Below are 61,588 nucleotides of genomic sequence, written 5' to 3'. Positions count from 1 at the left end.
CTAGCCGTTCAAGCCAAAGATCCAGCTTGGCATTGCCAACCATGAGAGAACTAGTATATTCAGTTAAGGTATTAATTGATGTGCCTATAAAGTATTTGCACCAAAGCCAGATATGTCGGTACCCACCTATCATGCCAGCATCCAGGTACTGAAGAGGAGAGTGAGTTCAAGGCCAGCCTGGACTACATACTCCTTGGAAACCAGAAGACCTCCATCTCAAATATAAAATAAAAAGTATCTGGACTGAAATATTTAATCTTAATTAAACCAGGGTTAGACATAAGTTCAAGTTATTATAGGATAGAGAAAGGACAGAAAAACAAGGTAAACTAAACTGCATGGAAGCAGTCTGACAGATTCAGGAAGTCCAGTACCACACTGGGGAATTCCTGCAATTCTTCAGTCAGAGATGAGGAAAATAGAAACACAGTGAGGACTAGGACTTAAGAGCAAAAGCTAAGGGTGGTGAGATGGCTCAGTGGGTTAAGGTGCTTGCCACCAAGGCTGAAGACCAGAGTTTGATCTTAGGGAGGGGGAGAATCGACTCCTGTAAATTGTGCACACACACACACACAAAGAGTAAAAGTCGTTTTAAAAAAAGAGAGAGATAAAGTCAGACATCTGTCTGTGGTCCTTAAATTGGACCCTGCTTTGATCCAACAAAGGAACAACAAAGGATGCTTTTAAGAATAGGGAATTTGAGCCAGGGGGTGGTGGTGCACGCCTTTAATCCCAGCACTGGGGAGGCAGAGGCAGGCGGAGTGCCAGGATAGGATCCAAAAGCTACACATAGAAACTCTGTCTTGAAAAACCAAAAAAAAAAAAAAAAAAAAAAATAGGGAATTTGTGTCTGTTTGTTTTGCTTTATTTTTGAGACAAGGTTTCACTGTGTAGCCCTGGTTGTCCTGGAACTCACTCTATAGACTATGCTGGCCTCTAACTCAAAGATCCTCCTCCCTCTGCTTCCTGAGTGATAGGATTAAAGGGGGGTCCACTACCACCCAGCTGAGCTAAGGACTCTTAATTTCAGGGTCATGAGTTCAAGGCCCATATTGGGCACAGGAGAGAATTTGAACCTGCATTAATCCCTGCCCTCAGGAGTCAGAGGCAGATCTCTGTGAGTTGGAGGCCAGTTTGGTTTGTATAGAGAGTTCCAGGCCAGCCAAGGCTACAATAAGCAAAGAAAAATACAGAGGGGCCAGGGCTACAGGTCTAGCACAGTAGTGGGTGTAGTACAGATTGTGCCTAGTTTGAATGAGACCCTGGGTTCAACCCACAGCAGTGTGGGAAGAAAGGAGGGAAGGAGAGTAGGGAGAGAGTCAGGCAGGCAGACAGACACACACACACAGACACACACACAGGGAGATTCTTAAATACGATGGAACTTCACTGTGTCTGAAATTAATAATTTAAATTTAAATAAACCTCAGGACAGAGGATTAATAACTATTACATTAAACAATGGTAGATGTTAGTATATATATTCAACACACAGTACTCAGAAAACATCACAGACCAAAACCATTCTAGGAGTCTTGAGTTGTTTTTTTTTTGTTTGTTTTTGTTTCTTTTAACAAACAAAACAACAACAGGACATAGGCAAGGAGTACTTCTTGGAGGAGGTGGGCAATGGTTGAACGTGCAAGAGCCAAGCCCAGGAGTCACTGAAGAGTCAAGGCAGTTGTCACTTTAAAAGCACAGGCCTCCACACCCCCAAGCCCCACCCGTGAGCTGTCGAAGGGGCCCTGGCAAATCTAACCCTCAGAGACTCTGGGCCTCAATGCCTAATCTGTCTTTGGAAGTCCACTTGCTGTTGGTATAGTGGCAGCACCTGACCTCCTCGAAGTGCTGCGGGGCTGTAAGCTCCGAGAGGAATAATCAAAGCTAATTACAAACACAAAGGGATGCTCATTTACAAAGGAATGACCCTGGTTACTTGTTGCACCAGCCGGAGGTCAACTGAGTCCAACCCAATTAGTACTACCCTCGCCTGCCTCCCCCCCACCGAGGTTGCGCTGACCTCCTCCAGGACCCCAGATACCCGCAGCGGCTCGGCTTCCAGCGGAGCTAAGCCACCCAGAAGCCTTTGACTGTGGAGGGCCTGGTTTGATCTCAAAGCTTAGTGATGACCAGCTTCCCCTAACCTTGAAGCACAAATCCAGCAAGCGCACATCAATAAATAAATATATAAATAAAAACAAAAAAACAGCCGAATGGCTGATGTGGCCATTTATATGCTCTGACTAATGCGGCCCCTGATTTCCCTTCCAAATTAAATGCGTTTCGCTTAGTACATTTTCAACAGACGTTGCTCATCTGCTGGATTAATGAGTTTGCTGTGAAAGCTACTTCGGTAGCAATTCGAAACAAAAGCGCCTTAACGCGACTGCGGCTCTGCGTCCCCAGCCCTCTCCATCTTCGCCCCTCTTCCTCCCTCTCCCTCCCCAGGGCAAATGCATCGTTGTTGCCAGGATGGGGAAGCTGCAGTCGGCCGAGGGTTCTCTTCTGTGTCACTACACTACATTAGGAATAAAACCTTCCACTTAAACACTTAAATGAAAACATCGAGAAACTAATTTACTATTTGCAATCACATGATTTAAGCCGGAGCTGCCTTAATTTCCTTCCATTTTGCTTCATATTCAATGTGCGCGCTCGCTAGATTGGTCTATGAAAAGGCTGTCTCCGAATCGCAACACTTAAGACCTCTTTCATTTTCTTTTTGATTAAATAATTGAAATTCCTGTCAGGGCCTGCACTTTACTGCCACACAGATTTGGTGTGTGAGGATAAAGACCCCCCCTCTTATTTATTTATTTATTTATTTACTGCCTAGATCTTAAAAGCCAGTGGGCTTTAGTTCAGTAAGGGCTTGGGAAAATGGACGGAAGCTATTCGCCCATTTCACGGAAATGTCCGGTGCCCATTAAGTGATTGTTTGAGACAAATTAAGAAAAGCATGGCCTCTCATTTAGCCACCCACCCCCATTCATCTGGAAGCTTCTACCTGCTGGAAGGAGTCCAGCTACTCCACTGCCAATACCAGCCATTAGGAAAACAAAACGGAAAACCCCGCGGGCGCACGTGCATGTACAGACACAAAACACACACCTATCAAGTAAGCCAAAGAATGCTCCGTATACCGAAGCAACTAATAATCGAAGGTTGTTTGTATTGTTTGATGAATCTTGGGCCAGAAATCACCACCACCACCACCCTGCCTCCCCTACCCATCCCCGGTGAACCTCTGGCCCGTCGCTGCCATATGCTCTGAGCCTCTTGTAGTTGACGCAAGTGAATCCTTAAGAAGGGTGGGGGAGGGGTCCTGGACCAGAGGAGGAGCTAAACTTCCCCTTCTCTAGCCCCAACATCCACAGCCTCTGTGTGTGTGTGTGTGTGTGAGAGAGAGAGAGAGAGAGAGAGAGAGAGAGAGAGAGAGAGAGAGAGAGAGAGAGAGAGAGAGAGAGAGAGAGAGAGTGCGTAAATGGGGCAAATATGTGGAGGTCAGAGAACAACTTCAAGTGTCGGTCCTCCCTTTCTGCTTTGCTTGACACATGATCTGTTTGTTGTTTCCTTTGTTGGCCTTTGAGCTTCTAAGGGTTCTCCTGTTTCTGCCTCTGGTCTCCCTGTAACCAGCACTGGGATGGCAGATGCCTGCGCTGTGCATCTGGCTGGGGGTTTGAACTCAGGTTCTCAAGGTTGTGTAGCAAGACTTTTCATGCCCGCCCCACACACACACACACTGAGCCATCTCCTCAACCCAGATGAACTTTTTTTTTTTTTAACGCAGTAGCCGCATGTATTTATGTGGCTGTGCCTTTTGACACTGGTTTCTGTGATGCCTGTGCCGTGTCAGAATGAGTCTCTGTTTAAACACATGTGGCACATACTAGTTTATGAGGCTGGCCATCCAACACGCTCGGTTGTACACCCCAGCTCTCCTTAGCTGTGTGATTCAGGGTACAGGGTACGGCATCCGCTCAGAACCTCAGTCTCCTCTGTGAAATGGAGACATAAACAAACTGCTCCTCCTTCTCCAAAGGATAGCTGAGAGCGTTGCATGAGGCAATGCACAGAAACAGTTGGTGTAGCATCTGAAAGGGGAGGAATTGTTGAATGGAAATCACAACCACAGTATGTGTGTACACATCTTTACATGTTCTCAGTCTCTCAAATAGTGTGCCCACGGAAGATGGTCTCTTCCATATTCTTTCCACTTAAAAAAAAAAAAAAGTACAGAGAAGGAAGGAGAGAGGAAGAGAGAACCAAACCTCACATAACTAATTCAACTGCAGGGGTGGGCAGTGGTGGCCTTTAATCCCAGCACTAGGGAGGCAGAGGTAGGCAGATGGACCTCTGTGAGTTTGAGTACCAGGACAGGTTCCAAAGCTACAGAGAAACACTGTCTTGAAAAAACAAAACAAAAGAGAAAAAGAAAAAAAATTACCACATTCTCTTAAGTGTTCTTTTTCTCCAAATGCATATCCTCAAATCTTGCCCTATTACTCCTAACATGTTTTAGTCCCTTGTGAATCTATATAGTTTAAAATCATACTTCCCTTGAGTTGAGCATAATATTGCAAGTATGGTCTGAACAATGTTGGATAGAAACACATATTGTATTTTCTCACTGATTAACGACTCCAGCATTTGTAGACAATAGAAACTCTGCCAAACGCATATACCATACATACTGAAAAACATGATAATTCTATGCAAAAGATTAGCTCTCAACTCTGTATGTTGAAGGTGACCCGTGATAAGCATGAATTCCAAGGAAGCTATTTCCCTCCCAGCCAAGCTTCCCAGAATGCCTGTTTCATTTTCAGTCACTACAGATTTGGGAACACCAGTTCATTTTTAACCCTAGTCTAAAGAATAAAAGAAGGGCCAGGGAAATGGCACAGCAACTATAAGCACTTGCAGAGAAAGCCTGACGATCCCAGTTTGATCCCCACGACACACTTAAGGATGAAAGGAAAGAACTGACTCTAGGAAGTTGTCCTCTGACCTCCATATATGTGCCATAGCATGCTCATGCACCCCCCCACACACACACACACATACATGTATGCATATACCATCAACATACACAATGAGTAGAAATAAGAATGAAAAAATAAGAGAATACTTCACAGAGCAAGGTGTGGTAGCCAACATCTGAATTCAAAGAACTCAGGAGGTGGAGGCAGATGGATCCACTTTGTGAGGTCTACGTGAGCTACGTAAGTAAACCTCATCTGAACCTACCCTTCTTGGCAGCAACATTAGTTAACCGAGAATGCACACTATGGTCAGTAAAAAGCTACATGAATCATGGAGGTCAGACTTATGCATGATAATACATGACCATGGGAGGCAAGGCGGGAAAATCATGTGTGTGCCAGTTGTTCAGGTGGAGGACACAGGTTTGCACAGCCCTGGGAGGAGGAAGGGGAGTCCTGGGTAATGGAAGCCACCAGGTGTTCTGGGGACACAGCCCTACCCAGGGGCCAAAGGGAAAACCTGATGTATTATAAAGATCTTAGCTAGCCGAAATTCCCTTTCCTTAAGGCTGTGACCCTAATATACAACTCCTCATGTTGTGGTGACTGTCAGCCATAAAATTATCTCCGTTGCTACTTCGTAACTGTAATTTGCTGCTGTTGTGAATTGTAGTGTAAATATCTGAAATGCTACCCCTATGAAGGGGTCGTTTGACCCCCCCCCCAAGGGGTCAAGACCCACAGGTTGAGAACTGCTGCTCTAAGGCAAAATTAACTGACCCCATTCACGCAGAGTAGAGCAAGGCATTTTTCCCTACCCCTTACAGCTAGGACAAGGATGCTGGTCTTATTATCTGGGATGGCCTTGGTGACCTAACAGAGGAATATTCCACTCTCAAACTTTCCTTTTTTCTTTCTTATTTGTTTATTTTTAATTGGCTTACAAAATAACAGGGCTCCTTATGGAATTGTCACACGTGGTTTAGGTGATTCCTGGCACCCACACTCACTGCTTAGCTCTGCCCTCATCTTCCTGTCCCCCCTCCCATGCTATCACATTTTGCCTCCAGTATTCCCCCTTCCACTTTGCTCTATTATCTTCCCCACCACCTCCCTTAAAGCACCCCCTTTGTAGCCTCTTGTACCCTTTCCTACTTTCCTGACCTTTGCACTTACTGGCTCCCACCAAGATGCACATCTTTAACAATTAGAAGCTAAGATCAGCATATGAGAGAGGACATACAATGTTTGTCTTTCTAAGTCTGTGTTACCTTGCTTAATATAATATTTTTTTAGTTTTTTTCAAGACGGGGTTTCTCTATATAACAGTCCTGGCTATCCTGGAGCTCCCTTTGTAGACCAGGCTGGCCTCGAACTTAGAGATCTGCCTCCCTCTGCCTCCCAAGTGCTGGAATTAAAGGCATGTGCCACTAACATCCAGCTTAATATAATATTTTCAAGTCCATCTGTTGTCCTGCAAATTTCACAATTCCATTCAATTTGATGGCTGAATAAAACTGCATTGTGTCTATACATCACATTTTTGTTATAAGTTATCAGGCTGATTCTGTTCATTAGTATCAATTTAAGAGTGGCAATTGGCCGGGCGTTGGTGGTGCATGCCTTTAATCCCAGCACTCGGGAGGCAGAAGCAGGCAGGCAGATCTCTGTGAGTTCAAGGCCAGCCTGGTCTCCAAAGTGAGTGCCAGGATAGGCTCCAAAGCTACACAGAGAAACCCTGTCTCAAAAAACCAAAAAAGAAAAAAGAAAGAGTGGCAATCAACTTGTATATGAAAAGAGAGTCTTCATGTGTCCCAAGACATCAGCCTTAGACTGTGGAACTCCCACTAGAGCTCCTGCTTCTCTAACCTGGCTCCCCTTCTCCTTCCTTCTCACAATATAATCTTTCCACGTTTGAGACATTCTCTTTCCTTTCCCTAGACTGGTGGGCAATTCTGAACATACCAGATATCTGCCGTGCACACCTGTTACACTAAGCTTGCAGAAGTACATGATTTGTGCTGAGGACTTGGGGAAGGGTCACTTTAAAGACCCCAATAGCTAAGGGAAAGGAGAATAAGGTGGCTCCTGCAGGGGCTTTGGAGAATGAGCATCTGGCCTCTTGTGTTATGAACAGCAGTGACTTGAACTTGGCTAATAAATACATCCATGCATGAAAAGTAGCGGAGCTGGGATTTGGTTTCGCAGCTTTTTCTGCCTTTCTAGGTGACCTGTTAGAATACTTTTTAACTTACTGGTGAGGTATAGGAAAACCACTCAATGCAAAGCAACGGGGAACCAAAAATGGGAGAGCTGTTCCCACAGAAGTCTGCTCAGGCTGCCCCACAGTGCACTGTGAATCCTAATTCATTTTTTACCTGAGCCATGAACCCTGATCTGAGAAGACTCCAGCATCCACTCAAATTTTGTTCTAGCTCCCTTCCATCTGCCATAATTTCAATGCTTTACCCCTAGAAGAAGACAAATGAGCCAGAGCCCGAGTTCCCAGATTGCTGGGTTCTGTACCAGTGATGGTGGACACATGACAAAATTGGAATAATTAAATGAATACAGCGTGGGGAATGGAAACATCCTCTTCAACGTCCTCTTATATTTGAAACAAGGTTTCATTATGTATCAACATTATGTAACAACATTATATATCCCTGGCAGGCCTGAAACTCAATGTGTAGGCCAGGCTGGCCTTGAACTCACAGAGATCAGACTGCCTCTGGATCTTATTTTTGAAGATTTGTTGATCTATAATGCCTGAATTTGGAAACCTCTCGATTAGATGATTTATTGAAGGCCACTCAGTCTTGTAATCTCAGACACTGAGTTCTGATGCTTCAAAGATCTTTAGACAAATTATGGCAGGTGTCTCCCTCTTAGGTTTGCATGACCTGGATTGAGATTATGGAAAATAACCAAGTATGATGGCACAGCCTAACATCCTAACACAGGAGAGGCTGAGGCAGGAGAATTGTGAATTCCAGACCATTGTTGGCTAACACCTTCTCTTACTGAGCCATCTCAGCAGTCCAGTTACTATTTTTTTTTCCAAGACAGGGTTTCTCTGTGGCTTTGGACACTGTCCTGGAACTAGCTGTTGTAGACCAGGATGGTCTCGAACTCACAGAGATCCACCTGCCTCTGCCTACTGAGTGCTGGGACTAAAAGTGTGCACCACCACCGCCTGGCCAGTTACTACATTCTTTTGACAGATAATTGCAAAGTCCAGTCTCCAGCTGAGGTAGGAAAAGGCTCCTTATCTCTTCATCTATAGCTTCATCAGCAGTGTGTAAAGTATGAGAAAAGAGACAGAAACTAACTCAGCCACACACAAACCTTAGCAACCCTGTGTAAAACCCTTATATAGCCAGGTTTGTGGCTTATGAAGTTGAAGCTCTCTGCTTCCAACTCTCAGGACTGATGACATTTCATGGTGGGCTGTTCTTTTTTTTCATTTTTATGTAAATGAGTGTTTTGCCTGGAAATATATCTGCACACCTCTTACTTACTTCCTAGTCCTGGTGCCCTCAAAATAGAAAAGGACATCAGAACCCTGGGAACTGGAGTTATAGATGTTTGTGAGCTGCATGTGGGTACTGGGAATCGAACTTTGGTCCTCTGGAAGAGCAGCCAATACTTTTAACCAGTAAGGCATCTCTCCAGCCCCTGGGCCATTCTTTGTTGTGAAGTCTGCCTTCTGTATTGTAAGAAGTTTGAGTAACATCTATGGCTTCTACCTACTAGATGTCAATAGCACCCTCCCACATGTGGACAGTCTCTGGAAGGCAATGAGGGTATACACAGTTCTACAGTTGAGAACTACTCACTCCAATGAGCACTTTACAATCCAGGTTCACTACCCCCTGAGTTCAGATAACTTCTCATCAGAACGAGACAGCCACATCTCTATAAGCCTCTTGAAACAGGACCAGAAAAAAAATTTAGAAGGTTTAGGCTGCTGGGCATGCGCAGAGCACACTTCTTTTTCATTCATGAAACTGTAAACACGATTCTGTAAACACCATTCTATTGACCAGAAAAAAAAAATCTAACATTAATTTAAAAAAAAAACAACTCTGTATAATAGGAAATAAAGATCACTAAAGGGCAGACATCGGACACTTCAAGGGCAAAGCACTTTTGATTAGAGATATTCAAATGGTAACTGACCAGCCCTAAGGTGTGACATGTACAGGGCACTCTCCATACAAAAGCAATTGAAAATAAAGACAATACAAACCAGGTGTGGTGGTCCCCACTTTTAATCTCAGGACTCATGAGGCTGAGTAAGTTGAACACGAGGTTGGCCAATTTGAAATCAGTCTGAACCACATAGTATGTTCCAAGTCAGCTTAGGCTGAATGGTTAGACCCTGTTTAACCATTAAGAAAGAAATACTGGGGGCTGGAGAGATGGCTCAGTGGTTAAGAGCACTGACTGTTCTTCCACAGGTCCTGAGTTCAATTCTCAGCAACCCCATGGTGGCTCACAACCACCTTGAATGAGATCTGGTGCCCTCTGCTGGCATGCAGGCAGAAGACTGTATACATAATAAATAAATAAAATCTAGAAAGGAAGGAAGGAAGGAAGGAAGGAAGGAAGGAAGGAAGGAAGGAATACTGAGGTGGGCTGGTATACAGCCATAATCCCAGCATGTGGGGGTAAATGCAGGAGGCTCATCAGGTAGGAGATCAAAGTCATCTTCAGCCAGTTTGAGGCTGGCTTGAGCTACATACGACCTAGACTCAAAATGAATAAATAGATTAAAATTAAAGAAAGAAAAAGAAAGACAACCCGGTAGCTTGAAGAACGGCAGTTTAGGCATTCCAGATGTTGGTGCTGCTATTATTATTTTAGCGGTGTTATTGATTCATTAAACCCCCAAGGCTGAAATCCACTGCCCCACATCAGACATCTTGTTTATAAGCGGCTATGAGGAGGAGGCAAGTCCCTCCTTGGGGACACTTGCACTCAGACTGTTCTTGCATGCGATTTGCTGCCCAATTTTAATGAAAACCAATGTCCCCAGCCACTTTTCCCAACTGGCAGTGAGGCTAGAGTACAGCAGAAGTCAGCTCAGAGCCCATGTTGGGGGTGAGTTTCATGACTGCCAACCAGAGTTTGTTCCTCAGCAAGTTTGTGTGTATAAGAATGCACAAGTTGCAATTAATTCCCATCAAAGTCGCTCCTCAAGTTAATTAGAAATGCAAAGTGTGAGTCTAAATGTTATGAGATTATAAAATGGCTTAATAATGGGAACAATGAGATTGAAGCATATGCATTCTGGCCATGTAAATATTTCCTAACAGTGCCAATCTGATTTCATTTGCCTAATCATGCCATTGATATGCAGCCACCGGCCTGCAAATAGAAAGGCTGAATTGCAACAGATCACCCTTCTAATGTCATAATTATTAATCTTGGAGGGAAATGGAGCTGCTACAGTCGAATGCAGGCTGCTGGGCCCCTTGAATTGAAATGGGGATGAGCAATGCTGGGGATGGAGGAGGAAGATGATACACTGGCCCCAACATCCCTACTCAGCTTGCTGACCAGTATTTAGGTAATTAGGAGACTCAACAAATTAAAGCAACAAGAATGCTGGGAAGAGGTTGGGCATCGGTTCCCCAGCCCTCAATGAAACACACACACACACACACACACACACACACACACACACACACACACACGAACACAAACACAGGCACACACACAAACACACAAACACACACACAAACATACAGACACACACACAAACACACAAACACACACACACACAAACATACACAGACACACACACAAACACACAAACACACACACACACATTGAATAAAAGAATAAGAGGAAACTTTGTGGCACCGGGGACACAATGAATGACATATGAATGGGGGTTGGGCTGAGCAGGGCAGATGCAACTTCTCTTTGCTTCAGTGAGCTCTATGTCTTGCTCACACAAAACCTCACTTCCAGCTGAACCAGTTGATCACATTCCTTCCACTGTGAATTCATTACCTCATGAATGTCTTGTCTCTCCACTCTGGAGGCAGAGGCAGGCAGATCTCTGTGTGTTTGAGGCCAACCTGGTCTACACATTGAATTCCAGGACAGTCAAGGTTACACTAAGAAACAATGTTTCGAAAAGCCAAAACAAAACCAAACAAACAAACAAAACACAAAAAAATGTCTAGACAGGATATTCTTGGTACTTCCCATGACAGACTGCATGGTGTGTGTGTGTGTGTGTGTGTGTGTGTGTGAGTGTATGTGAGTGTATGTGTTATAGAACATGTATGTAGGTCAAAGGACAACCTCAGCTGTCAGTTTTCTCCTTCTACTTTGTCTGAGACAGGGTTCTTGGCCATCTGACCCTGGGTACATAAGGCCAACTGGTCCCCAAGCTCCTGACAAGCTGCTTGTTTCCACTTTCCATCTCACAGTGATGTGAGTGTTGCATAGGTTCTGGGGAATCTGAACTCAGGCCCTCATGGCTACACAAGCCAGTACCTGGAGAGTCATCGTGCCATTTACCAGCTGTAAGTGTGGCTTGCAGATCCCCACTGCTATGGGCCAGAACTCTAGGTCCCACAGTGAAGATACAGCTGTTAGACGGGATATGATGAAGGCATGGGTTTAAGTTCTGAACTTGCCTTTAGCTGTGAAACTGTGGGCAAGTCACCTGACCTCTGTGAGTGTCCATTTTCTCATTTACAATTTGGGGTTTTGTGACACTTGCCTTATAGTTTTGCTGTAGAGGTTTATTTAAGATCAAAAAAAAAATGGTGAATCACTGTTTAGATACAGACCACCTTATTTCAAAAGCCTCTAGAGCAACCAGGAAGCCCTTCATGAAATACCAAATGCTATGCAATCCTTTAAAACGCAAATTTTCAGCCCCAAATTTCTCTGCTCCAAGCAGTCTCTTTCTAGCCAAAGAAGTTGTTACCTGTAAACAAATGCTACAAGAATTTCTAAGGCCCAGTGGGCTGGCTGAAGATATCCACAGGCCTGCCCAGTGCAGCTGCCTTAACCTAGGAGGGTGGAAGACACCCAGAGGCCCGCCCAGTGCCTCGAGGCACCAGGCAGGCAGGCAGGAGGGCCGGCAGGTGGCATCATGTTGAGTGGGGAAATGAGAAAGAAAGAGAAGAGGAGTTCATGTGCTATGGAGAGAGGCAGAACTGAAAAATTGAAGGTGGTGAGGAACAGGCTGATGGGGGTGGCCTGAGCTCCAACGTGGGGCCATAGTGATGTCCTGGCCTGGGCTGCTACAGAGGGCCATGTCTGGGTCCATGGCCCTACCACAGACAGGGTCTGTGTGGATGTCCATGACTCCTGTTACCACTGAAGGTCATGCAGATGCCCAGGGTCTGGGCTCCACCTGTGGTAATCCAGGCAAACTTGGTCCCACCTCTCACCGACCTGGGCATGGCAGGTATAGGTACCCTTTGTTTTTAAAAGACAGACCACCCACTTGCCCGCTCTCTTTTCCGCTGTTCCTCTGAAGGGGCGGACAGGACCTTTCTGTCTCTCCCTTCCTCTCTCTCTTTCTCCCACCACTTCTCTTCTGTCCTCTGTCTGTCTCTGTGTGTCCGTATCTCTTTGCCTCTTTTCTCTTTCCTTCCCTTATTTTCTTACCTCCCCTTCAATAAAACTTTTGAAAAGTAAGAGCAAACAAACAAAACTTTTCAATATGAGTCACTTCTACAGGTCTGTTTCCTGTCTGTCCGCCATCCATCACCCGATGCTTCGGAACCCGGAACTGGGATTGCTACCCGTGGTCCCAAACCAGGCAACTTTATTCCTAAAACCACCTGAGACCATGTTGGTGTCTGAGAGCCATACCGCCACAGTGCCATACTTATCTGTCCTGCAAGGCCACCTGGGGCCATAATGACATCTGGGCCTAAGCTGCTGCCTAGGACCATGTCTGGGTCCGTAGTCTACAGCAAGGTTTTGTGTTGATATCTGTGGCGGATGTTGCTACCAAAAGCCACACAGATGCCCAGGGTCTGTACTGCCACCTGTGGCCCAAGTTACCACAGTGGCTGGGGAATTGGGGGGAATGCAAATCCAGTCACACCTTTCACTGGTCCTGGGAGATCTAGCATTGTCCTTCACAGGAGTGCTGGTCTCACTCCTCATAGGCCCTTGGGAGAGCTGGCCCTGATGACCCCAGTCCTGAGTAAACTGGCCCCACCCTCAACACAGGCACAGGATAATTGGTCCATTGATGTGGATGCAGAAGAGCTGGCTCTGCCCCTTACCTGAGGGGGGCAGTCCCAGAAGAGGCTTAGACTGACCAACTCAGCTACTACCCAGACCGCATCCAGGGCTTTAGTTGGTCCACCCCAACAACTACTCTATCTGTGACCTACTGGAGCTCATGAAAGGACTCATAGGAACCATAGCTGCAGGATCTCCATGGCTTGGGGCAACAGCAGTGTATCTGAGAGGACTTTCGATAAGGGTCCAGTATTGATGGTGTACCAGGAGATAGAGGCCTTGAACCAGACCAACAACTCATTTCAATCAACACTTGTGAGTAAAGCTGTTTGGACAAAAGTGTATACTGTGTGACACATTTCAGCTCCTAATGCCACTAAGATAAATGAAGAGGTAACGGAGAGGCAGGGAAGGAGAAGTATTTTGTATTGTTTTAGTTAGTTTTTAAATTTTTCTATTGGGGGTAGAACACTGAGAAGGTGAAGAAGGGGGGATTCGGAGGGACTGGGAAATGAGTGACATTGGGGTGCATAGTGTGAAATTCCCAAAGAATCAATAAAAAATGTTTAAAATGTCTCTAAAGAATAATATTTATTTCCAAAACTTCTTGTCTACAGGACTCAGAGAATTACATTAAATCTCGACGCATCCTTTCTGCCTACTCTTCTTAAAAAATTGGGCAGATTATTTCATTTCCTTAGACCTCAAAGCTTTGTAAAGCAGGGGTGAGTGTAAAGATTAAAATGGCATAAATAAACGTTTGCCTGACTCTCCATATGCTACTTGTTACTGCTGTTATTATTTTATTGCTTATGTTATTGTTAATATTATAACAGAAATGATGCTGTTCTTTTAAATCATTAATTAGTTATTATTATTGATTATAAAATAAGTAATGGGGCCTCACAGCAAACTCCAGGAGGCCCACTAACTTATGGATATTGCCACAAACATAATCCTTGGTTGCCTTCTTGACAGCCTACACACAGAGCAGCAGACTTTATGATATGCCCACATATGTCTAACTGTAAGATATGTCCTATAGGAATAACAATCACTAACAGGGCCCTAGATATATAGAGGCACTGCTTTAAGAGCTCTCTCTATAGAGCTAATATAATTCTGGTAACACCTCTATGTAGTTGGTTCTATCCACACCTTGCTCCTGAAGAAACAGATCTGGATAGATGGCTCAGTGGATAAGGTGCTGGCTATGCAAGCAGAAGGAACCGAGTTCAGATTCCCAAAACCCAAGTAAAAGCCAGGTCCCACGATGCATTTCTGTAGTCCCAGTACTGGGGAGGTGCAGACAGGCAGATCCCTGGGAGTTGCTGGCATGCTGGTCAGTCAACCCACTAACTCTAGATTCAGTGAGAGAACTTCACCCCCAAAATAAAGTGGAGAACAATAGAGCAAGACACCAGAAGTCAATCTCTGGCTTCTACAAGTGCATGTACAGACACATGCTCTTGCACACACACACAAGAAAGAAAAGAAACTGAGGCAGAAGTTCATACCTTCTCTGAAGCACAAGTGTCATCAGACTGTAGAACTGGTAACAAAACTGCAGAGTCTGGTGCCAGACTCCATCTGTGTCCCTGCAGTTGGACCACGCCCAGCTCCTTCCTTCCTGTGAATGAATTGACTCCATGCCTTCCTTGAAGTCTTTCAGTGGCAAGCCCAGAGAGGGTTTGATGGGTCAGTGCAGTATTGTCCAGGCAGCAGGTGTACCGTGGGCTACGTCAGCCTGCACTGCTCATCACTTGGTATCCTCCTCCCTTGCTTGCTTATTTCACTTGTCTGTCTCCTGTGGGCGCAGGAATGAGCAACCATGGACTGTAATAAATGGAAGAATCTCAATCCGGCATTTGAACTTGAACCTAAGCAGGCTGTCACATTCGGGAAAGTGTGGAACTCTAATCGTCCTGCTCAGATCAATGGCTCCTGCAATATGAGAGGCATGTCCTCTCAGCCCTTACTCAGAACAAGATTCTTGAAGCTGGGGAGGCCTGCAAGGCTCTGGGGTGAGAGGTCTGGTGTGCTTTGCTTGGGACTCTGAGTTTGGGGCTCAGGTCTTTTCTTCTAACTGCCTTTGGAGTCTTTTTTTTTATTTTAGATTTATTTATTTATTATGTATACAGTGTTCTGCCTACTTCTATGCCTGAAGGTCAAAAGAGGATGATTGTGAGCCACCATGTGGTTTCTGGGAATTGAACTCAGGACCTCTGCAAGAGCAGCCAGTATTCATAAGTGCTGAATCATCTCCCCAACCCCTGCCTTTGGAGTCTTTAAGACAGAGCTCCCAAAAGTCAGCTTCTTGTCATCCTACACCTCTCCACAGCAGCTTGGAACCAGTCTGCATTACCAAAACACTCCTTCTCTAGGACACATGCAAGCTCCCAGCAGATAATTGTCAGACCACAGAGAAGAAGGCTTTAGGGATTATTCTCAAGGGTTTTCCCACAGCATCAGCAGCTGGATTGAAGGAGACAATTGATTTATAAGTACAGCCAATGGGGCAGCAAAAGTGAGATGCACTCAACTGATGCTTGGTATCCATGAGAAAGTGGTTCCCAGAAACCCTGTACACACAATATCCACGGATGCTCAGGACCAGTTCAAAGAATGGTGTATGGTTTACATGTGTGTTGTTTGCTTCTTTGCTTGCTTGTTTTGAAGCAAGCTCTCTTTCTAGAGACAAAGCTGGCCTGAAACTCACTATACAGCCTAGGCTGGTCTCTAACTTATAATCTTTCTGCATTAGCCTCCTAAGCACTGGGATGGCAGGCATGTGCCACCATGAAATTAGCTCTAGATTGCTTACAGTGCCTAATATAATGCAAATGCTAAACAAGTGAGTGTGTTGCATTGTATTGCTAAAAGCATGAACTCAAGCCATGAAACCAGAAAGGGGACCATGAGGTAGGAGAAAGATGTTGAGGGAGGAAAGAAACAGAACATGTAAAATGAAAGAAGAAAAGAGGCCATTGCAAGTGGAAGGTTACAATGGGATAGGGTGGGGAGAAAAGGAGGGTAAGAATCAAGAAAACCAAATTATATTTAAAATGATATACATAATGATCCCTAACATATTGTTTTTCTATATAATAGCCCTGGTTGTCCTGGAACTCATTTTGTAGACCATGCTGATTTGCAACTCACAGAGATCTGCCTGCCTCTGCCTCCCAAGTGCTGGGATTAAAGGCATGTGCCACCACACTCAGCTAGAATTTTTTTTGTTATTAAATAAGCCAGGGTTGGAAAGATGGCTCAACAAGTAAAGGTGCTTGCCACCAAGCCAGACCACCTGAGTTTGGTCCCTGAGACCTGCAGGGATAGAGCCAACTCCCAAAAGTTGTCCTCAGCCCTCCATTTGTATAACATGGCATGTGCACTCCCACAATGGAGTAGTATACACAGGCACACATACACAAACATTGGAGGGGCAAGGAGGGAGAGAGAAAGGAATTTAAAAAAAAAAAGTGGTGTGGGAAAAAAAATCAAACACATTTAGTACTTAGTACAAGTGCAATTTTTCCAAGTATTTTTCAGTATGATCATTTTGGGTATAGCTCAGTAGTGACATAGTTACCTAACATGCATCAGATCAAGGGGTTCTGGGCTAGCAAAATGGCACTTGCTGTGTCAGCAAGTTGGCCTGATGACCCGTTCAACCCCTGAAACGCATTGTAGAAGAAGAGAATCAGCTCCTCAAAGTTGTCCTCTGACCTCCACATACCAGTACCACACATCACATACACACACACACACACACACACACACACACACATACAGGAGAAGAAACAAGACCCTAGGTTCTATCCTAAGCACTGTGGAGAAAAATTGAACATCTCTGTCTTACTGGGTTGAATCTCTGTGGACAGAGGACCTGCCTGTTCAGCACCGTGCAGAGACTTAGGTCTTGGCTTCCCTTCTGTTTCTTGCCTTGGGCAAGTCCTTAGCTTTTTAGTGCCACTGTTCCTTGTTTTCGAATATAACTAAATGGAACTAATTATAGGCCCTAGCTTGGACCACTGTGGTGATTAGGTTAGCCCACATAAATAATTTACAGGGGTGTATGATACGCCATACTCATTCAAGTAAAAGCTATTTTTGTTGCATGCAAATCAGTGTTTCAGATGTACGGATGTGGTTTCTACATCTGACCCTGCCCCCATCCTTTGGCCAGTCATCCCTATAGCCTTGCTCTGGGCTGGAGACAAAGGGAGGACTCTCATGGGGCTCTGGTGAGCAAATGATAACAGGTTGGACCCAATTAGGACAAGATCCCTGGAACAGATGTTGCTTGTATGCAGAGGAGGGGATGAAAGAATTGGTTCCAGAGGCTTGGGACCTGCTTCTAGAAGATGCTAATTGATTTCTTGCTGACAATTTTTTACCCTTAAATGAACAAGAAAGAGAGTATCACTGAGGCTCATGTGTTTCACCGGCTAATGCGTATTTGTGTTCAGAGAGAAGTGAAACTTGCCTTTGTTTTTCTCTCCATAAGAAACATAGTCTCATTTGTCCCAGGCAAAGATTTAATTCCTGGCGGATCTTTGCAGCTTGAAGGGGATAAAGATTACCTTCGGAATTGCATGGGAGCGCTGCCTCTTGCTCATCTGGGGATATCCAAAGGCCTGGGACATTTTCTCAAAGGGGAGTTTGAGGAGAGGGGTGGGAATGAAGCACTAGCCTTAGAAACCTATGAGACCCTGCCTCGGTGGGAAGAATCAGACTCAACAACAGGTCTCTGTGAGAATAGTTCCACCTTAGAACTCTCTCTGCCCCCTGTATCTTGGCCTCGTATTGCTATGTCATGCTGGACTATATCAATCTGGTGACATGACTGTCCTTGAGAAGAGCTTTGTCTTAAGCATGACATCACTTACTGGGGGTCAGTTCCCTTTGCATTTTCCCATTAACATATTTAATCCTCTCAGAAATTCTGTAAGATAGGTGCAATTACCATCCCTGTGCTACACAGAATCTGAAAGGCAGAGGACATATGTAGACTGAACTCGGAAGCCTGAGAGAGTCCCTCACCTCTCTTGTTCTTCTTGTGCCTCCAAACCCTAACACGATATGAGCCTTAATATGTACTGTACTGAATTAAGAGCACAATCTGTGGTGGTGCTGATGTTGTGAGCATGATGCTGAGTGCTCTATAAATATTAGCTAAAGAACTGACAGCCAACAAGATGATTTTAAAGCTGCAACCTGAGACTAGCCAGATGGCTCAGCAGGTCCAAGCACCTGCTGCCAAGCCTGATGGCCTGAGTTCGATCCCCAGGAACCACATGGTGGAAGGAGAGAACGGACTCCGTCAGTTTGTTCTCTGACCTCCACAGGTGCACTCTGTCAGGGATGCATGCACATACGTATACACATCGCAAATAAAAAGTAAGTGAAGCCATGATTCTACCACAGCAGCGGTCACCCACCTGGAGGTAACACCAGAGGGAGGGAGGGAGCGAGGGAGGGAGGAAGAGAGGGAGAGAGAGGGAGGGAGGAAACCACTGAGGAGCTAACTCACCTACCTGGCCATGCAAATCAATTTTAAGATGTATCATATGTCATTTGAGCAACTTAGGAATGCAGGGCCTTGTGCATGCAGGACAACAGTTCTACACTGCACTATAGCCCCAACCCCCTCCTTTCTGTTCTTTTTTTTTTTCCCCAGGGGACAGCGAGAATGCAGTCCCCCACTACCCCGAATTATGCAGTCTAGTTTCCTGCAGTTGGGGAAATCGCAGGGGTCAGCACATCCAGAGTGCAATGGATAAGCCTCGCCCTGGGAAAACCACCTTCGTGATTATGGCATCTCCCCTGCCAGGTAAGTATTCCTTCCCATTCTTTTTTTTTTTTTTAAGATTTTATTTATTTATTTATTATGTATACAACATTTATTATGTATACAACATTCTGCTTCCATGTATATCTGCACACCAGAAGAAGGCACCAGATCTCATAACAGATGGTTGTGAGCCACCATGTGGTTGCTGGGAACTGAACTCAGGACCTCTGGAAGAGCAGCCGGTGCTCTTAACCTTTGAGCCATCTCTCCAACCCCTATTCCTTCCCATTCTTGTTGACACTTTCTGTTGCCCCCTCTATTAAAAAACTGATTGCCACCCTTTTGTTTTTCTTTTTTGTTGTTGTTGTTTGTTTTGTCTTATTGAGACAGAGTTTCTCTGTTAATAGCCCTAGCTGTCCTAGAACTCACTCTGTAGACCAGTCTGGCCTCATTGAGATCCCCCTGCCACTGCCTCCCGAGTGCTGGGATTAAAAGCCTGCACCTCCACTGCCCTGCTCACCTTTTCTTCCTTTTCTTTTCTTTTTCATAGTTTTGAGGGTATACATGTGGTATATGAGTGTGTGCGCACGTGTACTTATCCAGGCTCCTGTGGAAGCCAGAGGCTAATGACTTCCTCAGCTGCTTCGCTAGTCACTGAAAGACCCCCAAAGAGGTACTTTCGTAGAAGGAGACCCGCACCCAGGAATCAGCGAGACCACAGACTTGGATGCAAAACCGCAAGAGGTTTTATTAGAGACGCGGGTACCCGGGGCGACTTAGCTTCTGTGTGGCTAAGCGCCCCGAGCCAAGGGAAAGGGGTCCTTATATAGGGAAAAAGGCGCAAGCTAGGTGCAGGGATTCTATTGGATAATTCTAATGAGACATTGTACAGAGCTATTCCCATTGGTCAATGTAAATGAGGTGCTATACAGGGTTATTCAAATGAGGCGAAGTACAGAGTTATTCAAATGAGGTGAAACACAGAGTCTTTCAAATGAGGCGAAATACAGAATCATTTCTATTGGATGGTTCAAATGAGACACAGAGCCATTCCAGATCAGCATATTCTCAAGGTCTGGTGTCTGGTACAACAGACTCAATTCCCCCCCCTCCGCGTCCAGATGGCTGACCTTGGGGGCGGAGACCTTGGGATGGAGTGTTTCTCATCGGGCGGGGGCTCAGGGGCAGGGCTCCAGGCCGGCTCACTTGGTGTTCGTTCTCGTGCCGGCCCACCTGGTGCTCGCCCTCGTGCCGGCCCACCTGGTGCTCGTTCTCGGGCCGGGCGTGCGGCGGGTGGCGGGGGAAGGCCGCCGGGGGTGGGGATCAGGGAAGCCACCGACAGGAGGAAGAGGAGACAAACTTGAGAAAGAAAGGGCTAAGGGGCAGGGGTCTTTCAGTCACTATTTTGACTAAGCTGGCTGGCCACGGAATTCCGGGAATCTGCCTGTCTCTACTCCCCACCTCTGAGAATAAAGATGCATGCTGCTGCATCTGGTGTTTATGTCAGCACTGAGGATCTGAACTTGAATTCTCATGACTGTGTGGCAAACTCACTGGGCCATCTCCCCGGATCCCACACCTCTGTACTTGAGTGTTGTATTTGCATGTATGCCTGCATGACAGAAGAGGGCACCAGACAGAAGAGACCATCAGGTCCCATTATACATGGTTGTGAGCCTCCAGGTGGGTGCTGGGAATTGAACCCAGGATGTCCAGAAGAGCAGCCAGTGCTCTTAACCTCTGAGCCATCTCTTTGGCACCCCTACCCTCCAACACACACTCCCCTCCTTCCTAATTTAGGAATCAATACCACTGGTGTAATCCCTCTGAACTCCAGACTCCTCTGCCTGTTATTGATAGATTAATATTTCCAGGAAACAATTTCAAATGAGCAAAGCCTGGTACTCCAGGTGCCTTCCTAAGTCCTTAACTGCTTTCCCTGTCCTCCCAAACCCATTGCTGCATCTCAGACACAATTTTGAATATTCACATCTTGTCTTGAGTTTGTTACCTTGTAGTCCCAGGCACTGGGAATCTGTGGTAGAAGAGAACAGCAGAAGAGTCTGTTTTTAATCATTAAATTTTTAATTTTTGACAATTTCACGCACATACAAACGTATTGCAATCATATTCATGCCCCACCCCATCTTGTCCCCTCCCAGATCCACTTCTTCCCATACAATCTCCTGCTGTTTTCACGCCTTTTTCTTTGTTTTTCACTTAAGTCTTGTGCAACTACTGTGCGTTCATGATTGCAATGGCCAAGTCATACCTAGCTTCATAGCATTCCCCTTACTATCTTTTCGCCCTCTCTTCCTTGATGTTCCCTAAGCCCTAAAGAAGAATGCAGATGTCCTGTTAGGGCTGAGAAGGCAACAGTCATCCTCTGTGCTTTTCCAGCTGTGAGACTGAATTCATTCATTGTCTTCCTCAGACCCAGGCTGAAAGTAACACTAGACTATGAATATAAACACAAGCATTTAGAAGGCAGTTTGGCTATAAGTCACACCAACAATACCAAGTTCCCTCCTAGGGCATGTGACCTTCTTAGTCTTAAGCTTTTGATCAGGTTTACAGTACTGGGCATGCATCTCTCCCATGGAGTGGGCCTCAGAATCTAGCAGAAAGTGACTGGTAACCCTCCTTGCCCCATGTCTTGTCACTGCTGCACCAATGGCAACATCTTGCTGGGTCAGTCTTGTAGCACAAAGAAGCCCTTCCTTTGGGCTGGAGAGATGGCTCAGTGGTTAAGAGCACTGACTCTTCTTCCAGAAGGGTCTTCTCTTCTTGAGTTCAATTCCCAGCAACCACATGGTTGCTCACAACCACCTTGAATGAGATCTGGTGCCCTCTGCAGGCAGAAAAGGCTTTTTTTTTTTTTTTTTTTTTTTTTTTTTTTGATTTTTCAAGACAGGGGGTCTCCGTGTAGCTTTGGAGCCTATCCTGGCACTCACTCTGGAGACCAGGCTAGCCTCAAACTCACAGAGATCTGCCTGCCTCTACCTCCCGAGTGCTGGGAGTGCTGGGATTAAAGGCATGTGCCACCAATGCCCGGCCTTTTTTTTTTTTTTTTTTGGTTTTTCAAGACAGGGTTTCTCTGTGTAGTTTTGGAGCCTATCCTGGCACTCGCTCTGGAGACCAGGCTGGCCTCGAACTCACAGAGATCCGCCTGCCTCTACCTCCTGTGTAACACATTTTAAATAAATATTCCACAACAGTCATTAAATACTTACTTGGTGAATAAATAAGGCATAGCTCCTTGGCAACTTCATGTGTGCACAAAGTTCAGGCTTGATACTTAGCACTACAAGAAAGATATATATATATATGTGTGTGTATATATATATGTATATATATATATGTGAATATATATATATATTCATATGCATGTATCTTGGGTTTTTTGTTTGTTGTTTTTGCTGGCTTGACTTTGACAGGCAAAATCTTTCAAATGTGGAGTTACTGCAAAACAAGAATCATATAGGATGCCCAGGCCCTTCTTGGCCACACCCTTAGTCTTTGGGGAACATAGAGGTCCAAAGCATTAGAATCTGGTCTTGTGGGGCAGACAGGATTTTTCCTGTCTCCCTCTTCTCTTCTGTCCTCTCTGTGTCTCTGTGTCTCTTTGCCTCTTTTCTCTTTCCTCCCCCCCTCCACCTTCCCTTTGTAATAAAACTTCTCATTTAAAAAAATAAAATAAAATAAAGAATCTGGTCTTATAGCATAACACTTGGGACCCTGAGGCAAGAGGATTGATGCAAGTTCAAAACCATCTTGGGCTAATAGTAAGACCCTGTCTCAAAGAAAGAGGGGGGGAGAGAGGGAGGGAGAGAAAGAGAGACAGAAAGAAAGAAGGAAAGAAAGAAAGAAAGAAAGAAAGAAAGAAAGAAAGAAAGAAAAGATTCAGAACTATACAATCAAAAGCTTCTCAAGACCCAAATGTTGGTCGGGAAGAGAGCTCAGGGGAGCTTGCTGCACAAGCATGAGGACCTGAGTTTGAATCCCCAGCACTTATGTAAAAATCTGCATGTGGACACATTCACTCATTAGAGAGCTCAGAGACAGGAGGGTTTCTGGGACTTGCTCTCTGCCAGCCTAGCTGCCTCCATGAGTATTCATACACTCATAAGAGGCATGCTTTTGCATGCAAATGCACACACAACCATAAGCAAATAAGAAAATTTGCAAAACAAACACCAGTTATCATCCACTTCCTAAACTTCACAGCTGGGAGTGTGGCTGCCTCTCTGGCACTACCAGCCTTCTCCCAGCAGGCTGTTGGGTTGGTTCTTAACCTGAGACTTGGTACAGATTATATACTCCATTCTGTGGGCTCTGTAGGGACCACATATATGAACAAATATATGCTTATGCAGGTGTCTGCTACATGGACAATAAACATTAAAGCTACTGGCAGGGCCACCATAGCTATATCCCATTCCTGAAGCTTTTTGTCCATTTGTTATCCAGTATAGACAGACTCTATCTGCCCTGTGATGAGAATAACTCTCCAGCCCCACCATATAACTAAAGAGTGGCAGCAATCTGAAAGCTCACATGACTAGAGATGAGTCCCCGTCCTCAGGGGCATTCGACCTGGATCACCAATGCTAAGTGTTGTAGGAGCATGCGGATTACAGAGGCCTTCCTCATTGGACAGTCTGTGTGCTCACAGCTCTGGGAGACAGATGTTACCAGCCCTGTTTGCCTAGCACAGTGAATCCCAGACATCATCCTGCATGCTAGTGGGCAGCTGAGTCAGGATCGGAAGGGGTGTCCCCTTCCAGAGGCTTGTAGTCCCTAGACAAAGAGTTTTGATTAGGAGGAGGAAGCCGAGAAGCACCTTGGAAATGGAAGGGGGCAGATTAACAGAAACAAGTCCCTCCTACTGCACCTTACACATGACCCCCACAGAGAGCCTGGAAAAGCAGGGCCTTTAGCACATTGCCAGAAAAGTTCTAAGTTACATTCCCTAGCCCTCCTTTTATCAAGAGACAGGAGTTCACTGAGTTGTTCAGAATGACCTTGAACTTGTGATTATCCTCTCAGCCCCCAGAGTAGCTGGGAGCACAGGCCTTGCCACTAGACCCAGCCAGAGAAGTCATGTCCATAGGACTCCCCTTCTTTGGTTATTGGTTTCCTCCCCTTCCTGTTTTATTGACCCTTGTTTAACTGGAAGAAATCAGTCCCTTTCTTTCCTTTTTTGCATGTGTGTGTGTGTGTGTGTGTGTGTGTGTGTGTAGTGTATGTGTGTATGCATTTGTGTTTGCACACTCCTGGAGGCCAGAAGGTGACTTCAGGTGTCTTCCTCAATCACTGCCCACCTTATTTACTAAGACAGGGTTTATACTGAACCTGGAGCTTGCTGGCTGCACAAGGCAATTAGTCCCTGGCATCTCCTGCCTCTGCTTCCCAAGTACTGGGATTACAGACAGGCTTTCACATGGTGCCCTCACACTTGCACGGCGAGCATTTTATTCCCTAAGCCATTTCCCCAGCCCCTTACTTAGTTCCAATCTCTCAAGTGTCTGAGTGCATTTGTCACGGGGGTCCTTTAATTTCAGGTCTACATTCTCCTCTTCTTTTTAATAGCTAATGAGTCCTTGGCTGATTAGAGTTTTACAGTCACCTATAATTAGGCCTATTTAGTGCTTTTGAATAGGATACTTTTAACCCATTTCCGCCTCTTCTCATCATTAGGGGCTTCTGCCCAGGTGCATACACACAGGAAGCTGGCACTGCTGAGGGTGGAGTGAAGGGAAGGTCAAAGGCACTAACATAGATCCGTATATATGTAAACATACATGCATATTCACACATAGGACTGCCTGCAGGTGCACACACAGGAAGCGGGCAAAGGACAGGGGAAGGTGGGTCGAAGGCAAGTATGCACACAGGTGGATACACCTGTATATGAATACACATTACACATGGCACAACACACTTTTGAGGTCCAGCCCCGGGGTCCCTGAAAGCCAAATAAAAGTGCCACACGTCTACATGTATGTTGCGTGGTTACTGTAAGGAAGTCATTTGACTCTATGTATATTCAAGAGCACAACAGTCCGTCCTTAACCATGCTTTCAGTTATCTCTAGTTATCCTGGATCCAAAAAAACATGCTCAACTGAAATTTTCAGAAATATGCAATTCATATATTTCGAATGGCCAGATGATGAAATTTCATGCCCAGTTGTTGCATCCCACAAGGGATGTGACCTTCCTGTAGCTGGTGTAGTTATTATGTTGTTATGTTGTCTGACCATTGGTTACTTGACAACCACATTGGTCATCAAATCAGCCACATAGTGTTTGTGAGCAACTATCCCTTATTTTATTTAGTAATAGTTCCCAATGGGGATGCTGACAGTTTCATTACGGTATATTGTTGTGATGGTTTTATTTTACCTTAACTCCAGTTTTTAGTCACCTTTTTTTTTTTTTTTTTTTTGGTTTTTTCTTCGAGACAGGGTTTCTCTGTGGCTTTGGAGGCTGTCCTGGAACTAGCTCTTATAGACCAGGCTAGTCTAGAACTCATAGACTGCCTCTGCCTCCCGAGTGCTGGGACTAAAGGCGTGCACCACCACCGCCCGGCAGATTTTAGTCTCTTGCTGTGTCTAATTTATCAATTAAACCCTGCTACTGGCATGAATGTTTGGGGAAATCATAGTATACATGAAACTCAGGACTGTCCAGACTCAAGCATCCACTAGGGTTCAAGCACAGCCTCCCAGCATTTGGGATGAAGCAGGAGGATCAGGAATTCAGGGTCATCTTGCTAGTTAGGTTTATTTGTTTGTAAACCTAACACAAACTAGAGTCATGAGGGAAGAGAGGAAGTCAATCGGGAAAATGCCTCCATCAGATTGGCCTATAGGCAAGTCTGTGGGAGCATTTTCTGGATTAATGATTGAAAGGGAGGGCCTAGCCCATTGTGGGCAGTACCATCCTTAGACAGGTGGTCGTGGTTTATATAAGAAAACCACCTGAGCAAGCCAGCAAGCAGCTTCTGTGACTTCTGCTTCTATCGCTGCCTCAAGTATCAGGTCTTGATTGAGTTCCTGACCTGACTACTCTTCTTAGTGGGCTGTGAGGCGAGGTGAGGTAAACCATTATCTGCCCGAGTTGCTTTTGATCATGGTGTTTAGCATGGCGACAGAAAGCAAACTAGGACAGTTGTCTTAGCTACTTTTTCTATTGCTGTGATAAAATACTCTATAAGCAATTCATGAGAAAAGGAGTTCGTTCTGGCTCTCAGTTCCTCAAGGAAGGGCTGCAGTTTCTGCCTCGCGCCAGACTCTCGCTGACCTGTGGAAGCTCCCTTTGCAGTTGCCCTGATAGAACAAGATGCTCTGGTACACTGAGAGTGAAGCCTGGTAATCCACCTCACTGCCAGCAAGTAAGGGAAATTTACAGAATGGAAAAACAGAAGCACCCTAAGGTTTCTAGACACAGGTCAGAGGCTAAATGCTTCCGTTGTGATTTGGCTACTTGATGACTTTGACCGTAGGGAACTCTTAATTAAATTGAAAAGGAAAATAGAACACTCTCTTGTCTTCTCAGGACACAATGGTTTCTTAAAGTCAACCTAATTCAAAGGCACTGAATTTTCAGATGCGCCTCCAGAAGACTCTGGAGCGCCACCTGGTGGTCTCGTCCAGCAAGTGGAAATGAAAAGGAATAACTGTGTTTTTATAGAGGTGTGGTTCACAGTAGGTGGGGAAACACCCCACCCCCACCCCTCTACCACCCTACCCCGACCCTCAAGATGGAAAAAGATCTCATCTGGTCTGAAGCCAAAGCAGAGGAACTTTTTTTTTTTTTTTTTTTTTTTTTTTTTTTTTTTTTTTTGGTTTTCCGAGAAAGGGTTTCTCTGTAGACCAGGCTGGTCTCGAACTCACAGAGATCGCCTGCCTCTGCCTCCAGAGTGTTGGGACTAAAGGCGTGCGTCGCCACCACCACTCAGCTGCAGAGGAGCCTTTTTTTTAAAAAGATTTTATTTATTTATTATGTATGCAACATTCTGCCTCCATGTATATGCACAGGTGTAGGGCTGTCCACTGGAGTGTGGACAACCCAAGAGGGAGCCACTTCCCTGAAAAAAAAAACGACCCTCCCTCCTCACAGCCACCTGCTACAGACAGTTCCTCAGCTAAGGGTGGGGCTTTGTGAGCCTTTTCTACTTAATGGATTTCAGTGTATAGTGTGTGTGTGTGTGAGAGAGAGAGAGAGAGACAGAGACAGAGACAGAGACAGAGACAGAGACAGAGACAGAGAGACAGAGAGAGAGTATGTGTGTCAGGGTCTCCCTACACTGCCCTACTCTGCCTGAGAGTACTCACTAGGTGGACTCATGGTGATCCTCTTGCCTCTGACTCCTTAGCACTAGGATAACAGGTGTGAATTGCCATCCCTACCTTCAATACACTTTTTTAAAAGTCTATTTCCAGGGCTGGAGAGATGGCTCAGAGGTTAAGAGCACTGACTGTTCTTCCAGAGGTCCTGAGTTCAATTCCCAGCAACCACATGGTGGCTCACAGCCATCTATAATGAAATCTGGTGCCCTCTTCTGGTGTGCAGATATACATGAAAGCAGAATGTTGTATATATAATAAATAAATTTTTTTAAAAAGTCTATTTCCAGGGCCTACAAGATGGCTCAGCAAATAAAAATGCTTACTGCCAAACCTGACAATCTGAGTTCAAATCCCCAGGACTCCCCTGATAGACTAAGAGAACTAATGCCTGCAAGCTGTCATCTGATACACCTACCCACATAAATAAGTACTTTTCCTGGGGTTGTAGAGATGCTCAGCTGGCAAAACATTTGCCACAATAGCATGAGGACACGAGTTCAAATTCCCAACACTCACACACATGCCAAGTAATCCCAGCCCAAGGGAAGCAGACACAGAATCCCCTGAACAAGCTGGCTGGCCAGACCAGCCAAACTGACAAGCTCTAGGTTAAAGTGAGTGGCCCTGCCTCAATATATAAGGTGGAGAAAAATCAAGAAAGACACCCAAGGTCAACATCTGACCTACACACACACACACATCCACACACTTCCACACACACATGTTCCTGCACACCATGCACACTCATCACACATTTATACACACAAGAAACCTTTAAAGCACATATCAGTTTTATTACAAAGTAATAACAAAACCACAATAAAATAATTTGGGGAAAGGAGAATTAATGTAAGCAACAGAACAGTTATTTATTTAACAGTATGCTCTAAGGGTGAAGTGCACACAAAAGTGTATCTATTTGGAAAATCTGGTTGTTACTGAATATAAGTTAGAAACTGTGAAACTACACTGTGTAAGGTTGAGCATAAAAGACAAGATATTGTGAATAGGAATCAGCAAGGCTTTTACTATTGGGGAAAGAAATTAGAAGGTGTTTGTTTGTTTATTTAAAGGGGATGAGAATGAACCATTCACATCAGGCTGGAATTGGAGCCATCAGTATAAAGTCATGGTTTCATTAGACAGATGATAGGTTCGGTGGATACAGAGACACAAGCAGAAACCTGTGTGTTTGTATACAAAGGGATAACTCCTGCAGCTGCCCAATGAGTAAAGAAAAAGTAAGACCCTTTAAGGTTAAGCACCTTGTATCCATATCCTTCTTGTTCTCCCCTACTCCCTTTTTTGTAGCCTGGGCTGACCTCAAGCTCACAAAAGGCCTCCTGCCTCAGCCTCCCTAGTGCTGACATATGGGCATGCATCACCACTGTGGGGGTTTTAAAGGCATAAGCCACCATGCCTGGCTGAAAAGGAAATTTGTTTGTTTGTTTGTTTGTTTTTCTGAGACAGGGTTTCTCTGTGGCTTTGGAGGCTGTCCTGGAACTAGCTCTTTTTAGACTAGGCTGGTCTCCAACTCACAGAGATCCGCCTGCCTCTGCCTCCTGAGTGCTGGGACTAAAGGCATGCGCCACCACCACCCAGCGACAAGGAAAATTTTTAAATGAATAAAAAATAAACAAAGAAGGGGAAATAATTCTTTCTTACTGTAGCACTCCAGCTAGTAAAGGTAAATAGAATAATAGAAACTCAAGCCATCCTTGGCTAGATAGTCAGCTGGAGGTCATTCTGGGTTGCGTAAGATCCTGCTCAATATTCCCTTCCTCCCAAAACACTGAGGGTCACAAGGTGTTTGTATTAGAGAACTCAGCATATCCTCAGGAATCAGCATAACAGTTCTCCATACACATCTCTGTACTTTAACTAACTGGTTTCCTGGAGCTGGAGAGATGGCTCAGCGGTTAAGAGCACTGACTGTTCCTCCAGAGGGCCTGAGTTCAATTCCCAGCAACCACATGGTGGCTCACAACCACCCTGAATGAGATCTGGTGCCCTCTGCTGGCATGCAGGCACAAGACTGTATACATAATAAATAAATAAAATCTTTAAAAAAAATTAACTGGTTTACTCATGGATGTTTTAGAGCACTATGAACTAGGCTTTGTACTGAAAACACAACAATGAATGAGCCAGACATAACCCTTACCATCAGCAAACTGAAAGTCCAGTGGAGATAATTAAGGAATCAATTATAACTGGGCATGGTGGTGCACACCTTTGATCCCAGCACTCAGGAGGCAGAGGTAGGTGGATCTCTGAGTTTGAGGCCGGCCTGGTCTTCATAGTGAGTTCCAGGATGGCCAGGGCTGTTACACAGAGAAACCCTATCTCAAAACACCAAGAGGGAAAAAAAAGGAATTAATTACAATATCTATAAATGCAATTATGACTATCAAACATATGGACAAGGGAGGTACTTAATAAAATGTTTCTGATTTAGTTTCGTTTCTGTTGTTGTAATTAAAACAAAAAAGCAAAACAAGTAAACAAAAAACTGGACAGAAAACATCTTAGGGAAGAAGAGGTTTGCTTTAGTTCACAGTCCTAGTTTATAGACTATCTCTTTGGAGGAAGTCACAGCAGTTGAAGCATGACAGTTGTTCACATCTTATCTGCAATCAAGAACAAAGAGAGAATGAGTGCTTCTTGCCTGTTTGCCTATGCTCAGCTCTCCACTCTAATGATAGTTCAGAACCTCCTGCCTAGGGAATGATGCCACCCACTGTGGGCTGGATCTTTTGACATCAATGAATGTAATTATGACAGTTCCCACAGATGTGCCTAGAGACCAACCCAATGTATATACTCTAGCATTGAGACTCTCTTCCTAGGCAATTCTACATGGTCAGGGTGACAGTTAAAGCTAACCATCACAGTTCCAAAGCAAGCACATAAAAGCAAAGACCCACCAGTAACCCATAGCTATAACCCCATAACTCAGGATTTGAAGGCAGGAGGATCAAAAACTCAAGTTCTTCTGGCAAGGTGGTTCATACCTTTAATCCCAGCATATTCGGCTCAGAGGAAATCGGATCTCTGTGAATTGGAGGCCAGCCTGATCTACGTAGAGAGATCTAGGTCAGCCAGGGTTACAGTATGAGACTTTGTCAAAGGGGGTAATCCTTAGCAACTTAGTGAATTTGAAGTCAGTCTGGACTTTAAAAAAAAAAGGGGGGTGGAGAATTGGCACAACAGTTAAGAGCAGTGCCTGCTCCTTCAGAGGACTTGGGTTCTATTTCCAGCACCCACATGGTGGGTCACAACCATCTGTAACTCCATTTCCAGGGGATCTGACACCCTTCTTTGACTTTGGAGGGCACCAGTCACACACAAAGTGCACATACATACACTCAGGCAAAACACACATACACATAAGGTAAAAATAAATAAATCTTTTTAAATTATATAATAAAAGAAACAAAGCTGTGCAGAGTGGTGCACACCTGTAATCTCAATACATAGGAGAAGGATGCAGGGGGATCACTGGGAGTTCAGGACAGCCTGGGCATTCCATCTCAAAAATGGAGGGAAAAAATAGGGTTGAAGAGATGGCTTGGTGGTTTAGAGTACTGGTTTCTCTTGAAGAGGATCTGAGTCCCCAGCACCCTACATGGTGGTTCACAACCATCCATAACTCCAATCTGAGGGAACTGATACCCTCTTCTGGCCTCCATAGGTTCAAGGCACATGTGTGGTTCACAAACATACATGCAGGAGAAACATTCATACACATTTTAAAATCCAAAACTTAAACAAAGGACAACTAAAGAAAAGAAGGAAGGGAAGGAGAAAGGGAGGGAGGGTGAGATTCCAAGTCAGCGAGACTGACAGAGGGCCCCATGGGAGCCAGGATAATCAGCTTGAGACTCTTATGGTGACCAGAACAGGAGACAGTGGCCGGTTACACAAAGAGGCATGGACAGATTTGAAAGCTATTTAGAAATTGAATCTACTTGCTTTTCACTGAGCTAAGCTGTGAGAAGAAAAATGGTCTGGATTCCTTTCAGACACACACATACACCATACAACTGCTCAATTCAGCACCCTTCAGAATACACATATCTGTGCACCTCTCACCCTGCTAACTTTGTCATCCCAAAATAAAATGCTGTAGTCATTGCAATCATCCCAGACCTAAGGAATCACCAACCCACTGTCTGTCAAGTCAGAAATATCTATTATAGACATTGGGTGTAAAAGGAATCAGACCATGTAATCTGACATCTTCCTTCAATCAGCATACTGTTTCCTGGAGCCATCAACATTGCAGCGTGTCAGTATGGACTCCAGTACTTCATTCATTTTTATGGTTGACTAATATTTCACTAAGGCGTGTATCACAATTCTAATTCATTCATTTACTGAGTGACATTTAAGTGGTTGGGTGTTACAACTAACACTTTGTGTGGATGTATGTTCTCAGTTCTCTTGAGAATATGCCTACATGAGAAACTTCTAGGTCATATAGAATTCTTTTTTGTTTTGTTTTGTTTTGTTTTGTTTTAAACAAGGTTTCTCTGTATTGCTTTGGAGGTTGTCCTGGAACTCGCTCTGTACACCAGGCTGGCTTCAAACTCACAGAGATCCGCCTGCCTCTGCCTTCCAAGTGCTGGGATTAAAGACATGCGCCACCAATGCCCGGCTAGGTCAAACAGAATGTTTTTCATCTTATTTATTTCCTGTGCATGCATCTCTCTCTCTCTCTCTCTCTCTCTCTCTCTCTCTCTCTCTCTCTCTTTCTGTATGTGTGTGTGTATGTAAGAGAAGGAGAGAGAGAGAGAGAGAGAGAGAGTATACAAACATGTGAGGATGGCTTGAATGTGGAAGACAGAGGACAATGTTTCATAAGTCAGGTCTCTCATTCTTCCATGTGGAGATCTGGGGATCAAACTCAGGTACTTAGGTGGCAAGTGCCTTTACCTATAGTGAGCCATCTCACCAGCCCAGGAAGATCATGTCTAATTTTTAAAAGATTTTCATTTTATTTTATGAGTGTTTCGCCTGCATCTATGTGTGTGAATATTGCTCATGCCTACTGATGGCCACAAGTCATCATGTGGGTGCTGGGAACTGAACCTGGGTCCTCTGCAAGAACAAGTGCTCTTGATTGCTGAGTCATCTGTCCTTACAAAATTTGGGGGGGCAACACAAGACTATTTTTCAATGTGACCATACTATTTTACACTTCTACACAATGGATAAAAGTTTCAATTTCTTTAGCATCCTTGCTAATACTTATATGTTGTTTAATATTGTAGCCATCTTAATTGCTGTGAAATGCTATCTCATTGTGCTTTCAAGTTGCAATTCTCTCATGTTTAGCAATACTGAACATCTTTTTATAAGCCAATTAGCCATTTTTTAAGTAATTTATTTAAATCTGTTTTCTGTGCTTTTGGGTGAAGGTGTCAGATCCCCTGGAACTGGAGTTATAGACAGTTGTGAGCTGCCATGCAGGTGATGGAAATTAGACCCAGGTCTTCTAGAAGAGCAGCCAGTGCTCTTAACGTCTGAGCCATCCTTCAGCCTGTCATTAGCCATTTTTATAACTTCGTTGGAGAAAAATCTATTCAAATGGATTGCCTTCTATTATTACATTGTAAGATTTATTTATATACTTCATATAAATCCATTATCTGATATGTGGTTTCCAAAAACCACCTTTTTTTTCCCTTTGTTTGTTTGAAACAAGGTCTCTTGTAGACTAGGCTGGACTCAAACTTTCTAAGTGAGGCTGGTCTTGAACTCTTGATCCTCCTGCCCTCACCTCCCAAGTTCTGGGATTACAAGCATGCACACCACGCCAGGTTGTAATGTACTTTCTCTTCACCATCCTATGTTTACAGAAATAGTTGCTTCTGCATGGCTGTGACAGAATGCCTGCTAGAAATAACTCAAAGGGTGAAAATGTTTTATTTTAGTGCAGCATTTCACAGTGTTCAATACAAAGGCACTTGACCCCTGTGCGTGGACAGCACATCTTGGTGCAAGCCCATGGTGGAGGGCCAGGAAGGCTTGAGAAAGAGGCCAGCAGAGGCCCACCCTCAGGGATCTATCCTCTGTGTAGGTCCCACATTATAAAGTTCCCAGAGCCTCCCAAAATGGTGCCACAAGCTGGGGACCAAGCCTCAACACTTGAAGGAAGGTTTTGTTGTTGATGTTGTTGTTTGTTTGCCAGAAACACCTCTTATCAAGCCATAACAGTCAAAAGGCAAATTGCACCTTGTTCTTAGTCAACTCCAGGTGTCTCAAAGGCTTACAAAGATTCCTTAATTTGAGAACTTTTCATTGCCAGCATCAACATTACAGGTATATACTCTACAGAATTGCCCTCCCCTATTTGCATGGATTTTGTGTTCTGACACCAATTTTATTACTAATTCTCCAGGCAAGTCTCACACTGCATCCTCCTACAGCAAGAGCTCGGCCCTAACAAGGACTAGCAGCTGATTTAAACATCAATGTCAGAAATATGCATGAAGAGAATAAAAGCCTGTGTCCTCCTTCTGTCTCCCAATGTCTTCCAGTCCCCCATCAGCAAAAAGGACACCAGTGTCACTTCTGGGACAGTCCTTACTAGACTTCCCTAACTTTGAACATGAACAACAACAGCCCATGAAACCAACACCAAGAGAAAAAACTCTATATATTGTTTACTCAGTTTTATCCATTCACCCAAATTGCCATTTCCTGTAGCCTGCTCTCTGGTTGTTAAGTGGACCAACTCTGATTACTTCCAGGCATATGGGCCCAGGGCCGATTTTTCTTAGCTTGTTCTCTGAACAATAAAGTGTTCTTAATTCACACAACAACCACCAAAAAGAAAAGGGGGGAAGCCATCATGCTTTCTTCACCTGCTCAAAGATGCAGCCCCACCGTCCCCATCTCCCTAAAAGCTTTCTGCAGCCCACTAAAAATACCCAATGTTGACAGATGCAGGCTATCAATACGGAGACTCAAGATCCTAGGGTGAGAAGTGGCCAGAGGCGAGGTCTTGATAAACAGCTCAAATTGGCTCTTACTCCACAGGTGACGCCTAGTTTATCTGGGTAATTGTAAAGGGCATTTTACAGCAAATCAATTAAATGAAAATCTTTTAAACCCTTTTTAAATGGGGGAGAAAGAGGTGGGAGGAGAGGGCCAACCTTTGTAAGCTAACAGGTGATTTTAATTGGAACCAGCAGCGTTACACCATGTTTTTGACCCATTCGGTAAAGGCAGGAAAAGAAATCAATACATTTCCATCAGCATCCGCCCTCCTGGAGTCTCATAAATAGAATGGAGACACGAACCCCAGTTAATGGCTTCATCAAGCACCTCACTGATTCTCTAACAGAATTAAATAGGTTGCAGCTCTCTCACCCACCAATGTCCTGACACTGAGATTCAAAATGCCCCAGTGGGCTGGGTGCTGCTAGGTGACATATTTGGTCTTATACTGTTCTTTGCAAATACAGCCTTGACTTTAGTCTAGCCCCAATCATAACCTTACCTTCTGAAGCAACCTGAACTCAGAGATGTGAACCTATATACCAAGCATTCCCTAAATTCAAGACACAGAAGGTCCAAGTTGCCTTCCTGACAATGGAGCCCTGGAGAATTCACAAGGCCCAACCTCAGGCAGCTTGACTTCAGCCATATATTAGTGTGTACTGTTGGGCAAATAATTTCACCTTTCTAATCTGCTATGTTCTCATCTTTAATGGGGTGCTAGTGAAACCAAGCACTAGTGAGTTAGTGTGAAATTGGGTATTTTTATGCATCGATATATTTAAAGGTCCATGCAAAGGCTGGAACACCATGAAGAGATATACTGTGTGTGTCACCAATAATAAGAACAATTTGAAGCTGAGTATGGTGGTGCACACTGTAAGCCCAGCTACTCAGAGGCAGAGAGAAGAGCACTTCCTCTCTCCTGTTTCAAAATAAAATTTAAAAGCATGATGGAGCCGGGCATTGGTGGCGCACGCCTTTAATCCCAGCACTCGGGAGGCAGAGGCAGATGGATCTCTGTGAGTTCAAGGGCAGCCTGGTCTCCATAGCGAGGGCCAGGATAGGCTCCAAAGCTACACATAGAAACCCTGTCTCGGAAAAAAAAAGAAAAAGAAAAAGAAAAAGAAAAAAAATGTGACTCTGAGCCAGTCATTGTAGCCTACCTACACTTTTGATTCCAGCACTCCAGGGCAGAGTCAGGTGAATCTCCATGAGTCAAGACCAGCCTGGATTACATAGCAAGTTTCAGGATAGCCAGGGCTACATAATAGAGAAACTCTGTCTCAAAAAAAAAAAAAAAAAAAAAAAAAAAAAAAAAAGCATTATGGCTGTAATAGTAAAGCACTTGTTTAGCAGGCACAAGAGCCTTTGTTCAAAACCCCCAGGACTGCCAAAACATGGAAAATAAGAGAAATTAAAATAAAACTATACTGAGGTGCTCCTTTTCATCTACTGGACTGGCCAAAATATATATAACAGTATTATAAATTTTTAAAGAAAAAAGAAAATCCGGGCGGTGGTGCACATTCCTTTAATCCTAGCACTTGGGAGGCAGAGGCAGTCTGATCTGTATGGTCTACAGCCTGGTCTACAGAGTGAGTTCCAGGACAGACAGGACTACACAAAGAAACCCTGTCTTGAAAAAAAAAAAGGACAAATATGTATTCTGCTGAGAAAACAATTATTTTCAAGGGACTTCCAACTGCAAGAGCTGCTGCTCCTCCTCCTCCTTTTTCCTGCTTTTCTTTTTCTTTTTTTTTCTTCCTGTTTTTCTACACAGGGTTTAGCCCTGCAGTACAGGCAGACCTCCAGCTGGAGATTCTCTGGTTTCAGCTCCCTGAGTGCTGGACACCAAACCTACCCAGAGCAATATATACTAATGACAATGCTATAAAAACAAGTTTAAGTCCTATTTGAGGGACAAATTGTTAGTTAAATTATTGTGTGATATTTAAAGTGATTTCATGTTATTTAGAATACTTCTACAAAGTAGTCATACTGGTATCAGAAACTAGTGTTTTCTTTTTTTTCCCATTCATTTATTTAGCTCATAAATAAAGTATTGCACAATTATGATACATAATACAGTATGTTCACAATGGCATGGCTAAATTAAACCAATTAACATGTTATATCACACATATTCATCATTTTTGTTTGGAGAACACTTAAAGTATACTATCTCACAACTTTTAAAGTATAGCATATTGTTATCAACCATATTTATCAAGCTCTCTGTAGACCTCAAGACATCACAGAGTCCAACCGCAGTTTTATATCCTTAAACCAATCATTTCCCCATTGTTAAAAGACCCACACTGAAGCCTAATAGCCACAATTCTGCTCTGCTCCCATAAGTTCATCATTTCTAGGTTACACATAAAATTAAAACTGTGTGACATTTGTCTTCCAGTGTGTCACTTATTTTTTTTTTGGCAAGCATATAACTTTACTACTTACTAAAGATGAATCAAATTTGCATGCACAGGTGAGCACTCACTGAAACACCTTGGATTCATCACATATTTGAGTTTCAAATACATATATATATATATATATACATATATATATATATACACTAATAATGGCAATATGTTATGCATCAATAGCAGCAACAGCTTTTCCATTTTCTGCAGTCATTTGAACAAAATTGTAGAGACATCCAGCACACTCCATTTAAAAAACAAAAAACAAAAAAGCAAAAACAAAAAAAAAACAACAACAAAGCACAGTTCTGTTACTCTTGTGGTACTTGGCACCATTTTTTTTTTTTAAATTAGCTTCTCAATCATCATCTGGGAGGAAACCATTCTGAGCAACATCATTAAAAACAGCTCTGATAAGGCACGGTCACTACTATGTATCATAAAGCAGGTCCACATATGAGTGAGTACATATCATGTTTGTCTTTTTGTGATTGGGTTACCTCGCTCAGAATGGTTTCTTCGAGTTCCATCCATTTTCCTGCAAATTTCAAGATTCCATTGTTTTTTTTCTGCTGAGTAGTACTCCATTGTGTAAATGTACCACAATTTCTCTATCCATTCTTCCGTTGAGGGGCATCTAGGCTGCTTCCAGTTTCTGGCTATTACAAATATGAACATGGTTGAACATGTGTCCTTGTTATATGAATGTGCTTCTTTTGGTTATATGCCTAGGAGTGGAATTGCTGGATCTTGTGGTAAACTAATTCCCATTTTGAAACTAGTGTTTTCTATGTAAAACAAAAACAAAAGCAAAAAAATGTTAGGTAGCCCTTTAAAAACATGAATCCCAACAGTCAGAAAGCTGAGGAGGGAAGGTAGGATATCCACAGTGAACTCCAGTCTCAAACAAACAAAAAGCCAAAATCAGAATTCAGATCTTGAGACTGTACCCCTAACTTCCTTTTTCTTTTTGGAAAGACACCCTGAACATGGGAGGAGGGGGCACTGGGCTGAGAGAGGACCTGGGCCATGGGCGGGGCTGGACAGTGGCAGGAGCTGGGCTATGGGAGGGGCTGGCAGTGAGTGGGGCGGAGCTGTGGAAGGGGCTGGATCATGTCATCCAAAGCACCTTGAGCTTCCCTGAAGTGTTCTGAACCCTCCTAAATCCTACGGCCTAGCTACAAGTAACCGCCTGACCCCATCTCCTAAAAAATTAAGACGAGGGGCTGGAGAGATGGCTCAGGGGTTAAGAGCACTGACTGTTCTTCCAGAGGTTCTGGGTTCAATTCCCAGCAACCACATGGTGGCTCACAATCATCTGTAATGTGATCTGGTGCCCTCTTCTGGCACACACTGTATACACAATAAATAAATAAATCTTAAAAAAAAAAAAAAAAAAAGACGAGGCCTGCCTGATGGCACAGTTACTCTTCAATGAGGCAGGAGGATCACAAGTTTCAAGGCAGACTGGGATATATAAGGAGTTCGTTGCCAATTCTGGCATCTAATTGAGGCTCATCTCAAAATAAAACATAGAAAAGGAGCTTAGAGGCAGTGGCTGAAGAGATAGCTCAGCGGTTAAAAGCACTGGCTGCTCTTCAAGAGGACCTGTGTTCAATTCTCAGCACCCACATGGCAGCTCACAACTGTCTGTAATCCCTCTCAAAGTGATTTGACACCCTCATACAGACATACATGCAGGTAAAACACCAATGCACATAAAACAATAAAAATTAAAAAAAGAAAAGGAACTTAGGAAGATGGCTCAGTTAAGATGGTGGTTTCTGTACCACCTGATCCCACTGCCCTTCAGTCCCAAATAAACACACAGAGGCTTATATATTAATTATAAACTAGCTCGGGCTTCTTATAGGCTAGCTCTCTATTAATTATTAACCCATTTCTATTAATCTAAGTATTTCCACGTGGTCTTGGCTTACCAGAGAATGCCTGGACCTGTTATTCCTTCTGCGGCTACACAAAGTCTCCCTGGCAGCTCCTTCCTGCATCTTCTCCCCAGAATTCTCTTCATCTGGTAGCCCTGTCTATACTTCCTGCCTGGCTACTGATCAATCAATGTTTTATTCATCAACCAATAAGAGAAACATATATACAGAAGGACATCCCCCATCACTCAGTTGCAAAACACTTGCATAGCATGTACAATCCCTGGTGCTGCAAAAATAAAAGTAATTAAAAATATGAGAGTAAACAGAGAATAAAATAGAGGACAGCAGGGAGGGATTGTTGGACAAAAGTCACCAAGATACTGGTAAAGAGAAAGAATAAATCATAAGTGTTTAAGGTAATAAATACATTCATTTAATGTCACCATTTCACTGAAAGATGTGCCATTGTGAATGTCTTAATTATGTGTGATTACAATTTATCACAAATTAGCTAATTAATGAAGTCATGTTTCAAAACAGAAATGTATTTCTCCTTCCTGGCTTCCTTTTTTTTATATCAATACAAATCTTTATTGTCCCAAAAGACACCCCAAATTGTACTTAATTCAGGATCTTGTTTCTGGAACTGGTTAAATTAGGTCTTACTCATCAGCCTGCTGCACTGTTCCCTTTTCAGACACATGGATACCATCCAAAAACTTCCTGATATCTTTGTTTTTAACTATTGTGGCTTGCTGAATCAGAGCCGCTGAATTTGAAACAAGTTCAATATCATTTCCTTCAAGGATTAATTCATCCTTTTGGGCTTGAGAGACCAAACAAGCAACACCTGTTCTCATCTGAACCCTGTGGATGTATTTTTCACCCAAGAAATTTCGGATTTCAACCAAAGACCCATTCTCCTGAATAAAGACGTTGATGGGGAAGTGAGCATACACAGACCTCATTTTGTAGCGGAAGCCCAGTGTGACTCCCTTGATCATGTTCTGAACATGACTGCAGATGGTTCGGACAGTGGCCAGTTCCTTTCTGTTACACCACCATTTATCTACCCGGAGCCTCCTCTTCTTCTTCTTCCTGAGGAGACTCAGCTCTACATTGATGTGATTGAAGTCCCTCGGGAAGGTTCCTCTGGGGCCTTTCACAATGACTGTGAGCCCTTCAGAGTGATGTCCACATTTTCTGGAATGTCGACGGTCTGATTGCTGAGAATGGTCTTCATTCTCGAAGTAGATGGGGCAAAGAGAGCCCTTGCTTCCTTTTTTTAAAGATTTTATTTATTTATTATGTATACAACATTCTGCTTCCATGTATATCTGCACACCAGAAGCGGGCACCAGATCTCACTACAGATGGTTGTGAGCCACCATGTGGTTGCTGGGAATTGAACTCAAGACCTCTGGAAGAGCAGTCGGTGCTCCTAACCTCTGAGCCATCTCTCCAGCCCCCCTTGCTTCCTGTTAATGCAACTGAAAAATGCTAAAGCCTAGGGGACAAAGGCTGTCCAGATTCTCAAAAGGGAAGAGTCCTAGTTAAAGCAAAAGTAGGGGAAGGCAAGGCAGTTCAGCAAAAAGTATGAGATTCAGAACCAACCTGAGGCCCACCAGTGATCCCAAAGGGCAGTCCTAAGGTCCAAATCAGCTAGAGCAAGCTGGCAAGCCAGACAAGCCACAAAGGTGAGCTGCAGATTAAACAAGGGACCCTGCCTCCATACGTAAGGGGAAGAGCAACTGAGGAAGAGATCCAACATCAATTTGTGATGGCTATTTTGGTTATCAACTTGACTATATGTGAAATTAACTAAAGCCCAAAAATGGCTGGGCTCACCTGTAAGGGATCTTTGCTTAATTAAATAATTTGAAGTGGGAAGATCCACTTCTAATCAGGATCTTTGAGGTGAGAAGATACACTTCTAAATCTGGGCCACACCTTCTGCTGGCAGCCTGCATAAGGACATGGAAAAAGGAAGCATTTGATCTTTGCCTGTTTGCCTGTACTCTCACTAGCAAGTCCTTTCCTTCACTGGCATTAGAACCTACTTCTTCAGGATTCAGTCTCATGGACTGAATAAACACTGGATTCTTGAACTTTCTGTTCATAGGCAGCCATTGTTGGATTAGCTGGACCACACCTGTAAGTCACATGTGTACATGCACCTGCAAATACACACTCACACACTCACAAACACCACAGGGCCTGAGGGATGCCCTGCAGATAAAGATGCCTGCCACACAAGGCAGGCAAACTTCATTCATTGGCAGATCCCACATAAGAGGTAGGAGAGAACCGACTCCACAAAGTTGTTCCCTGACCCCCAGACACATGCTGTGTCACAGACACCACCTACACACACACACACACAGAGAGAGAGAGAGAGAGAGAGAGAGAGAGAGAGATAATTAAGCAAAAAACAGATAGTAAAGTTAAGAAGGAATAAGTAAAGATGACTTAATTAACAAGACCTCCATCTGTGTGACAGCTAATTAGTGATGGCAAGTGTCTTGAGTTCTGTCCATCTTTCACTCTCATCCTGGAGGGAGTTTTATCACTGATATAGCCCATTCGTGGCTTGTCCACACCACACACAAGTCTACAGGATGTGATCTAGCCTAGGAATTTCTCAGTTGCAAGTTCCAATGGCAACAGTACCACACAGTGTGTAATACTGTGAACTAGAGTCAGACAAGCCAGGCTTGTTGGCATACAGCTGGAATCCCAGCATTCAGGAGGCTGAGGCAGGAGGATTACAAAGCTAAGGCCTGCCTGGGCTATAAGGTAAGATGGGGGAGTGGGAGTAGGTGGGGAGAAGGAGAGACTACTCTCATTTGTGGAATGAGATTAACATGTGGACTGACTTGGAGCTGTAATAGTACAATGAAAAAAACAAAACAAAAACCCACCATGGGTCGTATTTAGCATACCTGGCACACAGTAAGGGCTGAGATGTTTTGCCATTAATAATAGGCTGAGAACAGCTTTAAGAATGGCCTCATGGCTCCCTCATCCCTGCACTCTCAGAATCTATCATGCTGCCTAGCATCTGTCAAAGGTTCAATGAACATTCACTGAATGAGTCACTGTATGTGTGTGTTGGGGGTGGGGGCGGTCAGGGAACATGGGAACACCAGCAATAAAGCCATTGCCTGAGGTCACCACTACGCTTGACCACTTCAAAGCAGAGTGTATCCATCTTTGCGGTGTAGGATGCCCTTTAAGTCTCTTTCCTCCTAAGTGTTTACATTGTACCTGACTGAGCATAAGTCTTGGAGAGAAAGATTCAATCAAACTTCCCAGCCTCATTCTATTCCAGCCAGAGCACAGTGAGTGTCTGTCTCTCCCTTTCTCTAGGCCTGTCACAATCTCACAGATAGGCTTTTAAATTAAGTAGTGATTTGGAATGTAAGTGAGTGCATTTAAGATGATAAGAGACCGAGAGATCCTAATGGCTGAAATATTTGTCATATCACAAGTAAACGGAGTGTTTCAGGGAGTCACTAATAGAACTAATTTTTCCCAGATCCTCCTCTGCTCTGTGTGAGAAGATGAGGTCAGCACAGGTTGAGCCAGCCCAGAGTGAGCAGCTGTCCGGGGACTGAGAAGAGAATACTGATGGATGGCTGCAGCGCCTGGACTGTTTTCCACGGAAACCCAGAGCTCGATTGGGTAAATTAAGCTGTGGATGCCCAACAACCAGAGGCGGCCTGCTGCAGATGAAAGGTGGGAATGAACGCACAGCCCATGCTGCTTCCCCCAGAGATTGGAGGTGTGCTTGTGGGCTTGGCCCTGTGCCAAGGGTGCCTGGCGGAGAGCTGGAAATAATAGTGTTCAACTCTCTTCTCATTCTGCACCCATTCTCCCGGGCAGCAATTCTGAATCCTGTTGTCAGGTCTTTTCTTGAAAACTCACTCTCAGAACTGGCAATTTCACTACTTCCATGGTAGCCAGTCCTCCTCCGAGACTGCCTACATGATAGGCATGCTTAGGAGATACAAGGGCAACTCCCATTGTAGCTATAATGCCAAGCTGCTTGTGTGAGAAGTGCGCTTAAAGCTGAAAATATGTGCTAAGACCAGGGGTGAGGGTGGGGATGGGGTCAGGTGGATATTCTGTGTCAGACACCCCGAAAGGACAGCCCTACTCAGCAGCGATTAGTATAGTCATTATTTAAGCTTGGAGTCAAAAACCTAAGTTTAATTTTTTTATGCTTTGTTTGTCTGAGTCAGGGTCTGACGCTATAGTCTACATTGGCCTGGAATCCACTGTGTAGACCAGGCTGCCCCCAAACTTTTCTTTTTTAATATTTATTTTATTTGCATTGGTTTTTGCTTTTTTGTTTGTTTTTGTTTTTTGCCTGCATGTATGTCTGTATGAGGGTGTCAAATGCCCTGGAACAGGAGTGACAGACAGTTGTGAGTTGTCATGTGGGTGCTGGGAATTGAACCTAGGTCCTTTGGAAGGGTAGGCAGTGCTTTTAACCACTGAGCCGTCTCTTCAGTCCTGACCACAAACTCTTTTTGTTGTTGTTGTTGTTGTTTTGTTTTTCGAGACAGGGTTTCTCTGTGTAGCTTTGAGGCTATCTGGGCACTCACTCTGTAGACAAGGCTGGCCTCAAATTCACAGAGATCTGCTGGGCGTTGGTGGCGCACGCCTTTAATCCCAGCACTTGGGAGGCAGAGGCAGGTGGATCTCTGTGAGTTCGAGACCAGCCTGGTCTACAAGAGCTAGTTCCAGGACAGCCTCCAAAGCCACAGAGAAACCCAGTCTTGAAAAAAAAAAAAAATCACAGAGAGTGCTGTGAGCCACCACACCCAGCTTGCATTTCTAACCAGTTCTTGTAGAGCTGGCTGGCCTTGAAATCACAGAGATCCACCTGCCTCTGCCCCTCCCGAGTGGTGGGGCTAAAGGTGAGCACCACCACCGCCTGGCTTGGTTTTTTTTGTTGTTTGTTTGTTTGTTTTGTTTTCAGGGTTTCTCAGTAGCTATGGAGTCAGTCGTGGGACTGTAGACCAGGCTGGTCTCAAACTCACAGAGATAGGTCTTCCTCTGCCTCCTAAGTGCTGGGATTAAAGGAGTGTGCCACCACTGCCCTGAAAGTATAAACAATTTTTTAAATTTTTTATTAGTTCAAATTAGGAACAAGCTTGCTTCACATGTCAATCCCTTCTCCCTCTCCCTCCCCTCCCCTGCAAGATCCCACCTGTCCCTAGCCATCCCCCCCTCCACTCCCCAGGCAGGGTAAGGCCCTCAAAAGGGGCTCCCCAAAGTCTACCACATCATCCTGGGCCAGACCTAGGCCCTTCCCCATGTGTCCAGACCAAGAGAGCCCTTCACATGGGATGGGCTCTCAAAACCCCTTCTTTTTTTTTTTTTAAGACCTTACATATTTAATACAGTGCATTACCCCTGTACAAATGGAAAAAAAATTAAGTTCAACATTTCTAGACCAATATGGTTGTTAATTTTTGTACAATGCCAACTCAACACGGTAAACTGGGATACTTTTTTCCAAAGTTGACAGCACAGCTAAAGTTTCTAAAAATTCAAATTATATATGTATAAATTTATATTTTATATAAATATGAGTGTAAACATTTTTAAAGCCACAATTTTTTTTAATCTTGATTTGGCATTTCTTAGTGTTTTGAGAACCTAAAATGAAAATAAATGGCCCAGGCCTCTTCCTTAGGGCTCTGCCCTTCCTTCTAACATTTAAAATTATTACTACATTCAAATAGGATTATTAATGTGAAATTTAGCTGGACCTAGTGATGCATGCCTGTAACCCCAGCTACTTGGGAGGCTGAAGCATGAGGACAACAGCTCAAGGCCAGTCTAAGCACCTTAGTGAGAGTCTGTCTCAAAATAAAACGTAAAACAGCAAGATGAGCTGGGTGTGTTGGCACATGCTTTTAATCCCAGCACTCAGAAGGCAGAGGCAGGTGGCTCTCTGTGAGTTCAAGACCAACCTGGTCTACAGATTGAGTTCCAGGACAGCCAAGGCTACACAAAGAAACCCTGTCTCAAAAAATCAGAAAAAAAAAAAAGACAGCTAGATGGTTCAATGGGTAGAGCCCTTGCTGCACAAACCTGATGGCCTGAGTTTGATCCCTGGAACCCATATATAGGTGGAAAGAGAAAACCAACTCCACCATAAAGTTATCCTTTATCCTTTGACCTCCATGAGAACATCATAACACTCTCCCACATACACATACAATATATAAACACACAATAATAAATAAGCAAATAAAAAGGGCTGGGGGCCATAGTTCAGTGGTATCTGCTTATTCTAGTACCACAAAATAATCTGAAGTTAGTTTGTTATACAAGTATACTTTATATAATATATGAGCTATCTGGAATAGTAAAACTCATAGAAATGGAAGGGGACTAGTAATTGCCAAAGACTGGGGAAGGAAAAATGAGGTGTGTTTAAAAACAACATTTCAGTTTTGCCAACTAAAAACAGTTTAGAGATGGGCTGCACAAGGGTGTGAATGAGCTTGACCTGAATGACAGGCACTTGAAAATTATTAAGATGGAAACTGGATATGCTAGCTCACACCGACAGCCCCCACCTGGGAGGCTGATTTAAGAGAATCAAGAGTTCAAGACCAGGGCTGAGACAATAACTCAGTTGGTGCTTCCCTTGCAAGCATAAGGATCTAATTTCAATCCATGAAATCCATGTGAAAAAAGCTAGGTGTGGTGGCATGCATTTGTAACCCTAGCATGCTGGAGGGGTAGACAAAGGAAGATCCCTGTGGTTCACTGGCCAGTCATCCTAGCCTACTGGCGATTTCCAGGACAGTGGCAGATCATGTCTCAAAAAATTGTGGACAGTGCCTAGGGAACAACACTTAAGGGTATTCCCTGGCCTCTGCATGCTTGCATACGCGTGTACATTTACACACATAAGCATGAACATACACAGAGGCCAACTTGAGCAACATAGTGAGACTGTCTCAGAAGAATAATATTAAAATGGAAATTTATGTGTATTTTACCATAATTAAATTTTTTTGCTTTTGTGTTTTTTCTTTATTTTTCATAATTAAATATTTTAAGGGTGGATGTGGTAGTGCATGCCTATAATCCCAGCACTTGGGAGTTAAAAGCAGAGGATTAGTAGTTCAAAGTTGTCCTAGACTACATGAGAGGCTGTCTTGAAAGAGAGAAAGAGAGGAGGGAGGGAGACAGGGAAGGAGAAGGGAAATAGGGTTATATGAAAGAGAATATATTTCAAGAAGCAAATTCTCTGAACTCCAGCAAAATAATGGGAGAACAAAAAAAGACTTTTTTTTGGGGGGGGGGGAGGGGGAGTTTGAAACAGGGTTTCTCTGTGTAGCTTTGGAAGCTGTCCTGGCACTCGCTCTGGAGACCAGGCTGGCCTCAAACTCACAGAGATCCGCCTGCCTCTGGCTCCCAAGTGCTGGGATTAAAGGAGTGCACCACCAACGCCCAGGTAAGTAAGCCTTTTTTTGTTTTGCTTTTTGTTTGTTTGTTTGTGTTTTTTGACCTGTGGTGCTCCTCTAGGAAAGAGAGGCCACTGTGATGCCAATCAAAGGTATTTGAGGAACTTATTTCTCTCTCTACCGGTACGAAATTCACACGGGTGAAACCTAATGTAAATAACTATGCAGAGTGAGAGTTTAAACACCTCCACCTTGCCAAACAAACTTAATACGTTGAACCTGGTCCGCTGGCCAGCCCGAGTCTGCTTCTGCACTGGCATGATCTTTAGAACCTCATCCTTCAGGAATGAGCCCAGAAAAAAAAAATCAGTAATCTCTGATTCCTTAATGGGCAGGGAGAACAGGTAGATCTCCTCCAAGGACTTGATCTTCATGTCCTTAACCAGGCGGCCAGGCTTGGTGACGGGGATCCACTCCTTGTCTTCTGCTTTACCTCCACAAGCCCCGAGGCCTCGACCATGGCCACTGCCTCGACCACCACAGCAGCCCCTGAGACCAGCGCCAAAACCTCTGGGGAAGCCACCGCGGCCTCCTAATCCTGGGCCCCCGGGTCCTCCAGGCCCTCCCGCTGCACTGGCGCCATCTGCCATTTGGTGTTTTCCGGCAGTAGAAGAAGCAATAAGTAAGTCTTTAAAAAAGAAAAAAAAAAAAATTAGCCAGCAATAAGCCGGGCGTTGGTGGCAAATGCCTTTAGTCCCACCAACCAGAAGGCAGAGGCAGGAGGATCTCTGGTGAGTTCGAGGCCAGCCTGATCTACAGAGCGAGTGCCAGGACAGCCTCCAAAGCTACACAGAGAAATCCTGTCTCGAAAAAACAAAAAAAAAGCAGATTTTTTAATTTTTATTTTTATTTTATGTGCATTGGTGTTTTGCCTACATGTATGTCTGTGTGAGAGTGCCAGGTCCCTGGGGAATTGGAGTTACAGACAGCTGTGAGCTGCCATGCCGGTGCTGGGAATTGAAAGCCAGCCCTCTAGAAAGCAGCCCATTGTTTTAACTGCTGAGACATCTCTCCACCTCCCTCCCCCTTTTTGCCTTGAAAAAATGTGTTAACTGCACATAGTGGTGCACACCTTTAATCTCAGCACTCAGGAGGCAGAGGCAGAAGGATCTCTGTAAGTTCCAGACGAGCAAGAAAGTGCATGAGACCCTGCCCCCCCCCAAAAAAAATCCCAAACCAAACAAACTAAAAAGCTGGAGACTAAATCCAAGTACTATCTTCAGGGTGCTCTCCATGGCAGCAAACATATAGGTGGGACCTCTTATTCTTTCAGCTTTCAGCCTCCTTCTGATGATGCCCCTGATGGGATCTGGACAGAGATCAGTCATCAGGGGGGATGTAGATCTCAGGGATTTCTGTTGCTGTGGTGGTTGTTTGATGGTTTGTTTGTTTTTCGAGACAGGGTTTCTCTGTGTAGCCCTGGCTGTTGTGGAACTCACTCTGTAGACCAGGTTGGCCTCAAATTCACAGAGATCAGCCTGCCTCTGCCTCCTGAGTGCTAGGATTTAAAGTGTGCACCATTGGGCTAGAGAGATGGCTCAGAGGTTATGAGCACCGACTGCTCTTCCAGAGGTCCTGAGTTCAATTCCCAGCACATGGTGGCTCACAACCATCCGTTATGAGATCTGGTGCCCTCTTCTGGTGTGCAGATATACATGGAAGCAGAATGTCGTATACATAATAAATATATAAATAAATAAAATCTTTAAAGTGTGCACCATCACACACACACCACACACACACACATACACACACACACACACACACACACACACACACACAGACACGTCGCAGAGTGTTTCAGAGGACTCCAGGTTAGAGGAGTGAATAGTGCTGTTAATATTTCATCCCAGCGCTCGTAAGGCAGAAGCAGACGGGTCTCTTTGAGTTTGAGGCCAGCCTGGTCTACAAATCAAGTTCCAGAACAGCATTACACAGAGAAACCTTGTCTTGAAAAACCAAAAAGTAACTTAACAGCTCCAGAGCAAACTTTTGCTATTTCTTCCCCTTGCACCAACACAGATGTCAGTTCTAACTAGAGTCGGACTGGATATATTCACACTCTTCACCTGTTTGAAAATAGCTATCCAACCTCCCCATGATCCCTCTTCTTTTTCCAGCCTTTGAAAACCTTTTATTGATTTTCCTGTCGCAGGACCCTAAGAACAAGGAGTCTTAGTGGACTTATTCCTGTGCCCTGGAGCCAGCATAATACCAAGATGCTTTTTGTAATGCCAGGTGTTTTGTCAGACTGAATGTGACTGTTCCCGTTGCTGCAAATTGTAGTTTTTGTATTGAACTCAAAACAACTCTTTTTCAAAGCCAATCAGAAGCCTATCGAATTCAGCTACATGAACCTGGACCAAGCCCTCACCAAAAGACACCCAAATTGTACTTAATTCAGGATCTTGTTTCTGGAACTGGTTAACTTAGATCTTACTCATCAGCCTGCTGCACTGTTCCCTTTTCAGACACATAGATACCATCGTTGTCTCTGCTGCAGTTTTGTCTTGGGTAGGTTGCCATGCACAACAAATTTACTTTAAGTTGAGGATATACCAACTCTCCATCCATGCAACAGCAAGCACCTAAAAACCCAAAGATCACAATATATAGCAGACAGAAAAGTCCCTTAAGCAACTATTAGGATTGATAATTGAATGTAGCAAGTTAATACAATATATAGTCAATATTTAAATTGGATGCTATTCCTGTATAAAAGAAATAAATAATTAGAAAAAGAAATTTGAAAACAAATTCCATTTACAATAGCACCAAACACAATATAATTAGCCAGATGTGGTGGCTCATATTTATAATCCTAACTCTCAGGGGGCTGAGATGAGCTCAACCTTTGAGTTATTTATCAAAAACAAAAGAATCAATATGATTAGGAATAAATTTAAGAAATGAAACACAAGAGTTCTTCATTTTAAACTACCTATTGACAGATTTATTGAAGCCCTAAGTAATGGAGAGAGAGAGCATATTCTTCAGACTGCAAGTTTTACTCTGTTTGATCTATAGAGTCAATAAACATTTCCATCATAAGTTAGCCTGCCATTTTACCAGAAATTGAGGTGACTTCTGGACATGGCAGCACAGACCTGTACTCTCAGCCCCTGAGCGGTAGAGGCAGAGAATCAGGAGTTCAAGGCCAGCTTCCATTTCATAGTAAATTCAAGGCCATCCTGGGTTCCATGAGGCCCTCTGTCAAACAACAAAAATAAACTATCCACCAATAAAGAAACATAATGAGGGACTGAAGGTGGCTCAGTGGTTAGGTCTGAGTTCAATTCTCAGCATCTATGTGGGGCTAATAGCCACCTGTAACTCCAGGTCCAGGGGAGCTGACCCTCTTGCGGCCTCCATTGGCACAGCATGGACATGGTGCACAGACACATACAGGCAAAACACCAATACACATTCAGTCAAAATAAATAAAGCTTAGAAGAAACACAATTATTTTAAAGGTGCATTTTTTAATATTTATATGAAAAAGCAGATTGAAATCATGTTTTAAAAAACTTGAAAATAAATTAGGGAAAGGAATCTCATACTATTAATTTTAAAGCATTCTATAAATAACTTGATGATCCAATTTAACCACATACAATGTGAAGAACCAAACTTAGTTAACCAAACTAAGTGTCCCAGTTCAGTTACTGTGTGACAAACAGTGCTGAGACTACCCTCAAACAGTGCTGAAAACCTGGATCTCCAGCAACATTTAGTTTGCTTCTGGGCCTAGGGATGGCTGTGCTCATCTGTGTGGCCTCTCATGAGAGACAGCTGGTGGCGGCAGCAGCTGTCTCTGTTTACTTCCTCCTCCTCTTCATTCCTGTGCCTGGAACCCACAGACTGCTTATATACCTCTCTGCCTGGGCAGTCTGTCCAAAGGAGGGCTCACCAAAAGCAGACTTTCTGCAGGTCAGTTTTAGACTCCTGCAGAGAATAGCCACAGAACCAGGTGGCAGCCACACGGCTTTGATAATCTAGATTTGGAGGGTCACCAGAGTCATTTTGTAAACCATGTATCTGTTATAAGCCAGTGCCCAAGGCTAGTCCATATTCCTAGGGACACAATTAGATAGCAACTTTACTGGGGAAATGTAAAAAGAGATTATAGATATATTTTAAAAATACTACTCAGGGCTGGAGAGATGGCTGGGACAAAGTATGAAATTCACCTATCTGAAGAAAGCATAGAAATGCTTTCCCATGGTTTCTAGTAACACTCACCATCAGAGAGCAGTGGGTTGGAAGATGAAGTTGGCTGGAGCTCTGTTGTAGAGTTTTCCATGTATGATTCCCTAGGTTCGATCTAGTGCTGCTGAAAATGGGGTGGGGTGGGTGGTGGGAAAGCCAAAGTTACTCAAGGTCCCCAAATCTCATGTGCCTACTCATCTTCACTTTCAGATCCTGGCAACTACTGTTGCCACTGACTAACGTGCCCTCCTTCCTTCCAGCTTTCCCTACTCATCCCTTAGGGTTAGCTTAGGTGCTGGCTCCTCCAGGAAGGCTTCTGTCATCCAAGTGTGGGTCCAGTGTCCCTTCTATTGGGTTCCCTGGCTCCCTCAACACTTAGCAGTGTCTGCTATTTATCCTCATCTTCATGCCTCTCCCGCTTCCTGGAGTCTAAGCTGCTTGCAGGCATAAGGCATTCATTCCTTTGAACCTATAGACCCCTAGCAAATGACGAATGATGTAAGCAAGGGGGTGGAATATTCCTAAACCACCACACAGGACTCAGACACAAGGGGCTACAAGCCCTCTTGCTCTGTCCCAAGATCTGTGTCACCTCCCTGCACAAGCCAACTAGAGCTTGGCAGAGCTGGTCTGAGGTGTGCTACACTAGTCCCTTAGTGTGAATAGCCAGCTCTGCAATCTGCTCAGCTGTGGCCTCCCCTCAGGTCTCCCCAAATCAGCCAGTTCCTCTTCCCAGTTCCTCTCTGGGAGTAAATCGACCTGCTTCAAGCTAAAACCTTAGACGCGATAATAGGAGAAAAAAAAATAATAAGTAAGGGTCGAGAGTTGGACAATTGGTGGCAACGAGATGAACATGGATTAATGATGTGAACCTCGCCCTGGCCTCCTCAGCCTGGGCTGGGGAAGGTTCATGGTTGATACCCATTAAAGGGCTTAATGAAATAATTATAATTCACACCCCAGAGCATCAAAGAATCAATACTGGGGAACTCTGAGCCACTCTGGGGGTGGCACCCCACTGGCTTCACAGTTCAGCTCAGCAGGCAGAGCTAGTAGAGGGAAATGCAGTTGACAGGAAAGTTGCATTAAAAGAGGGCAATAATAGATTAAAAGCTGCCGGGATCCTGGTGACTGGATGTCAATATCCTTTATTCCCTGCCTTGCCCCAATTCTGCCCCCTCCATGCACTATTAGCCCAAATCGATGGGCTGTCAATTGACATCACCAGCTACAGCATTAATGCGAGCTCACAAAGGAAGCCCAGCCTTATATTATCACTTCTCTCACTTCCAAATTACCACCTAATGCAGGCCGCGGGCAGCTTGTGACATGTTAACACTATACACGATTTGTTGAGATTGGCCTAAACATTTCATGGCTATAGATTTCATCAGAGACTTGATGACAGAAATAAACTGCCATCCACGGGGAAATCACTAGAAATAATAGAATTAGGCATTGTTTGGGATTCCAGAGGGACAATGGAGGGATGATGAAGGAGGAAGAGAAAAGAGTTCTCCATCTGGTGGCCTGCTGTGGGGGCAGTGCTGGTGAAAGGCCTTTCACTTGCTCTCACTAAAGAACAGGTATTTGGATTCGTCTTAGGTTCATTTTCTATTTTTACACAAGAACTGGGGAGATTCTTTCCCCCATGACAACCAGGAATGTGATGACTGTGGGTTAAACAACCATTGAATCCTAATCCAGAACCTGAGAGAGTGACTTTCCAAATTTGAAAGTTGGGTCCTCACTGAGTGGCCTGGAAAGGGAATGTTTAGGGTCATGCTTCTCAGAGGCTAAATGTACACATTGACAAGCACAATATGCCAGCCAGGTAACTGGAGAGTCTGGAGATTCCCCTCTCTGGCAAGTATGACTCTTGCCCAAATGTTGACTCAGACTTCCAGTCTCTATCTGGAGACAATAAATCTGTTTGTTTTAAGCTATCTATGTGTGTTTGGTGCATTTTATGGCACCCTTAGGAAATTGTGTTTACTCATACCTAATGATAGTCCCATTTACCGAGCCCTCTCCCAAGTCAGCTGCAGGGCTCAATGTTTTGCCAGGCTGGCTCACTTCATTCTCCTGATGATCCTAAGGTCGAGTACTCTAACCTTCACTTCTCAGGTAGTTTCAGAAAAGTAATTTGCTCAGCATTGCACACCTTTAGAGGGCACAGCAGGTCTCTGCACAGGACAGGAGAAATACTAAACCAACAGAAAAAAAGCTTCTATTGAACTTTCTAAGGCTCAATTGGTTTCTTACTTGTAGCTGGCCTTCTTTTCAAGTCTAGTATTTCCTACCCGAGAGTGGAAACTTTGGTTTGAATTGAGCCCTACTGCAAATATAGATCAAAACATGGCATACCACTACAGCCTCAGACTTTCATCCCTCTTACATCTTCCTCCTAAGTGCTGGATTACAGGCCTGAGGCACCTTCCCTAGCCTTAGACAATTGTAAATAGGAAAACACTTTCATTTCTAGTCACTCTAGTCCTTCTCCATCATTCCAATACTTTCAACAGTTCTCTCACATTTGTTACTCTCTCTGCTTTCCCCCTCTACAGCCACTTGGTGTTAAATATGTTAAAGTAGTTACAGAGGACTACTGTGTTACATGCTTTCATATCTGCAAAATGTTCAAAAATGGATGGCTAAGGGAAATTTGGGACTAAGAAACAATGACAATGATGTAGTTTTGCTAACTAAATTGCTTTGTCATTCTGTGAACATACACAAAATATTGAGAAAAAGCAGTAGAACAGATGGTATATGAACTTAAAAATTGTCTTGGACTAGAGAGATGGTTCAGAGGTTAAAAGCACTGGCTGGTCTTCCAGAGGTCCTGAGTTCAATTCCAAGCAACCACATGATGGCTCACGACCATCTCTAATGAGACCTGGTGCCCTCTTCTGGCCTGTAGGCATACATGCAGATAGAACACTGTATGCCTAATAAAAAATCTTTTTTAAAAAAGCACAACAAAAACTGTCCTTTTCTTAGACATGTTATAGTCAAGGTTAGCCTTGAACTCACTATACAAGCACAGACAATGCTCAACTCAACTTCCGTGATCTTTGTTACCACCTCCCAAGTACTACACTAGTCAGTGTCATGAAAGTCTTACTTGGTGCCCAGCAGTAAATCCTGCTGGGCAAGCATTGCCACCTGAGCCTCAGTTCCCTAGCACATTGTCTTTCCAAAGGTCAGAGTTTAGGTTCAAAGGATAAGACAAGAATGCATTCTTAGCCACTGAGCCTTGTTTCTATACTTGTCTACCTTCATTCACATACTAGATTCTCTACCCTTTCCCTAGCAAGGAACTTGCTCACTATGCCTGGACATGATGTGGAGGTTTGGGGTTGGCTCAGTCTATCATTAACTTGTCTTTTGTCATGCTGCCAATAAGGCAACAAAGTAAAAACAAGCAAAAAGCACCCAACAAAATTGTTCCTGCTGGGCATAGTGATTCCAACACTCAGGGCAGCATGGTCTAGAGTTCCAGGACAGAGAAATCCTGCCTTGAAAAACCAAGAGAAAAATATTCCGTCAGTGGCTTTACAATTACTGCCATCTGCTGGACAAAGAGGTCTTAAAATCAATATGCATAAAATCATGTGAAACAGGTCTTGCCACTTAAAACAGTCCCACTCAATCTATTCCATCAGAACTAATTTTCTTATGAGCTTAGAACTCAGTATTACATTTGAACTATAATACTGTTGAGAATTTTGCTTAAGGAAACCTGGAAAAAAAAAATGCCTCATAACTAAAGTTTAACTAATGCCTGGCATGGTAGTGAATGCCAGTGACCTCAGTACAGTACTTCCAGGCAAAATGTGAGATCAGATTGAACAGCTACTAAGGTTATTTTACCTTCCTTGAAAATTGGGATCGAAACAAATAGCAATGGGAATGCTATCACTGAAAATCATCCTGAGTCTTCAGTGACTTTTTCCACAAAAACAATGCCCACAGTTAAGATTCTCAATCTGTCTGGAAATTCTGACCTCCAGCTGTGTACCCATATACAAATTTTTAAAAATGATTATTTAATAGCCAGAAAGCAAGCATTATGCTTTTCAAGGCTAATACTGGAAGTTAGCATAAAATTTGAAGCACAACTCCCAAATGTGCTCCACTGATACACAATGAGGCAAGACTCCTGCAGGTATTAATTCTATTGTGGCTTCAAAACATTCCACTCTATGGCAGTGCTGCCAGGTAACCAGTAAAAAATAAAAAACTGCAAAGTGGCCCAAGTAAAACATACAAAACCTTAGGCTGCAGATGTACCTTTTCCTAGCATAAGAAATCAGCTGATTCAATCCTCGTGAGTTTGCACTACATACCTCTAACCCCATCCCTAAAGTTTAACACTGAGGGGTCAAAGACTTTAATGCCATGTGGCACCAGACAGCCACAACTTTTAACACTAGGTTTTGCTGGATGCTGTAGAGCACCCTTACTGTGACACTTATAACAAGGGCGGCCACTAGGTGGCAGCTCAAACCTCAAGTTACGTAAAGCTATTGTTTAGATGGGTAAGGAAGCCAAAGTTCTTACATATCATATCCTGCAATTTCTATAACCATTGGCAAACCTTTCAGCCTTTGCCTGGAGATCACCACCCCCAGCACCTTCAGCTTTGAACTCATGTTGGTTCTTAGCCTAAGGCTAAGCTGAAAAACCCACCGGAGGGTACTAGAATTGTGTTAGGGTAGTATCTCTCATTCCTGCATTTAATTTGTTCCTTGACAAAAGCCACCCTTAATTCCAAAGTTAGTCAGGACAACTGTATGGTGCCAATTTAAATAGTTTTATTTAGACATTCCATTTTCCACCATATTAGACATTGCGTTTTCCACTTAGGATACAGTGCTTATAAAGTGCAATGTTTTATTTCCTGTGTACATGTTCCATGTTCAAGTATTGAGAATGCCCAGTAATTTATTGTTAACAGTTTAAATTTAAAAACTGCCATGAAACTTTGCAAATTTGGGTCCTTCAAATGTTTCCCTGTGGAACAATGCTACACCTCTACTTGGACTGACTTAATCCACCTCTTCAATGGTAGGCCCTGAAGAAGCACCACCAGATGGAGGAGCTCCACCACCAGGGAAGCCCCCGGGCATTCCTCCAGGCATGCCACCAGCACTCTGGTACAGCTTGGTAATGATGGGGTTGCAGACTTTCTCCAGTTCTTTCTGCTGGTGTTCAAATTCTTCCTTCTCTGCAGTCTGAGTAGGAAAAAAAAACACTATTACTAAATGGTCCACAAACAGTTAACTTCTGTAAGGCTGCAAATTAAGCCTATGTAACTAACAGGAACCTACTTCCTTAGCTTTAGAGTCACTCAGACATCCAAGGAAGGTAATTGCCAACACTGCTTTACATTCTGGTGGAAACCGCGAATGTTTGGACCATTCATCACAGTGACCCCTATACTTTAGCCCAGTCTAGTCTACTACCTTCCCCTTATTGGCAACAGAACACCTACCTGATTCTTATCCAGCCAACTGATGATTTCATTACACTTGTCTAGAATCTTCTGTTTGTCCTCATCATTGATCTTGCCTTGAAGTTTCTCATCTTCAACTGTTGCTTTCATGTTGAAAGCATAGGACTCCAGTGAATTCTTGGAGGAAACCTTATCTCTCTGCTTCTCATCTTCAGCTTTGTACTTCTCAGCTTCCTGGACCATGCGTTCAATATCCTCCTTGCTCAAGCGGCCTGTTAAGTCACAAAATCATAAGTCATAAACTAAAATCAAACTAAAAAAATGTCATAATACTTGTAAGACGAAGTCACATCAGACGAGAGTTATGTCCATACTTACCCTTGTCGTTGGTGATAGTGATCTTGTTCTCCTTGCCTGTGCTCTTATCTACAGCAGAGACATTGAGGATGCCATTGGCATCAATGTCAAAAGTAACTTCAATCTGAGGAACACCACGGGGTGCTGGAGGGATGCCTGTAAGTTCAAACTTTCCAAGCAGGTTGTTATCCTTGGTCATGGCCCTTTCGCCTTCATAGACCTTGAAGGAAAACAGAAATAAGACATCAGACTTAGAAAAACAGTTCTGTAGAATTTAAGCTCAATTAGGGGAAAGAATTCAGTCGCTCAGACATCCAAGGAAGGAACTAGCCAACACAGAATTTCTGGTGGAAACTACGAATGGTTTAGGAATCCATCATCACAGCGAGACTTCATTCCCTGGGATTTCTAGAAAATCAAACAAAATTCTAAAATACCTGAATGAGCACACCAGGCTGATTGTCAGAATAAGTAGTGAAAGTCTGCGTCTGCTTGGTAGGGATGGTGGTATTGCGCTTGATGAGGACAGTCATGACTCCACCAGCAGTTTCAATGCCAAGGGAAAGAGGAGTGACATCCAAGAGCAACAAATCCTGAACATTCTCAGACTTGTCTCCAGATAGAATGGCCGCCTGGACAGCTGTAAAAGTGGAAGAAATGTTAGAAAACTCACCACCCAAGTCCAACCACACTTCAATGCAGTTCAGTCGCTCAGACATCCAAGGAAGGAACTAGCCAACACAGCATTTCTGGTGGAAACTACGAATGGTTTTGGAATCCATCATCATAGCGATTTAGGCCACTCTTTAAAGAGGGACTTGCTAGGACTGTAAAGACAACTATGTAGTGGTCTTACCTGCACCATAAGCAACAGCTTCATCGGGGTTAATGCTCTTATTCAGTTCTTTTCCATTGAAGAAGTCTTGCAGAAGCTTCTGAATCTTGGGGATTCTGGTGGAACCACCCACCAAGACAATGTCATGGATCTGTGACTTGTCTAGTTTAGCATCTCGAAGGGCCTTCTCTACAGGGTCCAGAGTGCCTCGGAACAGGTCAGCATTCAATTCTTCGAATCGAGCACGGGTAATGGAGGTATAGAAATCAATTCCCTCATAGAGAGAATCAATCTCAATACTGGCCTGGGTGCTGGAGGAGAGGGTGCGCTTTGCCCGTTCACAGGCAGTACGCAGACGCCTGACAGCTCTCTTGTTCTCGCTGATGTCCTTCTTGTGCTTTCGCTTAAACTCAGCAATGAAATGGTTGACCATTCTGTTATCAAAGTCTTCTCCACCCAAGTGGGTGTCTCCAGCTGTTGATTTGACTTCAAAAATTCCATCCTCAATAGTGAGGATAGACACATCAAAAGTACCACCTCCCAAGTCAAAAATGAGCACATTCCTTTCAGCTCCAACCTGTCAATGAAAGAAAAACTTTTAGCTCACATCTCTGGTGTGCAAATTAATCTTAAGCAAAACATGTGCTTGAAACACATACCTTCTTATCTAGCCCATAAGCAATAGCAGCAGCAGTTGGTTCATTGATAATTCGCAGGACATTCAGGCCAGCAATAGTTCCAGCATCTTTTGTAGCCTGTCGCTGAGAATCATTGAAGTAGGCTGGCACTGTGACCACAGCATTGGTAACAGTCTAGAAAATACAATCACACAATTGTTACCTTAGCAAATTGCGCTGAACAGAAGAATGCTTGAATAGCCACCCCATATTGACAGCAGTTAAAACCCACCTTCCCGAGATAGGCTTCTGCAATTTCCTTCATCTTGGTCAGAACCATAGAGGACACCTCCTCTGGGTAGAAACTTTTTGCCTCTCCTTTGTATTCTACTTGGACCTTGGGCCTGCCTGCATCGTTCACCACCATGAAGGGCCAGTGCTTCATATCAGACTGAACAACAGCATCATCAAACCTACGTCCGATCAGACGTTTGGCATCTGCAAAATAAGTGTGTATCTCATTAAACTCCACCATCAATTAAATCCGAGGCTGAGAGTTGTGAAGTAAATTGTACACTAAAGGGAGTGGTCCCTACCAAAAACGAGGGCCGGAAGGAAAAGCGGACATACGGGCTAGGCGAGGCTAAGCTCCGGGTCAGGAAAGGAGTGGCCCGTATTTAATACCAAAAATACTGCCCGGGTTTTATCAGTTACGTTACTTCTCTTAAACTACAGTAATCTAGAGAGCTTCTATCCCACGTAAAAGCTGGCTACTTACCAAAAACTGTGTTGGTGGGGTTCATTGCAACCTGATTCTTCGCGGCATCCCCAATTAATCGTTCTGTGTCAGTAAAAGCAACATAGCTTGGCGTGGTTCGGTTACCCTGGTCATTGGCAATTATCTCCACCTTTCCATGCTGGAAGACACCCACACAGGAGTAGGTGGTGCCAAGATCAATACCAACTGCAGGTCCCTTAGACATGGTTGCTGAAAGAAAACCAAACACGAAAACGGCTAAGCAGCTATTCCCCAGCTTCCAGACCCGCAATCCGTATGTCCTCATCAGCCCAGACCTATCACCTGAGGCCACGCAAAAGGCTCAGTCAGGGCGGCACTGCTGCAGTCCGGTAGCCGTGCCAACCCTGGCAGAGCCCGCCCCTGGCTGAAGAACCATCTGTCCTGACGGTCTGCGACAATGGTTGAGCACGTGGCCTCAACTCGGAGAACCCAACCCCTCCCCCCTTCCAGCCGCCAGGACCGCGCATTGCGGCGCCAGACTCGCCTGCTGAAATATTCCAAGCAGCTCGCCCTTGGGCCGCGGTCAGAAACCCTCTCGTTTAATCCGCAGACGGGTGAAAGGGAGCGGCGCGGGCGGCTGCGGCACCCCTCCCCCGCCGCGACGAGCCTCAAGGCCATGGCGGCGCCGCCCTACCTAAGCCCATCCTCCTCAGCTGCAGCCCGGGTCCCCGGAGGCCGCGGCCTAAGCCCCCGCCCGCCGCCTCAGTGCCCCGCCGCTCTGCAGTAAAGCAGGCCACCCGCCACCACCCAAGCCCCAGGCCTCACCTTGCCTGTAGGCCCGGCTGTGCTGGCGACGAGACCACACAAAACCTCACAAGCTGCCTCCGCGTTCAATGAGACCGGTTTCCGCCCGCCTCACTGTCTCTTATACCCTGTCTCAGAACCTTCCAGAAGGATCCCGCCCCGTCCCGCTGCCTATCATGGCTCCTTAGCCAATGGACGATGGGGCTTTTCGAACAGCACCAATGAACGCCCGAGACGCTCTCCTAGGTCCCGCCCTCGCCCCGCCCCACCTGGCGATGACGCACGACCGCAGCGTTCTGGAACTTTCATGCTCGCCCCCGCTCTCCGAACGGCCCGGGGGAAAGGGGAGGGCGGGGCGCCGAGAGCCCGCGCGCGGGAGTCCTCTGTCACTCACGGCTGGCGGGGGAGGGGAGGGACTCGGCAGCCTGTACGCATGCGCGCCCAGTCAGCGCGTGCGGGAGGGAGCGGAAGGAAGCCGACGAAGGGAGGCGGGTGGATTCACAGCGGACCAATGAGAGCAGTGTTCTCCGCGTTCGGGGCCTCTCGGGACCCCGGACCGCCGGAGAGAAGAGCCTGAGGGAGGGGGAGTCCGGGAAGAGAAGACGGAAGTGGGGCGAGGACAAAATGGCCGCGAAGGTTGTTGCGCCCCTCCCCCACCCCGTCCTGGGTCCTTCTCCCTCAGCCTGTCGGGCTGCCGGGCCAGCGGCCTGAGGCTTCGCGCGCCCCCGGTGTCTGAGTCTGAGACTAGTGGGGACCGCGAGGATAGCTGGGTCTGGCGCCGCGTTTGGAGATGGCTCGGCCGCCGCGCGGTGTCTCTGAGAAATGGAACACGTCAGTCCGCAGCCCCCCAGTGCGGAGGTTAGACGTGCCTGACTTGTACAGGTCCCCAGGATGCTCGGTTGTGACCCTCAGTGAAAGAAATGGCCTCGTCTTCTTGGCCGACCCCAGAGCCGAGCGCCCCTCCCCACCCCCGGGCTAGGATAGCGTGGCCTCCGTCCCCTCCCTGCCCCACCAGACCTCTCACTTTGTGAAAAAAGAAAAAAAATGTGCAAAAGGGTATATTTTTTTCCCCCTGAGAGTGAGCTAGGCCTTGGCAATCCTCGTTTCCGGCAGCCCTGTGTCCTTGATGCGGCGATCTCGACCTTTTATTTTCAGTAACATGAGGTAATGTCTCCCCTGACTTGACTTATACCAAAAATTAAACGCTCGACCGCGCAGAGTCCTTGAAAACGTGACAGTGCTTGGACTATGAAACTGCAAGGCATGGAGGCAGGGCGTTCGTTTGGGGCCTTGTCATTAAGCCCGTCTCTCCAGCACTTTCCACGTGTCCTTTCAAAAGGGCAGGACAGCTATTAGTTAGGTTGTTTTTTAAAAGAATACCGTAGCAACTTTCACTTACGGTGTTTGATTGGAAATTCTCCATACCACGCGAGAAAGGCTATCAGAAGACTGGGGAGGCTTTGTCCTCATCATAGCCAGTAATTACTGAGACACTAATAAGGGAATATTTTTTTTTCTTCTGTATTTGTATCTTGGGAAGAATGTTGGCTTGGAGTTCCTGGAGGGAAGTACTTTTTGTTACTGTCCAAGAAGATCATTTTAATACAATGCTTTTTATGTAAATGTAAAAAGCACTTTACATTCAAAGTGCATACTTCTTAACCGTATTTCTAATACTCACCCCTATATTAGAAACGTAAGGCACAAAGACATGACAACGTTTATCTTGGACTCAATCCTGTCCTCTTTTTCTAAGCTACTGTGTAACTGGGAGTGGTGGCTCACACTTTATAGTCGGCACGCAGGAAGTGGAGGACCTAAAGTTCTGCTAGACCAGGTTGGAATATGAGACTGTCAACCAATTTGTAAATTTAAGTTTAAAAATGAAGAGCCGGAGTCTGTTTGAGAAGTGTGCTTTCTGGGAGATCGGGTGGGTGGAGAGTGCTTTCGACCCTAGCTACTCCAGAGTAAGTGAGTAAAGGCTAGCCTGACAACTTAGTGAAACCCCGTCTCAAAATAAGAAAGAAAAGCAGGGCCAGATAGGAAGAAAGGAAATTCTGAGTGTGGGAGAGAGGGGAGAACAGCGAAGAAGCCCTCCTCACCTAGGAATCCAGATGAAGCCTTGTGCCTGAGGAAAAACAAGATTTCCAGCTAAATTACCAACTGCTTAGTGCCCTCCCTTTCCAGGAATCTCACTAGAAGCCCCATTCATTGGGGTGGGGGTGGGGGAGCTTTTACTAAGCCCCTGGTGCAATCCTAGTGGCTCCAGACTTCATTTTATCAGATGGAAATTCCAGCCAAGGCAGCTGTGGAGCCAACCTATAATCTCAGTTATCAAGAGAGAAAGGGGGGCAGGGAGTACCAGATGGCGCTG

General features: G+C 44.6%; 1 protein-coding gene, 1 long non-coding RNA gene, 5 other non-coding genes and 1 pseudogene across 7 annotated transcripts; 1 reads left to right on the top strand and 7 right to left on the bottom strand.

Moving 5' to 3' along the window:
- Positions 1–18,655: 18,655 nt before the first annotated feature.
- On the top strand, positions 18,656–19,351 carry LOC118237928. Its single transcript, XR_004769857.1, has 2 exons — positions 18,656–19,053; positions 19,170–19,351. It is a non-coding gene; the product is annotated as an uncharacterized LOC118237928 (long non-coding RNA).
- On the bottom strand, positions 18,898–19,061 carry LOC113831391. The gene has a single exon (XR_003484762.1). It is a non-coding gene; the product is annotated as a U1 spliceosomal RNA (small nuclear RNA).
- Positions 19,352–38,675: 19,324 nt separating the features above from the next.
- On the bottom strand, positions 38,676–40,012 carry LOC100762579 (annotated as a pseudogene).
- A 6,222-nt stretch (positions 40,013–46,234) lies between these two features.
- Positions 46,235–46,367, bottom strand: LOC113831392. The gene has a single exon (XR_003484759.1). It is a non-coding gene; the product is annotated as a small nucleolar RNA SNORA64/SNORA10 family (small nucleolar RNA).
- An 8,835-nt stretch (positions 46,368–55,202) lies between these two features.
- Hspa8 (heat shock protein family A (Hsp70) member 8) lies at positions 55,203–59,280 on the bottom strand. Its single transcript, NM_001246729.1, is given in 9 exon segments — positions 55,203–55,641; positions 55,902–56,134; positions 56,241–56,439; positions 56,657–56,859; positions 57,076–57,631; positions 57,714–57,866; positions 57,964–58,169; positions 58,450–58,659; positions 59,236–59,280. Coding segments are annotated over 8 exon segments (1,941 nt in total). The 5' UTR covers positions 58,655–58,659; positions 59,236–59,280; the 3' UTR covers positions 55,203–55,455.
- Snord14e (small nucleolar RNA, C/D box 14E) lies at positions 55,753–55,841 on the bottom strand. Its single transcript, NR_045136.1, is given in 1 exon segment — positions 55,753–55,841. It is a non-coding gene; the product is annotated as a small nucleolar RNA, C/D box 14E (small nucleolar RNA).
- On the bottom strand, positions 56,522–56,608 carry LOC100689270 (U14 snoRNA). Its single transcript, NR_045135.2, has one exon. It is a non-coding gene; the product is annotated as a U14 snoRNA (small nucleolar RNA).
- On the bottom strand, positions 56,926–57,013 carry LOC100689269 (U14 snoRNA). Its single transcript, NR_045134.1, has one exon. It is a non-coding gene; the product is annotated as a U14 snoRNA (small nucleolar RNA).
- Positions 59,281–61,588: the final 2,308 nt, after the last annotated feature.

This window comes from Cricetulus griseus, chromosome 4 (genome assembly GCF_003668045.3).
Source record: "Cricetulus griseus strain 17A/GY chromosome 4, alternate assembly CriGri-PICRH-1.0, whole genome shotgun sequence".
Taxonomy (NCBI): Eukaryota; Metazoa; Chordata; class Mammalia; order Rodentia; family Cricetidae; genus Cricetulus; species Cricetulus griseus.
The sequence above is the reverse complement of the archived record's forward strand: the minus strand, read 5'-3'. Positions and strand labels throughout refer to the sequence as shown.